Raw genomic sequence first — 72,089 nt, 5'->3', positions numbered from 1 at the left:
CATTCATGAATCATCTCCACCTAACCTCAAGATATTCTCTCAAGTAGATCAAGAATTTTATACATATTTGGAAATTTAGTGTTTTTTGGAAGAGATTTTCTAGAAATTTACCAAAGATCTAATCAATAAATATTTATACATATCCCCAATCCTACATATTTGGCAATTTCTATCTCTTCCACAAAAACACCAAATTCCATTTCACATGGTCTTTCACCCTCAACCATGTCATCCTCACAGACATTAACTATTATTCCTTTGGCAATGCACATGCTTGTTTCTTTGCAATCATGTGTAAGATAAACATTTGTGCATATGAAGGTAACCCTATCTTGGGGAATATTTATGGCATAATCATGATAGTGAGGTTCCCAATCTGATTCTGGCTAAATCTGATAAGATTCCAATACACCCCCTAGTGTATGCTCAAATCCTGTTGGATGTGGTATAGAAGCATCATGTTTTAACACCTTCTCAATTCTAACCATTATGCATCATTTATTTACCATCTTTCCATGCACCTTATACCCCAGCTCTGTATTGAATATGTAGCCCTCACCCACTTTCACTCCATCTTGCTAATGATCTACCTTGCCTCCAAGAGAAAGTGTAGAAGAACCATTTGCACCTGTAAAACAAAGTAAATAAGCTTAGTATTTTCTCAAACAAAACATTTAGTATACTCTCGATAATAATTAACACATGCTTCAATATTTTGATTTACCTATGTTGGGTCTCAAACCCATGATCTCCCATTGATGAATGTACCCTTCATCAACATCCTCCACAATCAAATGTGGTTGAGTGACATCAATTATCAACATTGTATCATAGTCTACATTAACCCTTTCTCATGCATAAAAAGTTCCAAATTATGTAGATTCAACCCTTTCGAGCCCAATAACTTGACCACTAATTAAGAGGTCAACACATTCTCCTTTTGTAAAATTTATTTTTTCCATTGTAATTCTTATTAATTATGTAAAAAATCAATTGTAGTTTGTAATTAAGGTTAAACCATGTAAAGTGTGATTTTATATTTTAGTCAAAACACAACTTTCAAAAAAATAATATGGATGAAATAATTTAAGATATTATGGTAGCTATTTTGTATTCACTGAAACATTGTTCCCTATCATTTAGTGCTTGGTACAAAAATGTACTTTACATATGTGTGTTGTGTGCATGAAGTCCTAACAATTAGATATCTATGTAGCATTATAGAATGATAGATATTAACTCATATCAAACCACCAAGTTCCTATTTGACTTTGGAAATGGCACTTGTATTATCGATGTATGTGTACAAATAATGCTCCTAAGAAAATTGTAGAACTTGTTGGAGAACTACAACATGGTCCTTCATAACATCAAAGAATGTCCAAAATTGATGCTACTTAAGATTTTTAAAAGTCCTAAGTGAAACATAAATTGTATTTATATCTCACTTAGTGAGGATATTTGATGTATAAACTTGATATTTGGAAGTCATTCTAGAAGTTTTCTTCCAAATAAAAGTTCTAGTACCATATATACTAGATAATTCTCATTTTTACTTTGAATGTTTTGAAATTACATTTCAAAACATTAGTTCCAATGTTAGGACTTCCTACCATTACATATATGAGGACGTACTATTTAGGATGAATACATAGGGATGTTAAACACCTCTAGGTCCCCAAAAAGTGTAAATTTGAGTTTTGTCAGATGTGTGTGTCGATGAAGAAAAAGTGACCTTATGCATCTAGAAATTAGTGAAATTGATTTTGAAAGTTCATAGCTATATATTAGAGATGAAAGAAAAACAATACACATTGCTAAAAAAATTGTGCTTGTCACTTTATGGTTGCATATTTGTGCATTGAAAGCAAAAACACAACATACTTCAATAATATATTTATTCATAAACTCCAACATTGGACAAAGATTGTATTTTATACATGGAATAGTCCCTATAATATGTGTGTTAAATTTAATTCTATCAAAAACATATTGCTAGCAACAACATTATAGAGCAAAAGAAGTCCAACACATTGTAGATTTCCTTAGAGCAAAAGAAATCCAAAACATTGTAGATTTCCTTCTAAATCAAACACAAGCACATTGCCAATAACAACACTACAAGGTGAAATAAATCTAACACGTGTAATATTTCCTTATAGCGTAAACAGAAGTAAATAACAATATTGTAGGGTGAAACAAATCTAGTGAATGCCATATTAACTTCTAGCACAGACACAAGCATGTTGTCAATAGCAACATTGCAATGTAAAACTAATCCAGTGCATGCTAGATTTCCTTCTAGTAGAAACAAAAGCAAAATGCAAGGTGAAATAAATCTAACGCATGCATTGTTCTTGTGTTTGTGCGAAAAGAAAATCTAGTGGCATGCTCGATTTGTTTTACTTTGCAATACATGTGTTTATGCTAAAAGGAAATTTAGCGCATGTTGGATTTGTTTTGCTTTGCAATATTGATGTTTGTGCTAGAAACAAATCTAGCACACACTATATTTGTTTTACCCTTCAATGCTTGTATTTGTGCTTTTGTTTTACCCTGCAATTCTTTTGCATTTGCCTTACACTAGATTCGTTTTACCTTACGATCCTTGTGTTTGTGATAGAAGCAAATATAGTGTGCGCTAGATTTGTTTTACCCTACAATGCTTTTGTTTGTGCTAGAAACAAATCTAATGTGTGTTGGATTTGTTTTACCATGCAATGTTTTGTTTGTGCTTTTGTTTTACCTAACAATGCTTTTGTTTCTGTTTTTCCCTACACTAGAGTTGTTTTACCTTACAATGACCAGGTCTATGTTGGAAACAAATCTAGCGCAATGTTTGTGTTTGTGTTTGTGCTAGAAACAAATCTAGTGGACGCTAGATTTATTTTACCCTACAATGTTTTTGTTTGTTCTATAAACAAATCTAACCCACATTAGATTTTTTTACCCTGCAATGCTTGTGATTATTCTAAAAACAAATCTAGCATACGCTAGATTTGTTTTACCTTACAATGCTTGTATTTATGCTAGAAACAAATCTAGTGTGCACTAGATTTGTTTTACCCGTCAATGTTTTTGTTTGTGCTAGAAACAAATCTAGCGGGCATTAGATTTGTTTTACCCTTTAATGCTTTTGTTTGTGCTAAAAACAAATCTATCGTGCACTAGATTTGTTTTACCCTGCAATGTTTTCGTTGGAAAAATAGAATTTTGAATTAGGCATTGGTGCAACAAGTAGCTCTCCAGAGCAGGTCGGTTGATACTCTGCAAAGCGATAATAGAAGCAATTCTTGTTTATTGGTCACTAATTGCTTGTGAGGCTTAAAAAATATCATTTGGTTCTCTAAGGCTCTTGCTAAAAAAGGTGTCTGGAAATTGCTTCAAGTTACGGGGTTGTGGCCGCAAGTCATAGCAAACAAATATATTTTCCCCTATTCAACAATGGATTGGATTCATACTCCCAGGTGATTTCCACCCTCTGGATCATTGGTTTGGAAAGCTCTTAAAAATTATGCTTCAGTCATACTACAAGGTCTCAGATGGCGAATTGGAGATGGTACAAAACTTCTTGTAGGGAAAGATCCCTGAATAGGTTGTGGGGATTCTCATATACTCTCTGATCAACTCATCCAAGCTCCTTCACACTCAAAGAATCTTCTTCTTAAATCAGGCCTCTGATCATATGGGTCTGATGGGTTGCCTAGCTTGGAGGCAATTTGTTGACCTACTATTGGAAGGGGCTCTAACTGAAGAATGGAACAAATATATTGAAACTCTTAGTCATAATATGGTATCTCTCTCAAATTCTAAAGACACTCTAGTCTGGTCAAACACCCCCTCGAGTAGCTGCAATCACAAGTTTGGTTATTTGTCTTTAGCCCGTCAACCTCAGGCTTACCCTCCTCCCTGGTGGGTTAAAAAGATCTAGAATCAAAACTATTCGCCTAAAACTAAATTATTCATGTGGTTTCTCCTTAAAAACGAAGTGCCAACATGGGATATCTTACAAAAAAGGTTTTTCTTTATGCCCAGTAGATGCCCACTTTGCTTGAGGACATCCCACATCTCTTCATAAATTTCCCCTTCACTATCAGAGTATGGCTTGAAATTCAGAAGTATATTGGTGACTCACATCAATGGCATGGGGACTCTATGGATATGTGTAAAAAAATGGCTATAAAGAAAACATCCAAAAAACATATGAGCTCTCCCTTTGATGGTCACTTGGGGCATATGGCTGGAAAGGAACAGCTCCATTTTTGAAAATCAAGGACAATCCTTTCTCAAAGTCCTTCCTAATATTTCCTCCAAATGTCTTAAAATGCAAAACAAAATTCAAACATCATCCTTAAACATCTCCCTTAAATATAACGTTGGACCATAAATTCTTCACTTTTATTGTTATCGGCTCTGGAATGATTTTTCTATATGCAATTATATAATGAAATATGTGTGCACTAATGAAAAAACATTGAGTTTCATTTTTCATAATCACAAACAATGAAAAAAGAATCACACGTAACTAGCATCATTTTGGAAATTTTATATTTATTAAAATTCGTTAACATGTTTTCCTCCCATATCTCATAAAAAGGTGTGAAATTTTTTATATACTGTCCAATAAGCCCAAGGATCGCATACCTTTTAAATCTTTGCATTACCATTATACGTTTCTCCTTGAAGATATATAATATGTTTCTTGTTTAACATATATATTATGTTTCGCATTTCTTAATATTTGACAAAATACTAAAGTTGAAAAGAATATAAAATCTCACTTTTTAGAATATTTTAAGATATAAGAGATTGATTTAAGTGATGTTTTGGGTTAGGAGAGGTAAGCTTTATATAATAAAAAATATTAACAATTTTAAAGTCTAAATTTTGACAATTCAACATAATTTGGCTTTACATAATAATAAAAAAGAAATTAAGAATTTTTATTTCATATATCTTATTCATAACATTTTAATGGTTTATTCATATAGTAATAAAAAAAATCATATTTATAGGCAATTTGAAAATGATAATTTTAAGAGTGTTTACATCTAAAAAGTGCGGGAATAGTTTGAGATATGGTAGCACACACTATCCCATCATTGTGAGCTTTTAATACCATGAAAATGATCATTTAAGAGTGTTTACAGCGAGGGAATAGTTTGAGATATGATAGAACACATTATCCCATCATTGTGAGTTTTTAATACCATGTTTGTTAACTAGTGAGAAAAAATCACATGGAGAGAACATAGAAAAATAATCCAATGTAGAGAATAAAAAAACAAGAAAAAACAAAAACAAAATTTGTAAAAAAATTCATAAAACAAATATTATATACTTTTAAATTTTGTATTTGTAATTTAACTTTAAAAAACAAAAAAAAATTAGTAAGAAAAATTCATAAAACAAATATTATATACTTTTAAATTTTATATTTGTAATCTAACTTAAAAAATTAACATACTCGTAGAGGAGCTAATTTATTTGCAGATATTTCCTGGTACCTAAAGCCATCACTTATATTTTATTAATTTATAAATAATTTATATTTTATTAATTTATAAGTAAATAAACAATTAACACTGTAAATTGTTACACAATTAATGCTATATAAAAAAGGTTAAAATTTTATCTATGATTTAGTATTAATGTTTTAACATGGTCTACGATGAAGCCATTATCACCTAAATCAATTTAAACTATTTATGATTTAATATTCAATAATCCAACAAAACTACAATGAACATCTTCCATGAGCTTATCATCTTTATAACGTATATCGCTTCAGCTGAGATTCAAGTGTGTTGATTTTGTTCCATAACTATGGGTTATCGCTCTGTATAATTTTATTGGTATTAACGTGATGTCGGAGAATTTTTATGATGAGATAAGAAAAATGCTCTGATTGAAGGATGGTAATGTATTTATAGAAATCATTGGAAAAAATCATTTGGGTAAGAGGATTTTCAGGATTTCAATGGAAATCTGGATGTGGGATGCGATGTTACGATGTGGGTCGAAGAGATTGAGCTCTTTCTTTTTCTGGATTATGGGATTTGAATGCAGAAATTGTTTCTATGGATGATAAGTTATGAGATTGAGGATTGTGGTCTTTGAATGCAGAAATTGTTTCTCTGGATGATAAACTTGTGCTTTTTTTATAAACAGTTGTGGGGATTCTCCTAAGTTTTTATTGATTTCTCTTTTCATTCTTGTCATTCTCAACCCCATTATCATATCAATGTTGGGGATGAGAAAGACAAGGATGGCATCAGTGAGGGCTCAATGTCTTTGTTGTCGTCAGAGTCCAGGTGGGTTGATGGCAGTGAAATGGAAGGGGAATCCCCAAGGTGGTTTGTTAACGATGATCAGACAAGACACGAAATGAGGCGTGGGCTCATTCTGAAGACCAAGTGAGTGGACTCCTTTGATGTGGAGGCCATCGAGGTGCCTAGTGTTCATATGGGCCATGATAAGGACCTTTCATTAAGATGGACGCTTGATTTGGCATTCCAAACACTTGGAGTGGTCTATGGTGATATGGATACCAACCCCTTGTATGTTTTGACTAGTGTATTCATCCAAGCTCATACCAAAGGAGAGGAAGATGTTTTGGGTGCATTAGCTTTAGTGATGTACACAATAGCCCTCATCCCTTTGGCTAAATATGTGTTCATTATACTCAAAGCCAATGACAATGGTGAAGGGGGGACATTTTCCTTGTACTCTTTGATTTGCATATATGCAAAGGTCAATCTACTCCCCAACCAACAACCATCAAATGAAAAAAATTCCAGTTTCAAGCTCAAGTTGCCCACCCCGGAACTGGAAAGATGATTAAGAATCAAAGAAAGCCTTCAAAGAGTACAAAATTGAAGACCCTATTGCTACTCTTGTTTCTCATGGGTACTTCCATGGTAATTGGGGATGGCATACTTACACCTGCAATATCAGTCATGTCTGTTGTGAGTGGCCTGCAAGATGAAATATCTAGCTTTACGGAAGACACAGTGGTCATTGTCTCAATCATATTCCTGGTGATCTTGTTCAGCATAAAACAGTTTGGTACAAGCAAAGTAGGCATGACATTTTCTCCAACACTCATGATATGGTTTTTCTCTATTGGTTCTATTGGACTTTACAATATTATTTAACATGACATGACAATTTTAAGGCCATTCAATCCTGTTTATATCTATTACTTGTTCAAGAGGAACACTATCAAAGCATGGATGTCCCTAGGAGGTTGCGTGTTATGCATAATAGGAGCTGAAGCTATGTTTTCTGATTTGGGTCACTTCTCAATAAGATCCATCCAGATAGCCTTCATATGTGTAGTATTCCCATGCCTACTATTGGCTTACATGGATCAAGTTGCATAACTTATGAAGCATCCCTCTGTGGTGGAGAAGGTATTCTATGCTTCAATTCCAAATGGTTTTATCTGGCCAGTCTTCGTGATAGCTACTGTTGTTCCCATGATTGCAAGCCAGGCAATGATCTTGGCAACAATTTCATATATTAAAATGTCCATGGCCCTAGGATGCTTTCCCAGATTGAAAATAATTCACACATCCCGACGATTCAGGGGTCATATCTACATTCTTTTCATCAACTGGGTTCTAATGATAATGTGTGTCTTGTTATGTGACTATTTTAGGAGCACGGCCGAGATATCAAATGCATATGGCATTGCAAAGGTAGGGATGATGATGGTGACTACAAGCCTAGTGACTCTTGTCATGGTTCTTATATGGGCAAAAAATATATTCCTTGCGATTGGATTTCTTGTTCTATTTGGATCAATTGAGCTGATTTATTTTTCTGCAGTTTTGATGAAAGTGGGGGAAAATGGTTGGATAAATGGTTTTTTCCACCTACTTCCTTCTTGTGATGTACATTTGGAACTATGGAAGTGTTCTGAATTATCAGGAGTTGTATATCTTGTTGGTCACGAAGATGTCAAGGCTAGAAAGGATTCATGGTTTCTTAAGAAACTGGTTATAATCTACTTCTATGCTTTCATGAGGGCAAACTATAGGGCAGGCCCTGTAAGCCTCAGTGTACTTCACACCAATCTCTTGCAAGTTAGCATGACATATACTATCTAACTTGAAGGTTTCCATGAATCAGACATGTTGAATGTTTTTCAAGGACCAAGTCACAACATCAATATGGTGATGGATAACAAAGATTTCTTTGAAGGTGGCGGAGATGAAGTGAATTTTAATGTGAAGTTAATAATCATAAGTTTTACTGTCAACCAAGATCTTCATTACTTATTCCTTGATTTGTTTGATAGAGAACAATAGCCATTCCTACTATTAACCACTGATATTTATGAACAAAAACACCATTCTTTTTTCAATGAAGTTGATAGGTGGTATTTTATATGCATGGTTAAGCCTAAGATAAATCGTGTTTTCTACATAGGAAAGTTATATTATGTTATATCCATGAAGATGAGAGGAAGATGACATTGCATGTTTCCTCATATAGCTAACCATTGCTCAATAAATTTGGATGCTTCTCCACCTCATTCATTACATCATTGCTTAAGAACCTTGGATGCTTCTCCATTTTTTTTGACATCATGTATTGATTATGTTGTTGATGGAGGTTTTACACTAGGTTTTTCAACATTGAGCTTACTAGTACGAATCTTACTAGGGCTTGCACCACCGGGGTTATTAGTAAGAATCTCATGAGGTTTGCATAGCCATGATTATTAGAATCAAAATAGTAGGATTTGCACTAAAAGACAATTCATAGAGCTTTCCTGCTGGCGAGAAAATCACAAGTTCAACTTCTGCAGTGCAGAGCACCGAGAGCTCGTAAGCTTTCTTCAGAAATCCACCTACGTTTGGAAAATGTAGCCTGCCTGCTGGCGATGTTCTCAATCCTCTTCCTCTGCATCTTTCCCCTCACTATTCTTGTATGTCCTCTTTCGTTTTTCCCTCCAAACAAACCCTCTCAAATCGAGAAAGCAGAACAACTCACTCGATGAGAATCCAATTATCGCTTCTAACGATAACCCAATACGATACCAGAAGTGATCACACAAAACCTCATTGACTCTTCATTTGTTTGGAAAAGAGCCAAGCATATACTTCTGACAAGGGTTTCCGTCTCAAGTCTGGCTCGCAGGACATCGCTTAGTCAATTGCGAGAAAAGTTTTCTACCTGGCTATCACATATGGTCTGTCACACTATATATTAAAATCACAGACAATCCTTTCTCGGAGTGGACAATCCATTTGAATGCATTGATCAATGCTTTGTGCAATGCTGGTAGAGTGGACCATGCAAGGAACTATCTAATGGAGATGAAAAATTTTAAATCCTGATATAGTTTGCTATGGGACATTCATTGGAGGCCTATGCAAGTTAGGTATGGTGGATGAGACAGTGAATCAACTGGAGATAATGATCAGAAAGGGTCTGTCACCCACATATGCTCTGTACTCTTCACTCATCAAAGCTTGCTGCAAATCAAAGAAAGTTCAAGCTGCTGCCCAGATACTGAACCAAATGCTTAGGGAACGTGTTGTTCCAAGTTATGCAAGTTTTATCTATGGCATGCATCATCTTGGGAAGGTAGGAAAAAAAATTGAGGCATAAAAAGTTCTTGAGGAAGTGATAGATTGTAAATTCTCTGTACATGTTAAAGTATACACAGAAGTAATGTCTGCTCTATTTCAGGCCAGTGAAGTGGAAAAATCATTACAATTAGAAGACAAAATAATTAGAAGAGGTTGTGAAACTGACTTTTTGACTCTGTAAAACAATGTTTCTCTAAGGGAAAAATTGATGAGGTATCCAAGCTTTTAGAAGGCATAAACCAAAGATATCTGGTACCAGGTATTACATTATGAAAAAATTAAAATGGTCAAATTTATTGTTTTTCCAAGGAGACCACTCTTGCTTGAAGGAATGGAGAGGGCTCTGCTCGTAAGAAAATACTGAACCAAGACCATTGTCAAAAAATGTTGGACCAAGAGTATTGTTAAATGCAATGTTTCTTAGTTGCATGAAAATTTAATTGTCCAGAATTTAATTTTGGACTTTTTGCTGGCAAAATTTCATATAAAGGTATGCCCTTTTGCCTTATAACGTGATGATTTTAGTGAAAATGGAGGAAGGGAATCAATTTCAGGGAATCAACTGAAGTTAAAAAATATTAGATTATCAATTATAATCCATAGGAAGGGAGGAAAATAAAGGTTATGGTTGTGCTTAGCCTAAAACATTTGCCTCTCATTTGAGAACTTTGCAAAAACTCAACTTTATTTCTCAATCTATAAACACAACTCTAAGTTTACATCTCAGTTTATATGTAAAGATTTGGTTTAAAGAAAATCTAGAAATAAGAATAATCAAATCCAGAACTAAGAATTTGAAGCATTATTATTGTGGCAGAGCAAGGGAACTAAAATTTGAGTGCGTGGGAACAAAGTGGGATCTAGAACATGGAAAACTCACCAGAAAAAAATAGCAAATATTGTGGAAAGCGGAAAAGAGGAAAAAGAGCATCATTCCTTTGTTAATTCTCATACAGAATACAAATTAGATGCATGGTGTGAAGGAAAATGAAATTTACAGGTTTGTGGTTGAAATTTATTGGTGTATCTGTACGTATGGCTCCAAATCATTTGTAGGTATCATAGATGTAATTATGGGTAAGGCCATATTTAATTTGATTTATTTGAAACTAGGTTTGTGGTTAATTCCAACCTAGGAAAACTTGATATGTAGGTTCAATAACCTTCTTGTGTTGTATGCCCTCATTGTGTAGGCTCAATAACCCTCTTGCTGTGTGTGCCCTTGTTATGTGGGCCAATAACCCCTTTTGAGAGGATGCCTCATTCGAGTTCAACTCGAGCTCTCATTTGTCTCGTCTCATCTTGTGGTTGGAATTTTCCCACACTCTTGCATCTATGTTTTAACTTTTCAGCACAATTGTACTTGGGTTTTGCTCTCTCTGGTGCACTTTTGAGGAGGCTATTTCAATATTTTGGGTGAGATTTGATTCCATCACTTCTCTCATTGACCCTTGTAAATATCAATGGTCGTAGGTTATGTAACAAATTCACATGCTTTCATAACTTCCAGTGTTGTAAGTTGCAGCTGCAATAGCAGTTCATTGCGGCACCATAGGTTTTGGTATCAAGTTCTTCTGGATTATCTGCGATTAAATCCATTTCTGGTCATTATTTCAAACCTTCTATCAACAATTCATTTTCAGGACAAGACAATGTCAAGGAAATTAACACGCCTCTCTACTGTTATTTATATTAATATTTATTCAACTATCGTTGGTTGAATGACTATCAACTTTTCCATAGAATTCATCACCTCATAACTCCTTCAGAAACCATTATATTCATCTTGTTCTTAACAGAAACAACCCCCCAATTTTAAGAGTTGTTATCAAGCGCTGGGAGCTATTTCCACAAATGCAACATTTTGGCAAACATTTCTTTATCCACCCAGGACACACACATTCATTTATCCATTTAAGGCATGTTCACATTCAACAACATTCCAAGAAAAATACAGTGAAACATGGCATGTAAACTAATGCAGCCTTGCAGGTACACACATATCTATTACTCTTTCATATTCACAAACTTAACCTATGAATTGCTCGTCTTTATATTCATCAACTTTCAAACTTAATAAATAAAATCAGCCCAAGACAGACTAAGAGTAAGACCTAAGAACTATAATTATCATGGACACCATAAATAACATGCACAAACCAAAGAGGGCCTACAAGGCATAGCACTAAAACCATTGATGATGTTAATAATAGAGTGCGTGAGGATGCCATCACATCATACCAAGAACTTCCAGATCAGAAAAACTTAATAAATAAAATCAGCCTAAGACAATGACTAAGACTAAGACCTAAGAACTGTAATTATCATGGACACCATAAATAACAAACACAAACCAAAGAGGGCTTACAAGGCATAACACTAAAACCATTGATGATGTTAATAACAGAGTGCAGGAGGATGCTATCGCATCATACCGAGAACCTCCAGATTGGCAAAACTTTGGGCACATGTAATGCCTTATAAACCACTTCGTCCATACACACATAATTAGGAGGGGAGTCTTAATGTGGAATCAGATCCCAACATAAGGATAAGCCACTATATGGATGTGGAATCAGATGTCCAACCATGGATACTTAAGATAAATCCATATGAGGTTTTAGTAGTAAACTTTTCATTCCAACTGCATCACACGCTCGATCAAAGTGTGTCTACGAAGAACCCATGTGACCAGCTTCTGAGGATGGTTAAGTCTCTCAACCCTAAAGTAGTCACAGTAGCAAAACAAGAGGTTAACACTAATAATACACCTTTCATCCCCTGGTCCATGGAAGCATTAAACTATTACTCATCAGTGTTTGAGTCGCTAGATACTACAATTAAAAGGGATAGAAGAAATCATATGAATGTTGAAAAACAATGCCTTGCCTGAGACACAGTGAACATAATTGCTTGTGAGGGAGAAGAAAGGATTGAGAGATATGAAGTTACAAGAAAATGGAGAGCTAGAGTGACTATGGCAGGATTTAGTGTATATCATCTCAGTGCTAATGTTAAGGACACCGTTAAATCTTTGCTCTGTTAATCATATTGCAATAGCTATAAGACTAAGGAAGAAGGAGGAGCTATGTATTTACTATTTTGGATGGTTGGACAAAATTCTCATTGCAACATCTGCTTGGCATTGAGAGGCAAGGACTATAAGAATGTTCTTGTACAAGAATTTCTTACAATTTATCAATACCATTGTTGAAACTGCATGTGAATTTCATGTGTGTCAGGGAAGAGTTCAGAAACCTAACACAATAACTTATTATAGGGGTAAAAGACAAAACTAATTTAAGGAAACAATGGTTTTTACCTGTCCTGTTCAACCAGGGATAATAGTGATAGTTATTCGTTTGTATTTTGCTTCCTTATCCAGGTAGACAGGAAAATGCTAAGGCTTGCTAAAATCAGTGATATGCCTGCGGGTAATTGGATAGAGATAGTTACTATTTAACTTTCAAGAACTTATGCTTCACTAGCTAAAAAGTTTTGGATTTTTTTTTCTTATGACCTTGAGTACAGAGTCTCATAATCAACTAGATGAAAAATCAAGTCTATCTTTCAAATGCTTGAACCAGGACTATATCACAGATATTACAACAATAAAAGAAATAATTCCAGTCTATAGAAAGGTAGCATAGTAATAACATACTTGAGTTTTCGGGGTGCTTCAAACAATCTCGTCCTAAAGATAGGATTCCAGGTTGTTTGCATATTTTAATTGGTGAGGTTGGCTCTAATTTTGGAACTTGGTTGGCTCTGCTACAGGTATCATTTTGCACCAAATCTTCCCCAAGCCTTTTTCATGGACTCAATAAAGGACTCTCATTTTCTGCATCCTTCATATGAGTAAACCTTCGACCCAGCACTGACTTTCAATACAAACTTTCAAAGAGAGAAACTGGCAGTTTGGAGCAGGTTACAAGACCTCCTTCTATAATGAACAGAGATGACCCCGGAATGTGGCAAAAGTTCTCCCCTTCAGCCGGTGCTAAAGAAAACAAAGAGCTTCCCTTTGAAATCTCTAACGGCGTGCTTGGATGGCCTAATCTGACCAAAACTACAAAAATGTACCATGAGTTTTCCTCTACGTTGTTATATTGTGAAGGATAGTGTTTCCCGCAATTACTAACCGTTCCAATAGCCCCTGCTTCCTGATCCATTAGTTTTAACTTCTTCAGACACTAAAGAGCATTAACGATTCTATTCCATTGCACAAAGATGAGCTAGAAGGGAAAACCCTTCGGAGCATAGTATTTCATGTTGAGGTATCAAATTCTTGGTTCCATGCAAATAGAAACCGCATGAAGATATCTACGAACCACTTGAACATCAAATATGTTTAGTCTCAAAACTCTGAAGTAAATTTGTAAAGAATGTAGCATTAGATTTCTTGGCTTAGTGAATTCCTTAATGTTCTATCCTATTTGTTAGTCTTAAAATCCTCACGAAAACCTGTAAAGATTGTGGCATTGTGTACGCTTAGCCTCTAAAAGCCCTAGCTTTCTATCTTCTTTTGTGTAATTTGAATAGAACACCATCAAATACCAGAATTATCAATTCCCATTCTCCAAAAACTTTGAAATGTGTGGAACTGAGACAGAAATCATTCAATCAAACCACTCGAAATGCATCTGAATGCTGATCCATTAACTCAAAGAACTTCTTCCCAAACTCTGTCGTTTTTTAAACAAAATTTTGAGCACAACCTTGTCTAGTCCATTTATAGAGAGCGTTAGTTTATGAAATCTTGCCTGTAAGCCAAAATAGAGTCAAAATTTTCCATTGAAAGCTCAGAATAACTGAACCAGAAAGAACCCTTGTGAAATTTGCTGCTTAAAACATTGTTTTGAGCACGGCCTCTTTCGTCAGATTTAGTTTGGATAATACGGTAGCTTATTTAATGAAATATTTCCAGAAAGTCGAAATATGGCAAATTTTTCCAATCAAGAACTCTAAATAATTTCATTAGGACAAAGCGTAGAGGATTCATGACGGCGACAAGAAAATAATGGTGCTTTGCAATTTTAACACTCTCTTGCAGAAAAATACCTTTTCTGAACTCATTTTGACCACGAAGAAACGCAGATGAACTGTTGGAAGTCGTGCAGAGAGAGACTGGTGGCTCGTGGATCAATTCTGGGGCAATGTTTATGCAATTGCAAACCATGATTGTTCAAATGCGAGCTCTGAGTTCGTTGAGAGGGATACGCACAATGGTGCCAAACTACCAAGAGGATTTGAATTTAAAGGCGGGATAGAATATCTACTGTCCGATCATGTCATCAACGGCCATATATTTGTGTTTCAGTAAAATGGATTTTCAAAGAATTTGAAATATTATACATTTTATTATTTAAGCTGAATAATAGTTTTACTTGGAAAAATAATTGGGCACATCAAATAAAATATTGATGCGACGGACATAGAACTCCGAAACAATAATGCACCCTTCTCTAGCTGATGTGTCAGTGCTTTCTTTGAAGTAAAACTTAAAGAATTTGAAATATTATATATTTTATTATTTAAGCTGAATAATTTTTTTACTTGGAAAAATAATTGGGCACATCAAATAAAATAATGATGCCACATCCGGACATAGAACGAAACAATAATGCACTTTTTTCTAGCTGATGTGTCAGTGCTTTCTTTGAAGTATTATGAGAGTCCTAGGCTTTGTAGATGGATAGAATTTAAGAAGACAAAGGAATGAGCCTAAACCTAAGTGTGTGGGATAATAATGGTTTATCTCAATTTTTTGAGCCACAAAATTGATATAAATTAAGATTCTACATAAATCAATTAAGTAATTATTCATTATTAAATTGGGATTTTATATAAATTAATTGATTATTTATTAATGTTAATTTCATTTTATAATTTTATAGTAATTTTTAATAGATTTTTGTTAAAGATAATTATTTGAGCTATTATTGTATCAAGATTTTTGTTGTGTCTTTTATTATTATATTTTAATCCACTTTAAACATGCTCAGAATATGTTTTCATCTTCATTTGTGGAGATTATCTACTTGCATATTCAAAAAGTTTTGATGTAGTTTTTGCTTTACAAAATGACTATTGTGATTGTGATGGTGAGAAATTATTCTATAAATAGTGTTAAGGGTTATTTAGAATAAATGAGAAATTCTTTTTGAATATATAAGACTAATCTTTGAGAGAATAGATATATATTCCCTAATTATCACATAAACAAGGGGTTAATCTTGCCTTTAGTGCTTTATCTCTGTGGAATTTCGCTAAACAAAGGAAATAGCTCCTCTTGTGTGACTTCGATTGTCCCTCCCTCTTACAGGATTGCAAAGCATTAAGAATTGAATCTTCTTTATTTTAAAGATGTAGTCTTGTCGAATATACCAAAAACATAGTAGGATTCTTTCATTATTGACAAAATCAAGTACATGTGCAAAGGAAGTATTCATCTATGGATGGTTAACAAGTTCATTAATAACTACAAACAAACGCTTCAAACTATGTATTTAATGATCTCTAGTCATCATCTAAAGAGTTCAAGAATCAAATCAATTCCAACCTAAGTTCTAAGTATATGGTAAACCTCTACTCTAGAGGTTCTATTATTGTAAAATTTCACAACTATGGAAGTTGTGGCAAGGTCTCGAAGGAGGGACTTTCTTTTTGGGGAAAAACTAACCTTTTTTCAAAAGATAGTTTCTATAATTGAATCCACCTTCAATGTCCATTTCTTCAGCCCCACTCTGGATTTGAATATTGAATCTCCCCCTACTTATTTTGGGATGAGATGATATTTCAAAAGCCAACATAAATATATTAGGGACATACAACAATATACAAACCAAGCAAGGAAGGGTATACATACATGTGTTAGAATTTGAATTGAAGTTGACTTGAGCAAAGGTATAACAATGCATATTTAATTAAATATTGGTGATTTTAACAACCACGTCCATTAGAATAAAATAATGATACTTTATGTGTATCTATGTGCAAAGACAAAATACTTGAAAGGCACCTTACCAACAACAAAGGTCATTATAAGAAAAATGGAATAATAACAAGTTGATGGGTGGTATGATTGAATGAAGAATCAAAGGGCAAGAAAGAAGAGACATCCAAGTTTAGTCCTAATAAAAGATTTTATGGCCCCTTCCAAGGAGTGTGTTATTAAGAGGGACACAAACATGATCATGGAGTTTGTGCTAAAGTCTTATGGGAGAAATAGGAAGCATGTGAATGAGATCTTACGGATTTCAAAAGAGAAATCATGTTATTCAATCCAATAGAAGCAAGGGGATTGGTGCTACTTGAGACTCCATAAGCTCTAAATCAATTGGTTGAAAGCAAGAAGCCTAAAAGATAAATGCAAGGAAAGGAATACCCATCTATGTACAAATCTGCAATAGTTAAATTCAAAATTATAGTGTTTCCATATAGACAATGTTAGGTCCCTATAATACTAGTGATTCCCCTATTACTATTGTCATTGTAGCCCTTATTGTTATTGTTGTGCCCTTATTATTATTTTTGTGCCCTTATATTATTATTGTTATGTCGACTTTGATTATATTGTGACCCCTTAGACTCCTATATATAGAAAGGAGGTTTTGTCATTTGTATCATCCAATAATTGTTCATTTGTGTAATGTAAAGGAGGTTTCCCCCTCGAAGAGGCTGATTTCTAAGTTGTTGATCTATCTTTTCTATCTTTTTGTGAGTTGGTTTCATAACAGACAACCTAGGTTCGAACCCTAAAAAGTGTAGGGCCTTTGTGAGTGTTTGTGAGGGAATGTGTTTGACATCACATAATTGGTCTCCCTTCATCATCAAAGAGACATGTGTCCCAAAAGTCAATTTGGTTTAAGTGGATGTTAATATGATACATTGTATATTGTCTGAGGGTAGTAGCACAATTGGAAAAAAGCATGTCGGCAAGCCCTTGTGTATCCAAGTGATCGAAAGTTCAATCCCCCAGACATGTCTCACCAATTGAACTTAAAAAAAATATGATACATTGTATATTGCAAAGCCATTAAGTTAAGTAATGACCTTGGCTAACCCAAATATTTAATTATAATTTAAGCTCAAACACAACATTAGAAATGAAACCTTCACTCTAGATCTAAGGATATAGGGGTCAACATTGGATATTGGATACGAGACAAGGTGATCAAATGTATCTCTTGGACTAGCATTTTTTACAAAGGAATACAAATTTTAATGCTTATATTAACATGTATGTATAATATAATAATGAAATGGTCACTCTTTAGTTCATGGAGAAAAGTGTTGGTGTGGAAGGAAATCTCGAGGGATGTGTCACTATAGTCATAAAAATTGCATTTATTGTGGCACATGGAGAACTTATTAATTGGGTGTAGCTTTAACAATGGATAGGAGTGTTATCCTCCCCACCTAACTGCAATTCCTACAAATGACATATTCAGTGGTTAATGAGTATATTGTTGTAATAATTTTGAACCCCGTGTTAAGAAATCCCTATGCAATCCAATTTAACTTGGGTACCATCCTCAAAATGAGAAGTCATTTATGGGTTTCCTTAGAATGTGTATTTCAAGGAAGAATCTGTACTCTGTCAATATGTTGAAAGGTTTTATGGTCTTTGTGTTTTAGTGTACCATGTCATGTTTGGCATTGAGCGTTGGGTGTGTTGGAAGCCAACTCTTGGTAAACTCAGATACACTTGTCCTAAGGAGGGAGTTGGGGTTTTAAGGTTCTCTGGTTGTAAAAGCTTTCAAAGTCAATGTTTTTCATCCTCTTCTTGCATATTGCAGCCTCAAGGCCATTCGATGAGTTGGTGGTCATGCTTAAGGTTTTCATCCTATTCTTGCATTGTGCTTAAGGTTGATTGGTACCTTGTTCCATGAATTATGATCAACTTTGGGTCCTCTTTCAATAGACACTCGATCAACTTTAGAGGGACATATCTACTTCTATAGTGAAACGTCTAGAGGAATCTTTAATCCAAAACAATATGCTCTGAATGCATTAGGATTTATTGTTCAATTCATTAGGATGTTGTGGGTTGTCTCTTCCATGTCTAGTTGAATTTTTGTGTAACATACCTCTTTGAAACCCCATTAAATTTCACCAACTACTAGCAGATACCTCCTAGCCACAGTATTAAAGGCAACATATTAGGTTCCTTTACTAATTTTAGCTTGTAATAAATTTAGATGTAATGGTTGTCACATGTGTTCATATACAACTACCTCATAGCAAAGCTAACACAAGCACTTCTACCCATGCCTACATCACATCACAAAGGAGGAACCAATCAAGATTATTCAATATTCCGCATTTGAGTATCCCTCCTTTGAGGATTCAATCCAACATTTCTGGAGATTAGGTCATTCATTTACAATAACTAGCTTTGCCATACAACATGTTCATATTCCTATTGTCATGGCCGAAAGTACCACCGACATATATCTTATGCAATATGAACAAATAACTAGAACACCTCAATGGGTGCAATTCATCCTATAATACATAATGCATATATTAGATAACCCGAACCATAGGCTCTACCATTTTAAAACAAAATCATTTATCATACATAATCAATAATCCGTCTGCCATAGTTGCATGACATGTTAACGTGTGTATCTTAGGAATTATGCACAATTAATTAGAAGAGCGGCATTGGATGCATAGCATAAATAACTTGTACCATAGTTTATACAGTTGAGCCTTAACCACAGTTAACAAATTTGCATAGCGGCAAAAGCACGACTATTCACTATCTTAACAAAAGACAAGTTAACACCAATTCTACATAAGATCCACATATTGTGACTGTAATTAGAATTTCATTTATGTGCATCCATAAAATCATCTCATTAACGCCACATGCAGTTCATTTAAAACTCAAGAAAATTCTCTCATATGCTAAGGAATTTATAACATAGAGGGTAAGAAACCAACATACAGAACATCCCACGCAAGTGAGGCAAACTAGATCAAAAGAGAGAACAACACTTGGAAAACAGAGAACTGCCACCCAACCTAGAAATGGCTCTTCAGTTCACCACCGAGTCGAGGTTCTTGCCATGGATCAACCGCCTCCAATTGATCTATGCAATGGGTATTTAATACCTTTTTTCATGATATGGTTTCCATTAGCGGTGTCTCGCTTTTATGGATCTTTTTATCCATTTGCCTAGGCTTATCTCAGAAAAGCTCGCCTTTCTCTCCTGTGAGGATTTTCCTCATAGAAGATTGCCTTTCTCTCCCGCACAACTTTTATGTTTTTCTCGATGGATATTTATCTCCAATCCATCCAACTTATCTAGAATTAAGTCTAGAAGCTTTATCATGAAAGAATTATCCTTTCCCATTCACCAATGTGATTTGGCAAGAATCTCATCTCTTGGTGTCTCGCTTTTCCAAGTGATTAATTTATTAATAATGTATTTACTTTTTATATTACACATCATACCTAGCTTTTCTCAGCGTAGGTTTGCAAAGTTTGACACACAAGGGAGGGGTGTTACATTTTGGATCCCTTTCTTTCCTTAAGATCCCTCCAACTGCGGCTAGAGTTCTTAGATGACTCTAAGGAGGAAACCCCTTTCGGAAAGGGACAGATAGTTTGAAGGTGTCTATCTTGTTGGTAATTCCTATATCGAAAAGTAGTATTTTCATAGTCGAGGGGTTGGGAATACACAATGCCCATCCACTTGAGCTCCATTTTATCTCGCAAAAATTCATTGAGATCTACCTAAACACATATGCAAATATAGGTGAAAATGCCTTTCAAAAGTCTTTCCCCGTCTACTTTGACGAATCTTCAATAAAATTGCCCACTTTTTCTGAGAGATCTAGATGGGTAAAGTGAATGGAAAAACTGGGAATCTTACCCATACTGGAGTAGTCATCAGCAACATAGTGAGAGGATTGAAGTTGGGAAACCATGGCTTCACTAGAAGACCAACTCGTCCCCAAAACCATGGACCTTGGTCAAGGATTTTTTTCTTATCCTCAAGACATTTGAAGATCACCACAAAAAAACATGGGTCTACATCCACCCAAACCGACATTCATCCAATCCTATCATAATCAAACAGAAAAATGCTACTTTTTTAACAGTAAATGGGGAATAAAAGTATCACCCAAGGATAATGACCATCGCATCAAGCACTCAATCATAAGGGAGGAGCAATAATTCGACAATCACACGTCTTCGATTTCTATTGTTTTAACTCTTAACTCTCACGTAATATTCTATTTCTTGGCGAATTAAACACCACTGCATGGAATGGACGACGATTGAGCCGAACCCTGGATGAAGCCCACTTCATTCTCATCTAAACATAAAACTGTATATACGTCAAAGCTATTACAATAGATTCTGATTGTAAACACCTCGAGGTTCTGTTTATATGTGGCTACCTTTTATGGTTACTATTGAATGTGTGATTGGCAATAGTAATGGTAGCTTAGGACTGCCAAATTTCCTTCAATTCCCTCACTACATCCTAATGCAAATAGTTGTTCAATGCATTGGTTGTCTTTCAAAACTGGCAGGCAGCGTCTTCTCTAATATTTCTTGGTGGTTTTAATTCCACTACAATCACAACTTTCATTTACATAATCTTTGTGTTTTCGCACGAGTGACGATTGTTCCAAGGTGAAATGTCACTTGGATGGTTTCAATGTTGTTGACCTGTCATAACTAACTAACAGATATGCCCATTACAATTTTTATACCACCCCATTATCAATATCAATTCTGCATGGGAACCAATTAAAGCAACTTTTCACATTAATTTTATATGAGCATGAGAACATGTATTAACAAGCAGCCCATAAAGCCTCATTTTGAATGCCATAGTTGCTTAGATGGAATTCCTCTTGTAGCATCCCGCCTTTGTAGATAAGCCTTGAAAGCGCAACTAGAATTATTATACGTTCCTAGAGTTTGGTAGCAAGCATGGCTACCAAGTTAGTTGTTGACATCGTGATACAGATAGTCCCTTGTGAGAGAGGTTTTACAAATATTATGAAAAGGGGTGGTTATGAATTTGAAAATCCATGCTTTACTAGTTTTTTCCACGGGAAGTGAGGGACAAATTCATGCCTACCCTCTTCATCATGGTGAAAATTTTTGACAAACATATCCCAAATGGCCCAAGTGCTGCCCCACTTAGCTCATTCAGGTGTTTCTTCAAACACTGTGCGAGTAACCAAAGAACTTGTAGATTTGGGAAGCAACTTGGTAGATTGGACAACTACATTGTAGTAGCTCCCATACCCCGAGCGACCAACTCAATCCAATGCCTTGGGCCATGGTCGAGACCAATGATCTTTCAAAAAATAGTTTGATGAACTGTCGTTTCAAGCCTTAAAAGACAATGGCCACCAATGCCCATATTCCACTGCACGATATTGATCATCCTTGGTGCCACTACCAACAATCTAACGAGAGGTGGTGATACCAAACCCAGTGCTTTGAAAACTGGAAACCTCTGAGCTCCTCTCAGTTGCCTCGGGGTGGCCCACATGAGATTGTGGTGCCGCAAGTTCCAATGTCTTCTCCTTCTTGGCATCCTACTTATGGTCGTCTGGGGAGCCCTTGTGATTCAAGCCACCATTGATTGTGGTGCCACGAGTTCCAATGTCTTCTCCTTCTTGGCATCCTACTTATGGTCGTCTAGAAAGCCCTTGTGATTCAAGGCACCACCATGCACTTACCCCTTTACCTTGACATGATTCAAACTCAGAACAACTACAAAGATGTGATTCTCATAAAACATCGAAATCTCTTCTCATGTGAACCTAAGTCATCAACCACACTCTTTAAAAAAAAACCTTAAAGTGAATTGAACCTAGATAGAAATATCACCATAGTCATCTAATAAGTGATGGGGAGATTTTCAATAATATTAAAATACACATAAAAAATTAAATTAATTGTTCACATGAAATTTGAACAAAGAGATTATTAATTCCTCCCTGCCTGTTAAAATATTTTCAATCAGCTAAAATTGCAAAAAAATAAACAATGTAACTAAACAAACTCATGGGCCTCTCGAATCATTATTCGACTTTCATTCAGGGACTTCGGAGCTTCATTACTGTGGGAATTCGTTCAAGCGATTCAGATCCATTCACATCTTTGAGCTTGCCTCCTCCTCAGCTATCCGTGGATTTTCATTTTGCAGGATTTGGCCATTTTTTCACCGTTAGACCCTTGGCATCAGGTTTTCTACAAGGTATATTTTCCTCTAATACTGAGATTTTACCAGGCTTTTAAAGCTGGAGAGGTTACACAGAGACCAACAAATTAATAGGTTTAATAATAAGCCACAGTTCCCAACAGCTAAGCTCGAGGCCTCGTATAGTTTGAGGTATCCAGTGAAACGTGGTCCTATGGGAGGAGGGCAGTAGCAGCGGGGGCTGGTAGTAATAATACTCATCACAGTAATAATAATCATAATGCCCAGATATATTCATCAATGGAATTTCATGGACCTGGAAATCGGTGCATGGGGCAGAAGTCCTCGAGTATGGGAAGCACATCGTCGACCATAGGGCAGAAACTGGTTAACATAATTTTCATCACCTAAGCCCCCAGCCAGCGGCAGTTTCTCCAGGTGAGAAAACTTTCGAGCCCATCCACATCTGTTAGGGTTCAATATGGAGTTACATACCTTTTTGAATTCGATATCCGTTAATTTTAAGTTGTCGCTGCATTGAATGAATTCTGTTGCCGCATTATTCAGATTGCATTTTTTGCAGATTTTGTTGAGATATTGTTGTATTTTTTGTTGTCGTTTTAAAGTATTCCCTCTCTATTTGTTTAATTAAAATGAAAATCACCATGAAGGTGATGCACATAGTGCATAAATATAATAGTCTTCCATAACCAGGTCCCCTATTTCATTAAACACTGGAGACCAAAACAGATGACTTAGCGTACGCATCTGGCCTTCCTACAATCACTCAGATTTACAAAAAATTCTTTAACAAGTTCTGTGATTTGGATTCAAACTTTCAACTCCAACAAACAGAAAGGTCGCATTATCATTGTAGATATCCTATGGATCGTTTGAATTTCTGCATCTAGATTACATGCCTTGCTTTCAATGAAAGTTGGCATTGGTATTGTATGTACCATTTGGCTACCTATTCTCTGGAATGACATTCTCTATAATGAGTGTTTTCCCTGTAGAGAGGGTTTTAAGACGAATGGAGAACGGAGCACTTAAAGGGCCACTATTCAAAGCCCAATTTGAAGGAGAGATCTTGGAAGAGAGATTTGATCCCGGGATCAAGATATTTCATTTACCTTTTTCCCATTTCTTTCATCGAAGTTTGCCTCTGCATCCCGAGGATCTACTATAGGATATTGGATTGGATCTGCTGCTAGTACAACATTGCGCCTGGTCGAGTTCTCGGGGAAGGAGTGATGCGGAACTGTAATGTTTCTAACTAGGAAATTAAGTGATACCAAAGCAAACAGACAATCCAGCAATCAGAAATGCGAAATAAACATCATACACCCATGAAAACGTTGGAAATAGAGAATTGTTGAGCCATTTTATTAAATCATCAAGGGAAAATACAACATTGAATGGAATGGTGCCCCTGGGCCTGGGCTTGTCTCCAAGGACAAGCGTGAAAAAACCCAGGTGAGCAAACGTCGATCTGAGAGCTGCCCAACTGCTGCTTTAGAACTTATTTGCGCTATCTGCTGGAACAAAAAGGCTGGAATCACTGCTTCCCGTGCTTAGAAAATTATAAAACTTCAGCTCCCGGATCCTCAGCAAAAACCCACCAAAACCCAGGAAGGGTTTGGCCTAGTTCAGACTTCTGAAATTCAATCCCCAAGGAGTCCATCCTCTGCTGAAGCTGGCAAACTCGGCCTGTCTGAATGAAGCTAGGAAAGCTCTCCAAAACTGCCCCAAATCATCGGAATGAGACTCCGTGTGAATTTCCTTCCTTCCCAACTGTAATTCCGGTGCTATGGCTCTCTCCCTCAAGACCCATGTGTTGCTCAGTCTGGCCCTCTGTGCTGTCCTCCAAGGATGAGTTTTGAACTGCCCAATTGTTGCACTCACCTGCTCCAAAACTCCTCCCAAGTGCTGACCTCCTAAAGTCCCTCAACTCTTCAGATTCCTCCGGCAAGTGCTGACCCAATAAAGCTTTGTCCCCAACCGCGTGTTCCCTTCTCTGCTGGCCCAAAAATACGCACTGCTGGTTTGTGGCTGAATGTGTTGGCTATGAATCCTCCCTGGTGCTCCTCAAAGTGCTCTGAAAATGCCTTCCTAGGGTGGCACTCGTAGTCCCCCGAAGGTAAGGTTGAATCTCCCGCTTGAGAGATTTGTGGCTATTAGCTAAGCAACTTGAGCAAACAGTCAAGTGATTTTTGATATGCAAGAATGAATGAATCCCCAAGTGAGGAACTCTTCCTTCTAATGACTTCGTGGACCTCCCTTTTCCCCATGTGGGCCCCTCCAAAATCCATACGATTTCCCTCCAAGGCAATTCGAATTGCCCAATGTGTTTTCCCACGTGGGTGGCCCCCACCTTCCACTAGCAAATTAATCTGGCCTTCATTTCTCCTAAGTTCCTAAGTCAAAATTGCTTAGGTCCTTTTCCTTAACAGAATTTGTACAAAATTGTGGAGAGACAAAACCTATTACAAATTCTTTAGGGAAGGGACATGATAGGAACAAAACTCCCAGACTTGGATTTCAGGCAAACAACTCACACTATCTACCTTCTTTTTCATTACTTTATTTTGTTGTTCGTGACAATCTCTTGTTACCTTGAGCTTTTGAATTGAATCTGGGTGCTACTAGACAACTTCATTCACCAATTGTTGCAACTCAGATAATTTAAATTCTTTGACCGATTAGGATATTTTTTCATTTTTATCTTCATCCCAGGAAGAGAAACTAGTTGCAACTTCACTATTTTCTAATGGGGAAAATCCTTTCCACCTGCTGCTGCGGAATCTTCCTCCGACCATCTTGGTAAACAAATAAAAGAGTTTGCAGGTTCAACAATCCACTAGTAAAGTTTGGTAGAACCACTGAATTGATGATTACTTCTCCACCAAACGACCCACAAAAAATGATATTCCCTTCAGTTTATAGATAATGTTTTGACAATGATTGCACGACACATAGTGTCAAGCGGTGATGCGATGGAAAATATAGTGAGATAAAAAACCAATGATAATGTTGATGTTATATGTTGTCTGTCAATATATAATTTTGAGGCCTGTGACCGAGATATGATATCATTTTCATTAATTATTGGGTCCATGCGATGGATCTTTTTTTTTGGTTGGGGATGGTCATGGAGTTATTTTTAAATTTATTTGATTACGGTTCATTGTTTTAATGAATGAATGAATGAAATTTTAACGTCCATGAGACTAAAAATAGTCTATGGGATCACCAACCTCCATGCTTTTCGATTTTTGTAATTCAGCCATTTTCTTATTCAAATTGATGATGAACTGACCCAACCTTCTAACAGTCACCTCGCTGAAAAGACAATGCCAAGGGACCGATGCGAACATATTGCCATAATTGTCCCTGATGTTTCTGAAAGCATCACATTCCAAAATGAAATGGGTCATGGAGTGAATTTTTGGCATGGAAAGATAAAATAAATTAATTAACTGGATTTGATTGCATTAAAAACTAAAAAGCATGGTAATTATTTGTGTAGTAGTGGGGATTGACTGAGGCTACTGCTTTCCCAGTGCAACTTCTGCAAAAATTGACAAAATGTATTTTCTAGTACTCACATTTTGGTGTGAAAATGTCTTGTTTTGAGTGCCTCTTGGGTCAATTGGAACTTATTGCTTCTGTAGCATTTTTTATTTGCAACCAAATCTTTGTTGAGTTCCAAAAATTTTGGGAGTTAACACCACTCTTTGACTTTTACCTGAGTTCGATCGAGTTTTTGGTGATATTTTTTTTATTTGATTTGTTTTCTCCCCAAGTGAAGGAACCCTTTTGGACCTGTTAATTATTTTGTGTGTTATTGAAGACTTGTGTTTATTTGGTAAAAAGTTGAGTTCAAGTTTAGGAATGGAAGCTTGAGACCTCTTTTTGTTTTTGTTTTATTTGATTTGTTTTCTCCCCAAGCGAAGGAACCCTTTTGGACCTATTAATTATTCTATGTGTTATTGAAGACTTGTGTTTATTTGGTAAAAAGGTGAGTTCAAGTTTAGGAATGGAAGCTTGAGACCTCTTTTTCTTTTTGTTTTATTTGATTTGTTTTCTCCCCAAGCGAAGGAACCCTTTTGGACCTGTTAATTATTCTATGTGTTACTGAAGACTTGTGTTTATTTGGTAAAAGGTTGAGTTCAAGTTTAGGAATGGAAGCTTGAGACCCCTTTTTGTTTTTGTGACCTTCTTGTTTTTGTTTTTGTTTTTGGTGGGTAATGCTTCTTTTTATTATTAATGATGACAATACATACATGGTGTGTTTCAATCGAAAAATGGTGCTACTAAGGGCTACAAAACTGGTTTGGAAGAAAACCATATAAAGTCTCAAACTTTGACCTTAATATGCCTAGCTAGTAAAGTGCCATATGGCATGCCAAAACCAAAATCAAGGAAAGTCCAAAATTAAAGGCCCTGATCATTAGTACATCATAACAGTTTGTATCAGATCCTGATGTGGGCATTTCATCCTTTTGTCATTATGTTGGTGGCTTCTTGATGGATTGTTTTTTGGCTCAGTCTTTGGGGCACTAACTTCTCAGTGATTATTTTCTTGTTGCTTCTCACCCTTCGAAATTATCGATGGACTTTGTTTAGCTTATCATTTGGAGGCTGGTCTAGAGGATGAGGCCACCTATGGTGATTCTAGGTATAGACAATGATATGCAACCCAACAAAAGTCACTAATGACCAGAGTTTGATTAAACAATATATTATTTCCTATTTTTCTAAATGAATAAAAAGTTTTCAGTTCACATAAGCTGCCAAGTTGAGTGGAAGTCCACAGTTTATTGTAATTAATCTCCAAGGAAGGGATTCCTTTTACGGGATGGAAATGTGAAGTAAGTGACTACAGTAGGTCAATACCTATTGCCAAGCAGAGTTGGGGAATTGGTACAACTAGAATATATGTTTTCACAGCTCAAGCCATTTATCAAAAATTATTTGTTGTGGGGATGCCAAGGTGGATTATATGGAGGTTTTGGCTTTATAACCTTCCAATTTTTCCATATGCTATGGACCAGAAAGGTACATTTAATCTTAAAATTGTCCAGGGTAATGCTCATTGATAAATGATTGAAGGTTCAGTCCCCAATATAAATTTTTACTATGTGAATGCAATTTCCTTCCTTTCCTTCCAGAGCAAAAACAATCCACTTAGCATAGAGGGATGAGTTGGAGTGTGAGTTCTGCGGATACCCAAGCCACTTCATTCCTTCCATGTGTATTAAAGGTTCCTGAATCTATGAAAAGTTGAAGACCATCCCCCCATCAAAGTTGGCACAAAGAAGCAACCAAGGGCACATACAATAAATAATAACATGCATGGGAGCCAACTTTTAGTGCAGATTTGAAATCATGCTGCTAAAGTCTTGGGCTTATAAATCCATTTACCAAAATTCTTTTCCCGTATTTGTATAAGCATGTCCCATTGTTCCTCAAATTTTGCTTGAAAAGAGAAATAAATGCCTAGGAATTTGAAATTTTGGCTTGACTTGACACAAAACCACCCTTGTAATTTAAGTCAATCTGGCATCTTCTGTGAGCTCTACCTTTAAGTCAATCTGGCATGTCCTGTGAGCTCTACCTGTAGCAATAGGTTTTAGCTCACTAAATGTTTAGAGCTTAGGGCCTTGTAGAAAATGCCTAAGTAATCCATAGCACATTATTAATTGACTCCTGTTCTAGAACATTGAGTTTTACCACATTCACAAGCATCATTGGGTATGGTTTGTGCAGACGAATCCACTTAAATGAGACCTTGCTTGACCCTATGAGTTATCAGATAGACACTGGCCTCTGTTTGGCAAATTGATCAAAAAAGGATTAACTCTGGTTTAACTTTACACCCATTAAGAGAGAGACAAAGTTAGGTCTTGGTGAATAATATTTTAGTAGCCTTTAGAGAAGTTGGCTCAAATGCAAGAGGTAGAATAAAGGGATACCCCACTATCTTGTAATTTTTTTTTTTCGAAGCTGGTTTTTTTGATGAATAAGATGTTATGGCCATAATGACTGGGCCACTCCATGTCCTCACAGATTGCAATAATATTATCGATGATAAATTGCCCTTTGGTGAAACAAGTCTTCTCAGGTTTGATAATAATCATGAGAATATGCTTGATTATGAGTGTTGATCTTTGGTAAGACTATTACAGGAGACATTCAACAGAGTGATAGGCTTCCAGCTCATAGTCACTTTGGAATCTTTAACATTGGGTATAAACTTGATAATGCCTTTGTTTAAGTTGGTTCTCAATGATTGCTCTGTGATGGATTCTTTGTAAACCTCTGCAAAATGTCTGGATTGACAAAGTACTAGGTGGCATTATAGAATTCACATTGGAATCTGTCTAATCCCAGGACTTACCATCATCATTGTTCATGTTTGAGAGGGTAGCAGCTAGCTTACCCAAAGTCAAAGACTAGTCACACAATATTCTTTGTGCTTCATAAAGTTTGTGACACAACTCCAAAACAGGGTTGCATGGACGTTCCTCATTTAGTATTTGCAATTGAAAAATCTTTTGTAGGGAGAACTGAGAAGTAAATTGTTTCTCAATATCATCTTTTAAGGAAGCCTACCCTTGGTTGATTTTATAGTGGAGATTCTCTTCAAGCCTTCTTTTGAATATAGGGCCCCTAAAAAACTAGTTGCAACTTTTGTTCTGCCGAGTTTGATCCTGTGGGAGTTGATTCTTCGAAGGCTAGTAGAGCCTTTTCAATTCTTTGAAGATCTTCATCTTCTTTTCTTTGTTTTAATCTAGCCCAGGTTATTGTTTTGCCTTTTAGAACTGCTAGATTTTTTGCAAAGAGCTCCCCTGGGGAGGAGGTTTCATTATGGGAGCAATGGATCCAAGTGGCTAAGACCAAGTTCCTGAAACTCAGCTCCAACAACCAGGAGGAGTTAAATTTAAAAGGTGAAGAGGGTTTAGAAAGATTACCCTTGAGCTCCAGAAATATAGGAGAGTGATTAGAGATCCCACCACTCCCCACCCATTGATGAAAGAGAATTAAACTTGCCATAAGAGGGGCTTTGATCAAGAATCGGTCCAATCTTCTAGCAAGGGCATCTACCCCCAATCTGCGATTCCTCCAAGTTGGCTTGAGTTTAACAGGGTCAATATTTAGAAATTCGTGAGCATCCAACAAGTTTTCAAAAAATGCTATGAGATGATCACTTTGACCCCTGAAACCCCAGGATTTCGCTGATCTGAGGGAGAAATTTAAATCTCCACCAATAATGATATTATCTTGATTCATAAAATTAGCCTCCATGATTCTGTTCCAGAAGAATTCTCTGTTCTGGCAAGGGCCATAGATGTTGATGATCCTAAATGGTCTGCCGAGCTCCATAGACCAGATATCTGCACCAAGAAAACCTTCTCCTCCCCAAAAGTTGAGGATTTTTGTAGAATGAGTGTTAAACCCCAAGGCGCAGCCACCAGAGCGACCCTTTGTTAGGATTCAAAATTGATCATTTTTGACCTTACATTTTGGCCATAATATTATCCTTTTTCAGTTCAATAGTTGTAAGCTTTGATTACATGATGACTTATTCACCCCAAGGTATGAAGTAATTCTCCGCATAGCTATATGTTTAATTGTTCAATACATGTTCATGATTATCTTTATAATTATCTTTGGAAAAGCTGACTAAGTGCTAAGTAACCGTGGAACTGTCTAAAGTCTGCAGGAATTACAATTCGCAGTTGCTGTAACACCAGAAACAGCAACTACGCAGTTGCTGCAACACCAGAAGCAGCAACTACGCAGTTGCTACATCCAGCAACGACAACTATCTAAAGCGGGGAATGATATTTTGCAACAAACCGGAAACAACAAACAGCAACTACCTGAAGATTACCAGAATTCCGCGCTGATGCAGTATGATCTGCGACTGTCTAAAAAGGGAAAAACACAGTTGCTAAAATATCAGAAATAGCACGGGTTAACTAATCAGCAACCATGGGGAAACGGCGAAGGATAAGCGAGAATCCCAAGGAGACGGTCAAAGTTCAGTTACCAGCCGTGTAACAGCAAGAAGCTCAAGAAAGAATACATTATTGTAACAGTATCCTGTAACTCTTATTTTTGACAGGAAGATCTAACTGAATGAACTGTGATAATCTATTGTAATAGATGTCTCCTCTATAAAGAGGAGACATCTACATTGAAACGGGGGATAGTTTTGTAAAAGAGAATTTTTGAAGACAACAGCAAAGTCTGAACTCTCATTGTAATTTAATCTTTTGGCAGATGAATAGAAGACTGTTTTGAGCATCTAACCTGGTATTTGCATTCTTGGGAATCTTGGGAGAGGGACTGGGCCCACCTTCCTCACAAGATTCACCCATTTACTTTCCTGTCAAGTGTGTAAGTGTGTTTGGTAATTTCCTTATGATGGTACTCTGTGTTGGATTCTGTAGCATTGTCTCTGATAGTTTCCTTGTTGCTGGCACTCTGTTTTGTTTGAACTTATACTTCACCGGTGAATTAGAATTACAGTGTGTATGAGCAATCTGGTTACAGGGGCAGGTGCTGAACGTCCTTGTTTGGAGGATAGGGTCCTGATCCTCTGATAACAGAGCATCCATCACTTTTCTTTTCAGATTTAATTTAACTGCTTTCATTTTATCTTTACAGTACACTGTTATCACATAACGTGAGAATTACGTATACTACAGCTTTTTAATGCTTTTAGAGTTAAAGTACATACAGTACGCAGTAGCCTTTGAAATAAAAGACTTTCCCAGGTTGACAATTTAATGTGGTACTTGATTGTTAATCAATAAACAATTCAACTAGCCAACATTTTGGCGCCGTTGCCGGGGAAGGCGACTAAAGATTTCTAAAAGCATTGATGATTTCTTTTTGAGAATAATAGGTGCATGAGAGGACGCAAGAAACCTAATTTCGCAGGCGGCAAAGGCGGAGGAGGAAGAAAAACCTTTATTGACGAAATAATCTCTAAAGCCGAGACATCACAGAGGACGAGTTCCCGAAGGCCTCAGATCCAGCATTCCTCACAAACAGATCGACAGACAGAGGAAGTACTAGGACCTGAAAGAAAGCTGGAAGTACCAGAAAATACTGAGGAACCGGTTGAAGAACCTGAAGAAACAGAAGATACAGAAGATAAGGCAAGCGATTCATGAAAACAACCAATGGAGGATAACAGAACAGAAGGAAGAGGGGAAAATTCACTCTCTACCCTGGAATTCCCTATTGGGGAGCTCCCAAGAGGAGCAAACCCCATGAAGAATATTCCACTCTCAGCATTACCCAACTTTCATGGGTTATCCTCTGAAGACCCGGATGAATTCCTCTTTGAATTTGATATACTATGTAGAAGTTATGATTATGTGAGCCCTAATCAGAAACTAAAACTGTTCCCAGCAACACTGAAAGGGAATGCGTTAAGGTGGTTTATGAGCTTAGGAGCTCAGGCAATCACTACATGGGATCAAATGAAAGAAAGCTTTCTGGCCAAATATCAGGATTACTGCCGGACAAGAGAAAGGAAAGAAGAATTGTTTAAAATGGTTCAGAAGGAGGATGAGAATCTGGAAGACTTTGTGGAAAGACTGCAGTATAATTTACAGCGGTCTGACCACCCCAACATGAGTAAGGATATTCTGAAAACAATATTGCTGAAAGGGGTCCGAGATGACTGCTTGGACATGTTGAATATGTTAGGAAAAGGAGACATTTCTAAAGAGCCATTTGATGAAATTGTTAACCTCTGCATGAGATGTTCAAGAGGAGCAGTGAGCAGAACAAAAAGCAGGGACAATGTATATTCAAGGGTTCAGAAGTCGGCAAGTGGAGGAGCAACAAGGGCTGAAATAGGTAATTTATTAGAAGAATTTAAAACTGAAATGTTAAGCTCTTTTGCTTCACAAATTGATGCTCTGCAGGTAAAAAAGAAACAGGCTGAAGCAGAAGCTGCCCTAGCTATTTTTTGTTCCAAATGCAGAGAAAAACATCCACTCAGAGAATGCCCACTAGATAAGGTACCAATCTGCACAATCTGCGAAAAGGACCATGAGACCCAGCAATGCCCTTCCCTACCTGGAATTAAAGCAGCATTGCAGTCAACTGAAGAAGAGGCTGAAGCAGTGTACCTGATGACACAAAGGAGGCAGTGGCCACAAAGACAAGGTATGAATTCTAACACAACATTTAGTCGTTGGAATAATCACTCTCCTTTTCAAACAAATTACCCACCCATGAACCAAATGCAGTACCCACCCTTTAACACAATGAATTTTCCACCTATGCAGCAACCAAATCTCCCTTTTTCTGATCCTACCATTTGGAATCCTTGGGTTCCCCAGCAACCGTATTTTAATCAATGGAACCCAGGTTGGGCAGCCCAACAGATGCCATTTCCTCAACATCAACAGTCTCTTTCCTTACCATCCAATACTCCTCCAAATAACCAGGCAATTAGACCACAACTGCCTGTGCAACCCAATCCTAACCCAAATAATAATAAAGCCTTGCAAGCAATTGATATTCAAAATCAGTCTGTCTCCCCCATGCAATGTAACGATATCCATCTCCGCTCAGGGAGAATTGTTGAACCAATCATTGATGACATTACTGACTCTGATAAAGAGGAAGCTACAAAAGAAAAAGCAGCCAATGCTGAAGCAGCAGAGGCAGCATCTGACAACAATGATCAAACAGTAGATCCGCCATTTCCGGAACGGTTAGCTCTCACTAAAACACTGGAGCAACCTGCTTTTAACCTTTTAGGCGAGCTACAGAATTTATACGTTAAAATCCCATTATTGCAAGCATTAAGAGATGTTCCCATTTATGCTAGGACCGTTAGAGATATTTGCATAAAGAAACCTGGAAGAAAAGCCAAGGACCCCCTCATAGTTCATGTGATGGGAGAATTGACTGCATTAATGACAGAAAAAGATCATCCTGTGAAATATGGTGACCCTGGTCACCCTACAGTAACAGTCCAAGTTGGAAAAACTTTTGTCTCTAAAGTTCTAGTAGATTTAGGTGCTGCAATAAATATTATGACACTTGAAACAACACAACTACTTCAATTAAAAAACTTTATTAGGGAAACTCCAACCATCCTAGAATTGGCTGATCACTCTAGAATTAAACCGGAAGGGGTCATTGAAGATTTAATAATTTCTGTAGAATCCTGGAATTACCCATCTGACTTTGTGGTGTTACAAACTAAAACAAAGTTGGGGGGTCATCTGCTGATTCTAGGAAGACCTTGGCTAGCTACAGCAGATGCTTTTATCAGCTGTAGATCAGGATCAATGACCATCTCTAATGGGCAGGAAACCAAACAGCTTACCCTCTATCCTCATGCTACACCCATGATTAATAATGACAATTCTGTTTGGGTAGATTATGAGGATGAAGAAACCCAACCTATATTGACTATCGGACAAGCCTTAACCTTCAAAGATTCTACCGAAGATGAGCTAATCAGCAGCTTCATTTCTGAACCTTCTTCGGTCAGCCCAGAAATGTATAATCACTTCACTGCAATCTTAGAATCTGAATCCCAGTAGGACTTGAAAGATAAAAGTTTATTTCAGACAACAGTAGGCACCCCCTCCAAAAGTACAGAAATAGAAATTGAGCCTGGAAAAACACTAAATATAAATCCTAACTTAACTGATAATGAAAAACAGCAGTTACTAAAGTTACTCCAGGAAAATAAAGAAGCATTTGCATGGGACTATACCGATATGAGAGGAATCTCCCCTGAGCTATGCACTCACCATATTTATATTAAAGAAGGATCCCGGCCAGTCTGTCAACCCCAGCGGCGAATGAATCCCAATCTAAGGGAAATTGTAAAGGAGGAACTTCAAAAACTCTTGAATGCAGGATTTATATATCCTATATCTGATAGTGAGTGGGTTTCCCCACTTGTGATTGTACCCAAGAAAAATGGCAAATGGAGAGTATGTGTGGATTACAGATCAATGAATAAAGCCACCCAGAAAGACCATTTTCCGTTACCATTCATTGATCAGGTATTGGATAATTTGGCAGGTAAGAAATTCTTTTCATTCTTGGACGGGTTTAGTGGATATAATCAGATTAAGATTGCACCCCAAGACCAGGACAAGACCACATTTACAAGCCCGTGGGGGGCCTTTGCTTACAGGGTACTTCCATTTGGACTATGTAATGCTCCAGCAACATTTCAAAGAGCAGTGATAAGGATTTTTTCTGATATGCCAAATGATTCATTAGAAATATTTATGGATGACTTTACTCCTTATGGAGTAACTTTTGAGGATGCACTGCAGAATCTTGAAAAAGTACTTAAGCGGTGTATAGAAGCACACCTTGCCTTAAGCACCGAAAAGTGTCATATGATGATGAATCAAGGCATTGTATTGGGTCACTTTGTCTCATTCCTAGGAATTCAAGTCGATCCAGCTAAAATACAGGTAATTCAGACCCTCCCTATCCCTAAAACACAAACTGATGTAAGAAGCTTTTTAGGACATGCTGGATACTATAGAAGATTTATTAAGAATTTTTCCAAAATAGCTTCTCCTCTATTTGTGTTATTAACAAAGAATGTTGAATTTAAGTGGACTGATGATTGTGAAAAAGCATTTAATGAACTCAAACATCAGTTGTCTACAGCTCCCATTTTGAGAGGACCTGATTGGGCACTACCCTTTCATATATCCTCTGATGCCTCAGACACTGCAATTGGAGCTGTCTTGGGTCAGGAAGAAAATAATCTTCCCTATGCCATCTATTTTATTAGTAAGAATATGACACCAGCTGAGTTAAATTATACAGTTACTGAGAAGGAATTTTTAGCAGTTATTTATGCTATCAATAAATTTCGACATTATATTACTGGCTACACTACTTTTGTGCATACTGATCACTCGGCCATTAAATATTTGATGAATAAATCAGTTACAAATGCCCGAGTCACCAGATGGTTGTTATTATTACAAGAATTTGACATCACAATTGTAGATAGGCCAGGGAAAGAAAATGTAGTTGCTGATTTCCTTTCTCGATTAAAAACTGATGAAAATGCTCCAGTAGATGATTCTTTTCCTGATGAATATTTATTTGCAGTATCTGCTCACTCACCTTGGTATGCAGACATTGCCAATTATCTAGTTGCAGGAAAATTACCATCACACCTATCACACAGGGAAAGAAGAAAGATCATTCAGCAAAGTGCTAGGTACAGCTGGATAAGCGGGTGTCTTTTCCATACAGGAATCGATCAAGAAATTCGAAGGTGCATTGGTGAAGATGAAATTTATGATGTGCTAAAAGCTTGTCATGATGGCCCTTGTGGAGGACATTTTGCAGATAAAAGAACAGCGCACAAGGTACTCAGAATTGGTTATTATTGGCCATCACTCTTCAAAGACGCTAGAAAATATGTCAAGGCCTGTGATAGCTGTCAAAGAATGGGCCAGCCGAATCACAGGGATGAAATGCCACTTAATCCCCAGGTAATTCTTGAACCTTTCCATAAATGGGAATTAGACTTTATAGGTCCCATTAATCCTCCATCCAATCAAAGAGTGTACATATTAGTATGCACAGATTACATGACTAAATGGGTAGAAGCTAAGGCACTCATTAAGGCTAATGAAGAAGCAGTACTAACATTCTTATTTGAAGAAATCTTTGTTAGATTTGGACTACCTAGAGAATTAGTCACAGATGGAGGACCTCCTTTTAACTCTCATGGCTTCAAAAACACACTTCAGAAATATCATATCAAGCACAAAATGACTACACCCTATCACCCCCAAGCAAATGGGCAGGTAGAAAGCACCAACAAAGTCATAGAAGCCATCCTAACAAAAACAATAAAGGAGAATAGAAGGGACTGGTTTCAGAGGTTGCCAGAGGCATTATGGGCCTATAGAACTACTTGGAGAAATACTACAGGCTTTTCACCCTATGAATTAGTTTTTGGAAAGAACGCTATTTTCCCTGTAGAGTTTGAGATCAAAACTTTAAGAACTGCTTTAGCTGTTAACCTTGATTTGACTGATGCACAGACAGCCAGGTTACAACAACTTCAAGAGTTGGACGAGAAAAGACTGGATGCCATCCACCAAACAACCATAATACAGCAACAAAGAAGCAAGTGGCATGACAGAACCATCAAGCAAAAGCAGTTCCAGAAAGGTAACTGGGCTCTACTTTATGATTCTCGTTTCGAGAATTTTCAAGGTAAGTTAAGAACAAGGTGGTTAGGGCCTTATGAAGTGGATGTTGTTTTTCCAAATGGGACAGTTAGACTTTTAACAATTGATGGAAGCAGAACACCATTACTAGTGAATGGCTATCGACTCCGTTTATATCAGAGGCCTGTTTCTAAAGAAGATTTTAAAGCCACTTGCATGGCAATTAAACAGTATTCTTTTCCAGGGGAACTTGTTGTTCCTCAAAGCACTTAAATTTCTGTTTATTTATGCATTTTTTTTAGATAGATATTCTTTTTAATTACTAATAATCCCTGCCAAAGGTTACCATATTATATTTCAGTATTTTGCAGATTGGAGCTGTGGAAAATAGCTGAGAAGGAAAGCTTTAAAGGAGTCACTTGGCGGACTTGGAATTCCCGTTGCTGCAACACCAATTCCTGTTGCTGCAACACCAATTCCCGTTGCTGCAACACCAATTCCTGTTGCTGCAACACCAATTCCCGTTGCTGCAACACCAATTCCCGTTGCTGCAACACCAACTCCCGTCATTGCAATACCTTTTCACGTACTACAACATCTTTTCCCGATGACGTAACATCATTCCCAGTGGCTGCAACACCAAGCCCCGTTGCTGCAACACCAATTTCCGATCCCGTAATACCTTTTTGGCAATTCTCTCATTAAAAAAAAAAAAAAAAAACACCAGTCTCTCCACTTCAGCCCCAAGAAACGAATTTTTTTATAAATACACCACTTCTTGTGATGATTACGATACTCCACTATCACTCCCCGTCATTACTATCAAAAATCGCCGGTATTCTCATGCTCTTAGATCCGCGGTAATCATTATGATCCAGCAAAAGATAAGACAAGACTTTTTGACGCAGCAACCAAAAAGGTAAAACATAAAGGTACGCATGATTATGTATGGACATTAAATAATAGTTAATGCGGAGAAGCTGATAGGACTACCAAATAATTGTACTTCCAATCATATCACTTACGCATAGAAGGGGGGGGATTACCAAAGCGCTTTCATAATTACATACTACGCCAACTGCCGTCGCCCCTAACTCTCCCGGTGATATGTAAAAGTCACCTTATCACGGCATGTTGCCATTTGCAACGGTTTACTCTGAATTGAATTCGGAAACTTGGCTTTGAACTGTGAAATTCACTGAACAACAGCTATGGGAGGAAATCTCATTACACATGAACCTGGCACAACAGCACTTCTTGAGCTCTATCCCGAAGTTTATCAGATCTTTTTGCAAGCAGGATGGATAGATTATTTCAGGAGACTTCCAGACTTTGACGAGCAGCAAGTCCTCGAATTTGCATGCAACTTAACAGAAGGATTCTCTGTTGTTCAAGGAGTTCAAATCCCAGTTACGGAGGAAGTCATAGCCCAAGTTACTGGGCTACCAGCTAATGGCATACGGTGGTTCAGTAGAAAGCATTTGATCCTTAATGTGCAGCAGGATTTTCTTCAACCTGGCGAGCAGGTGGAAAAAAAAGGCAGAGGTGTAGCACTTCAGTCATTGCCTCAACCGTGGCCGAAAGTTGCTGAATTTGTAAAGCAATACCTGACGTGCGAAGGCCGGTACCAGGTAATTTACCAGCACGATTTCGTCTTGTTGAATCATTTGAGAAATCGTCAGTTGATAAACATGCCATATTATTTATTGGGATGTCTTAAAAATATGTCACGATATACTGTTAATGCAAAGCGTCCGCTTCTTTCCTTGAAACACCACCGTTTAGCTCAATTGCTGATAAATAGAGGCCTCGCTTTAAATAACCCTCCACCCCCCATTAATCCCCATCAAGAGGCAGAGATTCCCCAGCCAGAACATGAAGTCCCTCATCAAGAAGAGGAAATTCTTCACCAAGCTGAGGATATACCTCAGCAAGATGAAGAAATACCTCAGCAAGATGAAGAAATCCCCCAGCAAACAGAAAATATTCCTGAGCAAATCCCTCAGCAAACAGAAAATGTCCCTGAGCAAATACCTCAAGAAATTCCTCAGCAAGCAGACGACATGCCAGAACAAATTCCCAAAGAAGTCCTCCAGCAAACACCCCCGCAAGCTGCTGAAAATGAACAATCAACAGTAGAAATACCCGCGGAAACAACCCCATCCCCTGATAGAACCAATCCATCCATTCCCATACTTGGTATTTCTACCGATGACTCTGAGGATAACATCCCTATTACCTTGCTCAAACGAAAAATGCAGAGGAAAATAGAAACCCCACCAAAAAGAAGAAGAACTAGGGCTTCGGCTAAAGTGGCTGCTACTTCCACCACTGTCCCTATCTTCTTCTCTACCCAAGCAAAGGACCCGGTCATCTGCAATAGCCGAATCTCCTAGCCACACCCCTCCCAGTTCACCACCCATCACCTTAAAAACCCGCACTTCCACCAGCCCTCGAAATTCTTCTCCCTCACCCTCGGAGGCTGAGATGCAGAGTGTTCACAGTTTCGTGACATCATATTTTAAGGCAGCTGACACACAAGAACCAGCTGCCGACACCCAAGATAATATTGGCCAAGAAGCTGCAACACAAGAAACAGCCACTACCCCAGGTGACACACAAGAACCACCTGCAGAGGGTATAAGGGATCAAATGGATGTTGAAACACAACCTCTGTCTCCACGGGAACCTGCTGCTCCACAAGCTCAGCCCACCATATCGGCTCTGCAGGAAGAAATTGAATTTTTAAAAGCACAAATTCAGGACTACCAGGAGGAAATTATAAGGGTCAAGGAAGCCTATCAGAATGAATTTAGCTTGCATATTTTAGCACGAGTAGCATCTGCAGCAGAGAGGAGTAAGGATAATGAATATGTGTGTACCAGTTGTGGTGACATATATACTCAAGCAGGATACAAGATAGTGGCAGAACCAATGAATGAAGACCCTACTGCTACACAGATGGAAACACCACAACCTTCTGCTCAGAAAGAAGAACCTGTTGTCACACAAGAACCAACAGGCTCTCCAGAAACGGTGCAGGAACAAAAAGAAGAACCTGTTGTCACACAAGAACCAACAGGCCCTCCAGAAACTGCACCAGAGAAAACAGAGGAACTTACTGACACACAAGAACCAGTAAGCTCTCCACAAACTGCACCAGAGCAAATAGAAGAACTTACTGACACACAAGAACCAGTAAGTTCTCCAGAAACTATGCAGGAGGTAACAGAGAATAAAGAAGAGGAAAAGTCACCACGGCCTACCCAAATCGCCACGGAACAAGAGAAACAAATGGTTACAGGAGAAAACGAAGAAGAGAACACGGACTCAACCAGCCCTATTCAAACTGCCATGGAACGAGAGGAAGAAATGGAAAAAGAAGAAGGAAAGATGGACTCACCACGGCCTACCCAAGAAGAAGAAATAGTTACAGAAGGAAATGAAGAAGAAAATATGAACTCACCCCGGCCTACCCAAATTGCCACAGAACAAGAAGAGGAAGCAGATACACAGGAATCAGTACAGAATGTTGAAGAGGAAACAGTAGCTGGAAATGGAAAGAAAGACATTGAATCATCCCGGCCTACTCTGATTATCACAGAGCAGATTACCCTTGTTGATGCCTTTACACAAACAGAACTTCCCTCTGTGAATGATGCATGCACAGAAACAGACAGTTTTCAAGAACTAAAAGGAAAATGGTGGAGAGAATATGAGCTGTCACAAGGCAAAGCATTCCAACAGCAGAAGGGGACCTGGTTCAACTATGCATATAAGAACTGGGAAGCACTTGAGCAGTGCAGAGCTCAGTACAAGGAAATTAAAGAATTAAAAGCCAGATTGTCCCAAATGTTTGAATTATTCCAAAGAATGCTTGCCACAAGGAAACCCTCTTTCAATTATGCGACATTTTTGAGGGAAAGACTCACATTCCTACAGATAAAGGCTGTCAAAGAAGGTAGACCTCATCAGGTAGTTACATCAGAGCAGTTTATGCAAACCTTTGCAGAGGCACCTAAAAATGATCAAAATTTGTTATGTGAACTGTATCTCCATAATGAAGCCATGACCGAAGAAAGAAACATGAATATGCTACCTGTGGTTGGCGACATACAGCTGAGAGCTTTCATCTCCTTTTTAGCTAACCAGCTTACATGGCAGAACGCTTTTACCTCAGCTCAACATAATGAACAGAATTGCCTTCTGTGGATTAGGGCTGAACCCCAGAACGCAGCCACCTTCATTGTACAACATCAGAGAATGATAAGTGATCCTGAAATGAAGGACCATGTCAGGCAACTACAAGCAGTAGTCCTGAGAGATTGTCAGCACTATGTGAGAACTAAGGCACCATTGGCTGTCAAGGCAAATAATTTGTTTTGGGAAAACTGCCCCAAGGAGAGGCAGGAATACCACCCTTATAATCCACCTAATTTACAAGCAGCACTCTCAAGGGTTCCTTACTATGTCAGATGCATGCAACACTGTGCTGAGAATTGGATTGGATACAGGTTTAAATTTCCACTTTTATGGCTATCCGGTGAACAATATAGGGGCCAATTTGGATCATCCAAGAAGGAAGAAGCAGCAGCATGGAGGCAAATACAGACTGTCTGTGGATTCAGGGATAAGTTTGATGTCACTTCCTATAACTATTGTCTCAGTAATCTTCACTGTTCATCCCAGTACTCTGATTCAGACTCAGAGTAAGCATTGCATGAGGACATGCAATCTCTTCAGTTGGGGGGGATGTTAGGATTCAAAATTGATCATTTTTGACCTTACATTTTGGCCATAATATTATCCTTTTTCAGTTCAATAGTTGTAAGCTTTGATTACATGATGACTTATTCACCCCAAGGTATGAAGTAATTCTCCGCATAGCTATATGTTTAATTGTTCAATACATGTTCATGATTATCTTTATAATTATCTTTGGAAAAGCTGACTAAGTGCTAAGTAACCGTGGAACTGTCTAAAGTCTGCAGGAATTACAATTCGCAGTTGCTGTAACACCAGAAACAGCAACTACGCAGTTGCTGCAACACCAGAAGCAGCAACTACGTAGTTGCTACATCCAGCAACGGCAACTATCTAAAGCGGGGAATGACATTTTGCAACAAACCAGAAACAACAAACAGCAACTACCTGAAGATTACCAGAATTCCGCGCTGATGCAGCATGATCTGCGACTGTCTAAAAAGGGCAAAAAACAGTTACTAAAATATCAGAAATAGCACGGGTTAACTAATCAGCAACCATGGGGAAATGGTGAAGGATAAGCGAGAATCCCAAGGAGACGGTCAAAGTTCAGTTACCAGCCGTGTAACAGCAAGAAGCTCAAGAAAGAATACATTATTGTAACAGTATCCTGTAACTCTTATTTTTGACAGGAAGATCTAACTGAATGAACTGTGATAATCTATTGTAATAGATGTCTCCTCTATAAAGAGGAGACATCTACATTGAAACGGGGGATAGTTTTGTAAAAGAGAATTTTTGAAGACAACAGCAAAGTCTGAACTCTCATTGTAATTTAATCTTTTGGCAGATGAATAGAAGACTGTTTTGAGCATCTAACCTGGTATTTGCATTCTGGGGAATCTTGTGAGAGGGACTGGGCCCACCTTCCTCACAAGATTCACCCATTTACTTTCCTGTCAAGTGTGTAAGTGTGTTTGGTAATTTCTTTATGCTGGTACTCTGTGTTGGATTCTGTAGCATTGTCTCTGATAGTTTCCTTGTTGCTGGCACTCTATTTTGTTTGAACTTATACTTCACCGGTGAATTAGAATTACAGTGTGTATGAGCAATCTAGTTACAGGGGCAGGTGTTGAACGTCCTTGTTTGGAGGATAGGGTCTTGATCCTCTGATAACAGAGCATCCATCACTTTTCTTTTCAGATTTAATTTAACTGCTTTCATTTTCTCTTTACAGTACACTGTTGTCACATAACGTGAGAATTACGTATACTACAGCTTTTTGATGCTTTTAGAGTTAAAGTACATACAGTACACAGTAGCCTTTGAAATAAAATACTTTCCCAAGTTGACAATTTAATGTGGTACTTGATTGTTAATCAATAAACAATTCAACTAGCCAAACCCTTCACATCCAAAAAATGAAAATCCCAGGTTGGGAGAAAACTTAAGAGAAGCTTGTTTATCTGGTGACCTTCCCCCAGAGTTTCTTGAAGGAAAATAGCATCCAGCTTTTCAGACATTCAGGGCCTCTTGAGAGCCAACTTTTTGTCAGGGCTGGCTAGACCCCTACAATTAAAGGAAAGACAGATCATGGGGGAGAGGAGTGAGGGTTGCTCTTTGCTTTAAAAACCCAGTCGATTGGGGATTGAACCCCGAAGGCTACTTCAGCACTAGCCCTTTTAATAGCCTTAGAAATTTTTGATTGACGACCTCTCGGAGGCTTGAGAGTAATTGAAGGAGGGGGGTCAAGGTCCAGGCCTAAGATCGAAGAGGGAGCAACAAGAAGGGATCTAAGGAAATATTGGTGAGGCCCACTTGATAGTGGGCGATCATCAAGCGGGCAGGTGGTCCTATCCACAGAGGGTTGGGGAATGGGGGAGGATAGTGAGGGAGGCACAGCGGGAATAGGACAAACCGATGAACATAACTTATTAACTTCAGCTTGAGAGACGACACAGTTCAAAGAAGATGATAAATTTACTGAACCTTCAATAGAATGAGAAAAAAGAGGAAGAGTGGAGAAGGGAGTACCCGCAAAAGCCATTTCCCAGGATTTGGATTTTCCAGGGGGTCGATCCGATGCCTTTTAGAAATGGTGAGCTACAGCCCACTATGGAGTCATACTAGAGGGCAAAGTACTTTCTTGGATGTCCAATTGAGAATCAAAATCTAAATCCAGAGTTTGAGTGGAGGCTGAGACCAACAATTTGGCCGGGATCTGATTCTTCCTTGAAATTCTTGGACAATCTTTGTATAAATGCCCCACTTCGTGACATTTGCGGCAACAGAAGGGAATGCCTTCGTAATCTAGAATTTTCCTCCAAGTGATGTCGCCCATCTGAAGCAGGTAGCTCTCTACCAGACCTTCTCTGGTATCTAGATGCGCTAGAATACGTGCCCATGCTAGGCATCCTGTGTCTTGGTAGGTTATATCATGATCTAGATACAAATGTTGTGAAAAGCGCGAGCGGGATTAAATCGACGCCGAGAATGAAGCGGAAAAAATCGGAAAAATCAGGAAAAAGCGGAAAAATGCAGGAAAAAAGCATTTGGTAAAAAATATTCATTTTTTTTTTTCGTTTTTTTTCAATTTTTTTAATATCTAAACCATCTGATAAAAAAAACTAATATATAAGATGTTTAATATCATTTCTAGCGCTAAAATCACACATAACATTGAATCATGTCCTGAATAGTAAGTCCTGACTCCTGAGGACCTGAGTCCCAACTTAGCCTCAAAATATCAACAAAAAATATGATAATGTATCTCATCATGTCATAATGTTATATACAATAAAATGAAAGTCTAATCCTATTGATTTCCTCTGCCCCTCTTGCGAGAAAATGTCACAGCTTTCCCTTTCCCTCTAGATGTAGATGCTGGTGCCTGTGCTGGTGGAAATGGCAGTGGAGTTTGATGTGCTCTAGAAGCTGAAGAACTAGAAGTAGGAGCTACAGGAGGTAGACGGAGACCACGTCCTCTACTGGTGGTTGTGGTAGCCCGGGTAGGCGGTGTCACCTCCTGCTGCTGCTCCTCCTCCTCCTCCTCCTCCTCCACCTGCTCTTCCTCCTGCTCCTCCTCCTCCTCCTCCTCCTCCACCTGCTCTTCCTCCTGCTCCTCCTCCTCCTCCTCCTCCCCCTCATCCTACACTAACCAATCATCAGTAGAATCCATGAGAGGCCTCTCGGCCTCAACCCTCCATGCAGCAGTGGTGTCAATCCCATCCAATGAGATGGCATCCACATCAGGTGTCCTCTCAAGTTCCCTCACCCACAATCGAAGATTGTAGTAGATGTAGACCATGCCATTAAGTCGTTGGGACTCCAACCTGTACAAATATCATGAAATGATAATTAATAATTAATATTATAAAAAAATATTGTTTAATGAATTCAAAAATTTATTTGGAAATTTGCAATATTTTAAATGTTTAAGTGTTAACCTGTTGCGCTTCTTGTTGTGTATTTTTTCAAATACACTCTAGTTGCGCTCACATCCCGAGGAGACGTATGTTTGGCTGTGGATGCGTACGACAAGCTTTTGCAAAAGGGGTACTCTGCCACCATACATCTTCCACCATGCATCTACAACAAAATTACAAATAAAATTTTAAATAAACATAAGACAAAAATAGAATTTGAAGAGACAATGAAATTTGAAACAAAGTTACAAACTAAAAATACCTGGCATTTTAATCGTCCTATCAATGACAGCCATCTCAAAGCCAAATGTGCCACCTGTCATCTTATATGTCTCAATTTGTTTAGAGATCTCTATACGTTGTTCTAGAGATCGCACCATCTTATGGACACAGGATAAGAATCCATCCATGATCTCAGCATCAAAATCAAACCCACATGCATAAGAAAATGTAGGGTTCAAGAAAAGCCCAGCAACATGAATGGGATGATGGAGTGTGTTGTTCCATTGCTCATCAATCACTCCCCATAAAAGGAGTTGTTTCTGAAACCCATCATCTCCCTTATCATCATAGTAGGTCGAATGGCTTCTTTGGCCCTGTCCATGGCTTCATACAAATAGCCCATTGCGGGCTTCTCACCATCAACCAACCGAAGAACCTTTACCAAAGGTTCAGTAATGGCGCACACCTCCTGCACTCTCGCCCAGAAGTCTTCCTGGTATGAAACTAGTCTACATACGGCCTCTCCTTCTAGTTTGCGGCTCATTGACAAAGCACGCCACTCCTCTGAAAGAGACATTCTCTTCACATCCCACATAGAATTCAAGAGGGATTGAAGAGATATGAAACTCGTGGCAAACCGTGTAATGGCGGGGCGCACCAACTCTTTGTTGTTGGTGAATCTTCTCATCAAGCTAAGCATAGATGTATGATTATATATAAATTTTGTGATGCTTTTTGATGAGTCAACAATATCTTTGACAAAGGGAATTTTCCCTATGTCTTCTAACATCAAATCAATACAATGGGCAGCACAAGGTGTCCAAAATAAAGTAGGATGCCTATCCATAAACATTCTACCAGCAACAACATAATTTGCAGCATTGTCCGTTATGACTTGGACAACATGTTGTTCACCCACCTCCAAAATAAACACATCCAGCAAATCACATAAAGTTCTTGCATCTTTGATTTGATGAGATGCATCAACAGATTTGATAAACATAGTCCCCTTGAGACAACTAACCAAGAAGTTTATAAGGGTTCTCTCCTTTTTGGTCAGTCCAACCATCTGACATAACAGTGCATCCTGTTTGTGCCCATGATGCCCTAAAATCCTCCAATCTTTGGGTGCAGGCACGCTTTTCATCTTGAAGAATCTGGCCTCTGAAATCAGGATAAGAAGGGATTTTGTACCCCGGGCCAACAGTGGCAATAGCATCAACAGTAGGTTGGAAAAATGGATTATTCCTTACAATGCTGAAAGGAATATCACTCCAGAGGAGAAATTTTGCCATCAACCTATCAACTTGTTCTTTTTCAGTTCTTTTTAGCATTGAACCGATAGATGGTTGTGAACCAGGTGTGGTTCGAGGAACAAAAAATAATGATGCAACTATCGAATTAACTGATGCTGCAGTAGAACCAGTGCCACTTGTCCCACTTCCTTCAGCTGAACCTTTTAGTTGCCTTTTGAGTTCTTCTTTGGCCTCTCTAGTGTGCTCTAATTCTCCCAATGCTCTCACGGCTCTTTGGATAAGTTCAGGATTTGTATTTATACAGGGCCCCACATCATGTCCAAGGATTTGTGCAAGGTGAAACTTCAACCTGTACACCCCCCCACGTATCTCCTTTCCACACAGCTTGCAATTCAAGTTTTGTCTATCATTCGGAGCTTTAGGTTCACCATATTCCTAGAAAGGATCCAATTTCCTTGGCATGTTTGTTTTTGAATTTTGAATTTGCAAACCTATGGGAAAATAACTTATAAGGATTAGGAAATAGGAATTTAGGATTACAATTCAGCATTTACAAAATTGCAAGTCACAAATTTCCAGAATCCAAAGTTCCAAACCCAAGTTACCCAACCAAATGGCAAATGCCAAAAACAATGAAAAAACATAAACAATGTTTAAAAAAAAATGAAAAATAAAAATAAAAAATTGGTTCCCATAGTCATACCAATTTACCCATCCCAAATCAATGAAAAAATACAAAAAATTCTTTAAAACCAATGAAAACAAAAGGAAAATGGTGCCCATATGAAGTTTCCCAACCAAAAGCAATGAAAAAAAACAACGAAAACAAAAAAAAATTAATCCACATACCATTTTTATGGAGAAATTGGTGGTCTCCTCTTAAATTTGTCCTACAAGCACTTAGATTTGCTCACAAACCCTCCAGTTGCTCTCTCCAAGACGTCCTCCTCCTTCTATGCGCGCCCACAGTCCAAATGAGCAAAAAAAAATCAAAAAATGCATTATAAAACCCGTTGTCCCGACACCCGAAGTTTTTTTTTGAAAAAATCGGTAAAAAAAAATATAGCTGCTCTTTTCGCATAAAACGCGCGATTAAATCGTCATAGGGAAAAAAGCACGATTTTTTGAGAAAGGCGCGATTTAATCGCGCTTTTCACAACATTGCTAGATAGACACCCAAATCATCGCCTATTACCTTGAAGATTTCTTCCCCCCAAAATTGCAACGGGAGAGTAGGCAATCGGACCCAGATTGGCCCCGCTCCATGATTTTCCATTTCTGGTCAAACATTAGTGACCATCGCTTCAATAGAACTGGTGTCATCTCAATGTGCCAGTACCACGTGAGGACCCAGTTTACCTGGTCCGGATGAGCGAAAATCAGAGCAAACCAACCCCTGGAAAGCGAGAGGATACCTGGGAGCTGTATGAGGAGATTCCCCCAAATTTCTGCTGTCCACTTTTGAAGGCATATCGGGGAGTAATTTCGGCCTCTCACCCTTCCAACTAACACCGTGCTCTCCGTGAGGGCTGCTTGAGCCATAGAGATTCCTTCTCTGAAGATTAACCACCTGTCCCTTTCTCTGATTTTTGAATTCCTTGATTTTTTTGGATGTTTTGGTCGCGCTTTAGCTGCTTTCTCTCCTTCCTCAAGGCCAATGTCTTCTGAATCAAAACGATTTCCTTCTGAAGCGTGGTCCAGTCTGGGAATGCCAATGAAGTAGCCTGAAGGAGGGGCTGAGCCGACTGGTTGGAATGTTGTATAGAAGGGGGCAGTCCCGAGGATTCCTACTTGTTCAGGCAGCAATCCTTGTGTTGTTTGACCCAAGTTACTCGGTCCTTCTCCTGAAACACTCGCACCACCTTGGGTAATTGTTGCTACCAGGAAGGCTGGCGACCATATGTTCAGGTCCGACGGGGAAGGAATGGGTAGGAAGGGTAACTCCGGGCCTTCTTCCGGGATGAATATTCCTTCTGTAATTGTCGGGGGTGGAGTCAATTCTAGGGTCTGCGGAGAGACCGCCATATCTTCCATTTGAGTTATAACTGCCTCAACCCCTGTGACCGGTAAACTAGCTATCACCGGCGTAGTCAAAGTTGGAGCTGGTTGGGAGAAATTGACCCAAATATCCTCAGCAGCAAGGGAGTCAGAAGTGTAGTCAAGTAGTTGTTCATCCATCCGAGAGCCAGCTGCCCAAGAAAACAGTGTGTCATTCCGCCGCGTCTTCCTGTTGGGGTTACACTTGCCCAAGACCACCATTCTTGGCAAAACGCCCTTGTGCTCTGCTTCAAACCCTCTTGCAAAAAATGGATTTTGCTTTGACACAAAAAAGACAAGGGTTTATTTTAATGCTCCTGCCAGACTGACCCACAGTCCTGTAAGCTTTCAGCAGAAAACTCGTGACCTCAGAAGTCCACCCTTGGTTGCAATGTGGAAACTGTAGTTAGAGTATGAAGACAGGAGGTAAACCAAAAAATAGTGGTTTGTAAACTACCCCCTTCAAGTGTAACCAATGTCACTCAAGCCGCAAACCGTGGAAAGAAAAAACCCCTGCAGAGCGAGTACTCTAACCGTGAGCACCCCCAAATGCCGCAAAACTATCATAAAACAGTTTGTGATTGTTTCAGGTGCTCTAAACCAAAGCTATGATTATGTAACATAACTTTTATCTTTTTTGAAATCTTTAAACCTATAACAACACCCTTGCGACATGAATTGCTAGTTGAAATGTCCTACAAACTTAAAACTGTAGTTTCAATTTCTCCATGCACATGTGCATGGATTTAGATGCATGGACTATTTCAATCTTACAAACAGTAAAAAAGTCTTTTTCTAAATTCTTAGACCTAGTATTGAAAGTTTGGAAATGAAAAGTTCTAAGTTATGCTGACAGAAGCCAGACACAAAATCATTAGCCAGAGAAATCAATGTTATCAGAACTAGATTATTTTTGGTTAAACCAGCCTGAACCAATCGGTTAGGGGTCTGTACTGGTTCTATTGAATGTTCCACACTGGAAATGGCTGGTTCCATACTGGAATTGGTGATAAATGTCAAAACTGACTGGTTCTGTACAGAACCGTCCAACTCCATTCTGTCAAAGCCATATAGCTGGTGATGGGGATGACTTGAATATTTAAAAAAAAATCGATAAAATATAAAAAGGTTGAACAGGAAAACATGCCCCGTGGCCCACCCTAAAACTATTTAAAGAGCTCCCCACCCTCCATTTGACTCACAATTCATTGCAGCAATTTGGAAATTTTGAGCTGAGTATCTTGGGTTGATTTGGAGAGTTTGAGAACATCTTTGTTGATGTATTTTGGTTCAGATATGGATTGTACTTGGCGCTATTTTGGTTATATGCACCCTTGCTTGCTACATACATGAAAACTTTTCATATTTGTGTATGATGGCTTGGATTCATATGGATGCACATGAATTTGTAATTTTTCCAAAAGTTGAATATTTTATCTATTTTTTGGTTGACTGGTTTTGTGGCCCAATTCTGTTTTCGGTTTTTGTTTAGTTTTGATTTCTGTTGTCGGTCAGTTCAATGATTGTTTCGATTTTGATATCATTGAGAGGAATTAACTGGATATTTTAGAACTGTTTGAAATGGATGAAGAAAGTCTCCAAAATTTTGAAATAAACTAGAAAAACAAGCCATTGAAAAAATACACCTCAAGTTGGGCAAAGTAAATTCCAGCAAGGATAAGAAGATGATATTATAATGTTTACAGCAAGGCTGGGAAGATGATGTCATCATATTTATCAGGAAGGATGAGAAGATGTCAAGGTAATGACAGTAAATGACAAATATGATGGTATGAAACTTTCTTGCTATCTTTCTAGCCCACGTAGCCTTACAAGTAGAGAATTGCTTACATAAGAATAAATTCTTATCACCTAAAGAGTGGGACCCAACGCTCCATGAGAAGCATTCATCTCAATTTGGTGAATCAGGTGACACGGAATATTGAAAAACATCAGCTTATGACTGAATTTTAGAAAATAACACCAATCATTGTGCCCTAGCCAACCAATAAACTATCACTACTGCAGTAAAATGAACCAATGCAGTTTTAGGAATAATATACAAAGATTCCCAAATACTAAGTGTCTCAATCAATCATTGTGGGGCACAAGAAGTAATTCAATTGAATTAGTTAATTAGTAAAATATAAATTTTTGTACCTTTTTTGTGTCCCCTGTATTTCCTCTGCAATTAGTAGTTGTGCTTTTGCTTTCTCACATGTATTTGTTTATGCTCAATCTAAGTCACACATGACACTGACACTGGGACAGACGGACATGAGTTTTGGGCATGTAGACCATTGAAATGGGACATATATATATATATATATATATATATATATATATATATATATATATATATATATATATATATATATATATATATATATATATATATATATATATATATATATATATATATATATATATATATATATATATATATATATATATATATAGATATATATATATATATATATATATATATATATATATATTTGTTGGTTAGACCTATGAAGTTTTTTGTTTTTATTTATTTATTTATTTTTCATTTGGTTTATGTCTATGTGGTTCACAGACCCCAAAGATCGGTGACCGCTATGTCCACAGAATATTTGTATTGGGAAGATACACCTGAAGAGATCACTTCTTGCTGGCTCAACCACAAAGGTCGTTATGCAATCTGCAGGTACCAAGCAATAATCTCACACAACAGTGTCCAGGTTTTGCTGACATCTTATTAAAATCTTTTATTTCTCCCCATGTAGGTTGACCATACCAATGTAAGGTTCCATTGTTCAAAAGTTTAGGGCCTCCTTGGTGCAGCCATGCATGTCATATTCAGTGACTATGGCATACTCTGAGGTCGATTCAGTAATAAATTTTGTGCATCAATAGAGTTTTGGCATTTTCTGGCTAAGCTAAGGCACCAACACCACAACTATTATGAATGACCTAGTCAAGTCTCAAGGGGGAGCCTCTTTTGTCTCATCACTATATCAATCCATGAAATGGTGGAGAGCCTAACAACCTTCTCTTTTAATCACTCAAGCTAGACCAAATTGACAAGCTGTATTCCTACCTAACCAAACATTTGTCATGTTTTTGCTTCCTCATAAAAAGAGATCAGTCTAGGGTTTCTCCTGATGCAAAATGTGCCTCTCAGAAGACTATGTTAACACCTTGTTTCAGGAGATTAACCCACTGGCCTTTGTTCTGTGGTGACTTTCCAAACCCAACAGCTCCTCCATAAGATTACTCATGTATTGAATCTAAAACCTTTTAACTATGATTAATTGGTTAGCACGTGCAATTTGCAAGGAAGGGTCACAGTTTCAGGTTTGAACCATTTAGTCAAGTTTAAAGCTTAGATGGCAGTTTCATACTTCAAGTTAGACTATCTTTTGACATATGTGATATAACTGACCTAGTCCATTTTTATGTCACTACTACAGCAATCCATGAAATGTGCATGCAAGGCCTAATATCAATGCTTAACTTGGCTTCCATAGTAAATGCTTTTGCTTTCTCACATATATTTGTTTATGCTCAATCTAAGTCACACATGACACTAACACTGGACAGACGGACATGAGTTTTGGGCATGTACACCATTGAAATGGGACGTATGTATATATATATATTCTGGTTAGACCTATGATTTTTTGTTGTTGTTGTAAATTTATTTATTTTTCATTTAGTTTATGTCTATGTGGTTCATAGACCCCGGAAATCGGAGACCGCTACATATATTTTATTGGTAAGATCCACCTGAAGGGATCACTTCTTGCTGGCTCAACCACAGACATCGTTGTGCAATCTGCAGTTACCAAGCAATAATCTCACACAATAGTGTCTAGGTTTTGCTGGCATCTTATTAAAATCTTTTGTTTCTCCCCATGTAGGTTGATGATACCAATGTAAGGTTCCATTGTTCAAAAGTTTAGGGCCTCCTTGGTACAGACATGCATGTCATATTCAGTGACTATGGCATATTCTGAGGTCGATTCAGTAATAAATTTTGTGCATCAATAGAGTTTTGGCATTTTCTGGCTAAGTTAAGGCACCAACACCACAACTGTTATGAATGACCTAGTTAAGTCTCAAGGGGGAGCCTCTTTTGTCTCATCACTATATCAATCCATGAAATGGTAGAGAGCCTAACAACCTTCTCTTTTAATCACTCAAGCTAGACCAAATTGACAAGCTGTATTCCTACCTAACCAAACATTTGTCATGTTTTTGCTTCCTCATAAAAAGAGATTAGTCTAGGGTTTCTCCTGATGCAAAATGTGCCTCTTAGAAGACTATGTTAACACCTTGTTTCAGGAGATTAACCCACTGGCCTTTGTTCTGTGGTGACTTTCCAAACCTCCTGATGCAGAATGTGCCTCTCGGAAGACTATGTTAACACCTTGTTTCAGGAGATTAACCCACTGGCCTTTGTTCTGTGGTGACTTTCCAAACCTTCTGATGCAAAATGTGCCTCTCAAAAGACTATGTTAACACCTTATTTCAGGAGATTAACCGATTGGCCTTTGTTCTGTGGTGACTTTCCAAACACAACAGATACTCCATAAGATTACTCTCGTATTGAATTTAAAACCTTTTAAGTATGGTTAATTGGTAGCACATGCAATTTGCAAAGAAGGATCACAGTTTCAGGTTTGGACCTGTTGTGGCCACCAACAACCCCCCTCTTTGTTTGGTATTAGCAATAACACCAAGCAAATGGGGACCCTTAACAAAAAATCCAAAAAAAACATTTTATCAAAAATTTTGTATTTTAACTCCCTAAAGCTGTATCGCATCGCGAGAAGAGAGTGAGACATTTTCCTATGCGCATAATAAGCTGCGAAGAAGCGACGTGAAATACATCGCATCGCTTATATTGTGAAGCGCTCTTAGATGAAAAACTTAAGGAATCGCCGACGGCCGATATGCGACGCCGCATATCGCAACATCGCATAAGCAGCACACAATGATTGGATGATTAAGTACGATCTACGATATTGCGATCTGCGATTTGCGATCTGCGATATTGCAATATGCGATGAATGCGATCATCAATTCCTGCAATGACACATCTTGATGACGCAATCCTCGATACTGCGATGCGAGTCGCAGAAATCACTCATCGCAAAATTTCCTCGACATAGTGTTCAAGGAAAGCTGTCTGTAGACCAAAATTGGGTGCGCGCCTTAAAAGAAATTAATGATTGTACACCAAAGTATCCAAGAAGGATTGTTTTGTGTTTTTCAAAGAGTCAGTTCATTATGAGTGTTATGATTATGCATTCATTAGAGCTTAAAGATTTCATTTCAATCTTTTCGTCATTACTCTTTTCCTTTGCGTAAACTGTAAGACAGCAACTAACATAAAGCAATGGGCAGGAAACATCTAAGGAAAAGGGGAAAGCGTCAATATTCAGAGAATAGAGAAGATATGCCTTCGCAAACGGATGCCGCATGCAGTAGGACCGCGGATTCCAGAGTATCACTCAACAGATACTGATGGCAATAGACTATCCAAGACTCAGAGTCAAAGGCGCACAAAAGCAGCATGTTTACAAAATATCCTGAAGCTTAGACTGGGTAAAGCAAAAAGAAAAATGCTAAAGGGGGAAAACGCACCAGAAAAGCCTGGAACAAAGAACGGAAGTAGTTTTCAATACAGAAAATTGTTCAGAGAGAAAAGTCCCTAACTTGTTCAGTCATTCGCAAGGCCAGAAACCGAAATAGCAACAACATAATTAGTTTGAGAGAAATTTGGGTTATTACCAAGTATACACACAGTGAATACACCAAGCCAGAGGAAGATTTTCAAAAATATCTTCTAGTTTGTCCGAAAGCGGTGCCAGCTCTTGTTATTTCTATTTTCATAGCTCAAATGAAAGGAGAAGACAACCAGCCGACTCTTCCCAGGCGAATGTTGCATTGCTTACAACACTGAGGAGCAAATACAGAAACGGTTAGAAATTAGAGTCAATTTTTAGAAATAAATTTGCTTTAGTAGAAGGGCGGTCATTTGAAACCGTGTCCCAAATTTATGTAATTAAGATTAATTAGTTAGCAGTATTTAAACCCTTCTCAGGCATTTGGAGAAGGGTCCAGAAATTTGTCAAAAAACTTGTGCTCAGAACATGCACTTTTGCACCCTCGGAGGGGGTTTTTGATGAATGGATGGATCGAGATTTATCAATAATTGCATTTAATGTCTGCTACTGATGTTGCACTTTTGTACTCTTAGTAGATGTTAGAACAAGTAGAGATAAATCGTTATTGCTTGAAGCTTATGAGTGGAACCAGTCATAAATGGTACTTTTATCTCTTGACCAATTTCTGCTTATATTCTTAAAGTGATATGCAGTTTTTAGTTGTTTATATGTTAATGCATGAATGTGTGGGTTACCATTTGGCACTTCTGTACCGTGGAGTCATTTATTTGTGCTTGATATATGAATAACTTATTATGCGATATGTTGTCCACAACTGTTTTGCTTAACTTTTTATGCAGAATGGTTTATCTTAATTGATTTCTATTCTTATGATAGATGAATGATCTTTATTACCAGTTATTGTTCGAAATCTCTTTAGATCGCATAATAGAAGAAATACACCCCGGGTTAGCGTAGATTAGATGTGTTGTTTCTCATTAGATTACAATAGCATAGAGTTAGTTTAGAAGTTTGAATTAAATTAGCTTTAAATACTCCTAGATCAGCATTATCCAACTCTACACACACACACACCCCTTAGATTGGGAAACTGGTCCCATTATCCCCAGTCGGACCCGCTATACCAAACGGATAAGGAGCTGCCAACCAGGGTCCGGACCGGGTGGGTATCCCCCTTGTTGTCGACCTGATTTTCGGGGCTTCACCATATTTGGCGCTAGAAGGAGGGCCCGAACTATGAATGGAACCTAAATCAAAATATAAATAACATTCTGAGAGTAAATCGCCCTCATCAACTCCCCTGACTTCCCCAGTACGTTTAAATCTAGAGTCAGAAGTCGCTCGAGTATCAACCGCTGCTACATACCCTAATATTTCAGACCAATTTATCATTGAACCCCCTGAAGTTCAAACTCTGATTCCAAACTCCAGGGATTTTCTATTTTTACTCAGAGGTCTGATAAATCTCAAAGTAGCGTGACTTCGCAGTACAATCCTGCTCATCCCTTGACCAGATTAAAGAGTGAAAAATTTGGCATCCAGCCAACTGAATTCCCTCTCCCCACCAGGAAAAGAGCAAGGAAAACACCACCAGAGTCTGACAGTGAGACTCTTTCATCTACGTCATCCATTTCAACTCCCTCACCGCGAAGTCAGCCACCCACATCTTCATTCCAAACCACTCATCCATCTTCCACAACCCCTCCTCTTCAATCATCAAAGATCATAATATCTTCATCTTCCCAGCATCAGGGATCATCCTCTGCACTTTCATTTACTAGCAGCTCAATGATGGCCCAGTCTCCATGGAACAATCCTGGGGCAGTTTTAATGCCTCCACCCCTGAGCCAAATACCGGCCCATCCTGAGAAATGGCTACCAAAGTTCAATCCAGAAGCAGGCATGCTAGCTGAAGAGCATATTAATAATTTCATGCTTTCTGTTAATCTCAACAGAGTTACCAACGAGGATGCTATCATCCGGCTTTTTCCCTACACAATGCAAGGAACAGCCGGGTCATGGTACTTTTCATTACCTTCCGGGTCTATCACAAGTTGGGACATTTTTCAAAGTCAATTCCTTACCAAGTTTGGTGATGACAGATCAACGGCGACGTTAATCAATGACCTATCCAATCTTAAAGTCGAGGCTAGAGAACCCATCAAAGATTTCAATTTACGGTTCAATAAAATTCTCAACAAAATTCCCGCTGCTTCCCAGCCCAGTGAAGAAGTGAGATGTGAATGGTATATTACGGCCTTACCATCAAACTTGGCAATCTTCATGGATAGGGCAAATAAGACAACCTTAGTTCAAAACTTGACAGAGGCGATAGCAGTAGAGAAACGCGTAGTAGCCCTAGAAAAAAGATCTGCGATAGAGGAACGCAAATCTAAGAAAGTCTCCTTCAAGGAAGACCCCAAGAAGAAACAAACGAAAGACCCTTTCGATTTGGAAGGATTACAAAAAGTGCTAAAAACCATGTCCAATGAGATGATTGACATAAAAAAACAAGTAGCAGAGACTTCTTCAAAAAAGCCCTATAGAGCTTTTAAAAGAAATCCTTCAATGGATGTGAAACCACCCAACGCTATCTCAAACGTCGAATCGGAAGAAGAGGAAGAAGAAGAGAATACCACTGAAGGGCAGACTGATGACGAAGAAGTTGTGGAACTGCAAGGAATGTGGGATTTCATCCTCTCGCAAGAAGAAGATCAAGAAGTATTTCCGGTTAGCACACGAAGAAAAAATCAACTTGATCCTCCCCAAACTACCCCTAAGCAGAAGGGCGCAAGCCCTGCAGCAAAAGATAAAGTCGCAACAAAGAAAACGACCGCTAAAGCGACTCAAACTAGCCCAGTCCAATCAGATCAAACACTTCCATCAAGAACACTGATTGTGTCGGATGAAATGGAGTACAACATTATTGATGACATGAAAAAGACTAGGGCTAATATCACTCTTTATGAGTTGAGAAAATTGAAACATCAACAGAAGATAATGATGAAATAATTACATGCCGTGCCTACTACATCTTTGCCTACAGCTGTAGCTTCCCACAACATGGGAAGACCTCCAACCAACATGATCAATAAGGTTGACCCAAATGACATCGCCTTGATTGGAGGAAGATCAAGGTCTCACACTCCCCCTTTTCTTCTCACTTATGAAATTTTCAACAAAAACATGCACAATTGTTTGGTAGATTCTGGTGCTTCAACGAATATTTTACCCAGATCAATATGTGCCAAGTTGAATGTTCAACCACAAAAATCCGCAATGTGCATAGTTCAGCTTGATCGATCTCTGCTGTGGGGAAAAATTCCTATGCAGGACGATCCTATCCACCTAAGGCGTGATAGTGCCTTAGCAACAAACGAATGCAGCTACTTCGGTTTCTTTCCTTTATGAAAATGAAAAAGAGGAGATCGGTAGACTTACCGTTATCTTTCGGTTGTCCCTCGATCTAGATCCTCTCCGCTTTGTGTGTCCACAGCTACTTGCCTCCTCGCTTTTGCTCCCACGAGATCACAAGAGAACAACTACCTGTGACAAGAGAACAGCTACATGCAACAAGAGAAGGACACAATACAAAGACAAATATTCATATTCATAAATGATTCAGGATTAGAAGTAAATCAAATACACTAATGTAAATCATACAATAAACACCAGCATATAGGAAAGAACCAAGAAGCTTTATTGATTGATAAACAGGGTTCAGGAAGAGATACAACCCATAGGGTTCCAACCCAGCATCTCCTTCCCAGCAGCAAGGAATTCCTTCTTCAGCCCCTTTCAAAAGCATAAACACCCAATGATCCAACCACAATCCAACAACAATTCTTTACAATACAATCCAACCTCCTTAGACCTCATGAGAGAGCTCTATATATAGGAGTTTTGGAGAAAGGATGAGTCAGCTTGAGGCTGGCATGAAGCTGACTAGTGTCCTCTCCCACTTCAGTTCTTGAGTCCACTTGGAGATTCTTACTTCCACTTGGAGATTTGGAACCTCTTACTCATCACCAGTCGAATTCCCTGATCCAAGTGTCATTTTGGAAGCTTCCTGGGCATTGACACCTTGAGGAATGAGTCTGCCACTTGTCCAAGTACGCTCAGCGCAGGTGGCCTTCTTTGCAATTGACATTCAGCGCAGGTACAGAGTGGAGCACTTGACATTCAGCGCAGATGCTCAGTGGAGCAGTTGACATGATCTAGAAATTGCTTGTTTTTGAGTGTTTTCAGGTGGAGAACTTTTATAAACTGTTGTGGTTTGCTGGCCTTGTTCCTCTAGGGGTAGGAACAACATGTTTAGGGACTTTGGATCCCTTAATTATTGACATTTCATGCTCAGTGATGCAAGGCACAAAAATGTCTATAACAGTTGCCCCCTAAAGTATGAGGCCGTTTATCGGGTGAAATGCTTTATCCAGGGGAGTCCGAAGTTCATCCATTTGCTGGGAGGAGACCTGTAATAAGATACAATACAATACATTATGATTCATTCTGCTTTCATGATCTAGCTGAGGTGGGCATTCCCATGCTCAGCTTTATAAATACATTTTGGTACATAGAACAGACGATTGTCTGATGGTAGACTGATAGTTCTGGCAAAACTATCATCCTTTGAGGAGGATGATCATCTGCTGCAATGATGTACATAACAAATGTCTTTATTTTCCTGAATATATTATCGCAGCCCGGATGGATGAAACTAGATCCGGGGTCTTCAAACTCGTTCGATCTTCACTCTAAGTACAAGTCGATCCATGTGAGAATTGCGCTGAAGTCGAACATGGAAAGACATCGCTTGATTACCGGTCAATGATGTAAACTGTTAACAAGCGCGAGAGGAATCACCGATAATGATAATGACCCTCAAGGTACTGCAATACAATTCACGTGGTGTGAATAAAGGACTTGGCGTTGAACACCACGCGAAATCTTCTGGTCGAAGGTCATTGATGTATACCTGTCGCCGGAAGTGAGAAACTTGCCATTGAGGCATGCAAGCTTCAAATTACTGAAGGGGTTGTTCCTAGATCAACTTCTTGGATAATGAGCTGATGTCGACAAGAAGCGATCCGTCACAGGAGGGCCTTAATGGATCCCACATCAGTGACACGGAACGGAGCTAATGATTTTAATGGAGGTGAAAACAATCTGTGACATATGATTCAGGGTGGCGGTCATGAAATGGATGAAGGATAATGTATGGCAGTGGATGGGACCTGGTTGACTCTTTCTGAACGACTTCTCTTGAACATATGGTGACACTGATGCGATGGATCGGTAGCATTACCCCAAATATGGATGGTGTGGCAAAGACCATGGTGATGTGACCGGTGAATGAAACAACCCAACCCGATGTGATACGGAGGAAAAGTGTCATGTTCAAGAGCGACCTGCTACCATCAAAGACTTCTCGATTTTTCCCAATTTTTCCCCAGTCATTTCTGACCAGTACCTCTTTATTTTTGTCAAGCTTGAGGAGGATAACATATGCTTGTTCTATAACCTGCCCTTCGGGCAAGCCTATCGCTATGTTTTAACGAGCTTAGCGATAGGGAAACTCGTTCTCGTCTAAAGACAAGTTTGTCGCTATTTAATGATTTTAACGAGTCTAACGACAAGGAAAACTCGGCCCTTTTCATTTTTAGAGAGTCTGAAAAGGTACATAAAGTTAACTCCAAAATTCCTTTTTCGTCATCTAATCCCTTAAGTCCGAAAAAGTATAAAACAATACAGAAGGGATGAGTTTTCGGTACTTTTAACGAGCCGAACAAAACAAGCGCTCGATCTTTTTGTGCAATAATCCCTCAGGTCCAAAAAGATTAAAATCTAGAGGAGGGATAGCTCTTCCTGTCCTTTAACGAGCTGGAAGGCCAAAACTCGGCAATCTTTTCATATTTTACGAGTCAATTGAAAAGAGCTTAAAGAAGACTCGTCTTTTGAGGAACGAGTGATGAACAGGGATAGCAGCAGATTCCAGGTACAGGTTGGAATTTTCCAATCACGGCAGTGTCACAAGGATGGCTAGGTGAAATCACTCTTCGCAGCTATTCCTCAAAATGGGTAAACAATCATATGGAGGTAAACGATTGGCCAAATGAATGGTGGAGGTGAAGGTGCACAAAACACGACCAAGGTCTTTTTATGGTTGATCAGGTTACATTCTTAATGGTTATTTACCGGGAAGTTCATTTTTTAACGAGCTTAAACTTGCTCAAAGCTTATGTTTATTTTTTAACGAGCATGAACTATGCTGCTAAAACTGCTCGAAAGCTTATGTTTATTTTTTAACGAGCATGAACTATGCTGCTAAAACTGCTCGAAAGCTTATGTTTATTTTTTAACGAGCATGAACTATGCTGCTAAAACTGCTCGAATATATGGTCAAATTTTGATTTTTTACCATTACTAGCTTTTCTCTTTTCAAAGATAGTACTGCATTTTCAATTGCTGCATCAAACTTAGTTAGAAATACATAATCATGAGATAAAAACCCTAATATTTTGCTTTGAACTACGTAAAAAGCCATTAAAAAGTGTTTTTACCTCTCATTTTACCATTTCATTTGCATTTGGTTTGTTGGAGCTTTGGAGGTGCCTCTTCCCCCTTGATTTTCACCAGCTGATTTCGGGAGATTCTGTGGACGATTCTCGGCGCTGTCTGGACCAGGTAGGAGCTAAACCTTAGCTCTTTCTTTTCATGGTTTCCTTTTCCTATTCTGTGCCAGTTTTTCAGCTTTTCTGAGCCTCAGGGGTTTTGCCGGGGTGCCGTAACTTCAGCGCAGGTTGCCCATTCGAAACCTGCGTTGAATGTCAAGCTGCCTTAAGGCAGCCTAACCTTCAACGCAGGTAGGACACTGCCTGCCTGCGTTGATCTCAAAAAACTGAGTTTCCAGCACATTTTTTGATGAAATTTCGCCAGTTTCTCATCAAATTCAGGATCTTACTCATTCTCTTGTTTGTTTTGCAGGAACCTTTGAGAAAATGTCCCTTACATGGCGAGAACGAGAACATGAAGAAGAAGATATGATTGCTCTCCATGACCCAGTCACGGTGAACGCGCTGCGGAACTGTGGCCTGCTGAAGTTTTTCCGTATCTCTAGCATGAGAGCACAGATTACTTTGCTGCAGTACATGCTTGATGCTTGGGATCCTATTAACCAAGTATTCCAGATTAGGGGAAAAACCATCCCCTTGACCATTGTAGACATTTACTTCTTGACTGGGTTGTCAAGGCGGGGTGCCCCCATTTCTTTGTCAGGTTCGGCCCGGGGGAATGACTCCGTGAGAGACTATGTTCGCCAGTACTGCAGGGAAGGTTCCCAGCCGAGCAGAGACGGCAAGGTTGTTATCCGTGAGATCACTGATAGGTCTCTCAGGTCCATTCTGTATACTATTGGCAGGATGGCCGGTAGCGCATCTCTACATGTTGCCAACAGGTCTCATGTGCAGCACGCCTTGGAGTGTCTCCAACCGAAAGTATTCAACTGGTGTGATGCAGTACTTGTTCAGATGAAAAGTCAATTGACCAAGGTAAAGGACGGGAAGCTGAAGAACTTTGGATTTGGTTCTATTCTGACTGCCTTTGCCTTGGAGAAAATCCCACTGATGCAGCCTCAGTATATCGTACTTGACTTGCCTTCTCCGACCGAGCCGCGCATGCAGAGGTGGGTCGATCACATGTCTAGGCATGCTGGTCAACCCCAGATTACTTTTACTGATGCCTTCTTCAGGTGGTTCGAGCGCCAGGAGATGGTCTTTTCCGAGTATCCATATGTGGGTATGGATTTCCGAGGTGATCCGACTATTTTACCAAATGGGCCAAGGTGATCCGGATTTGGTGCTACCGGATGGCGAACAGTGGGGCGCTATTGGTAAAATCTTTGACCATATCACTGTTTACTGTTTTTATTCATAATGTTGCTGTGCTTTATTCTATCAAGACTCTTAATCAAACTCTTGGGTGCATGCAGATGTTGGTCCTGTTCGTCCAGCAGTTCGTCCGAGACCGCCCGTTGCTGCCCCGGCAGTGGAGCCTGCTAGGAGAGTTATTCTTCGCGACCTTGACGACACTGAGACCCTTACAGCTGTGCAGGAGCAGGTTGAGAGCCTTACTCTCGGTATTCCGGATGTACGGATCGATGAGTTACCTTTACAGCTGCAGCGGCATACTACTGGTGTGCCTAGACGATGGACTCGTCTCTTGCGTATGATTGCACAGGCCGTGACGTGCTATCATGAGCACCACTAGGCTAGGGTGCCCCCTAGCACTTTTGAGTTTTTGGGTCATATGACCAATTTTGTCTTGGTTACAGAACATTATGTATGAACGATAAACAACTTATATATATTTTGATTTTCGAGGTTTATTCTGGTTGATTTACGTGATCCACTTGCATAACACTGATGCATTTCTTTTATAAATGTCGCAAATGTCTATCTAATACATAGTTTGCTAATGAATCGGTTAATGTGTTTAAGTTCCTGGAAATATGCTGGTATTGAATTGAATCAAACTGTCTTTCCAAAATCTTAACCCTTAGAAACATTCGATAAATAGCTGGATTGCGGACATAATATATACCATTGAGTTGTAGTATCACAAGTTGTGAGTCTAGCCTGATGATTAGTCGGCGTATACCATGGGCGATGGTATCAGAGAGGAGTTCTATCAACACGCTATACTCAGCGATGTTATTTGTTGATTGCCCAATACACACACCTCTGAAACTCACTAACTCGCCGCTTGGATCAAAAATGGCCCAGGCTACAGAGGATAAATTCCGCGAACTACGACTCGCTCCATCGGCATATCCCACATATGTCTCCGAAAAGTTCGACATCTACAACAAATGAAAAAGGTGGATTACTCGACCGAAACAAACACTTTAGCGAAAACAAAATACAACAAAAGCACTCAGGTTACCACTTAGGCATAGTAACGCTTGAGGTACAACCCGTTGCGGGGTTGCGCCAGTGGTATTCCGTCATAATCCATTAACTCGTAGGCTCCTTTTGCTAACACTCGTTTAACAATATAGGGACCCATCCATAAAGAATTAAATTTTCCTGCTCCCAATTTGTCGGATTCTTGGTCGTAAAGCAAGACCAAGTCACCTTCAGAGAAGACGCGGGGTTTAACATTTTTGTCGAACTGCGCCTTGACTCGTTTCTTATGGGCTTCGTTAGCCAGAGCGGCATCATGACGGGTTTCATCCAACTGGATTAATTCCAAGAAACGGGCCTCTTCTTCTGAAGTTCCGGGGAGGAGGTCAATTGTGAGTTTAAGAGACGAAATTTCACACTGGATTGGTAAGACTGCCTCCAGGCCATACACCAGTTGAAACGGTGTGAACCCAGTGGCATTTTTTACCGATGTTCAGTAAGCCCACAAAACTGAGTACAGGATTAGGTGCCATCTTCTTTTGTGAACCCCGATCATCCTTTGCAACATACGCTTCAGGACCTTGTTGATTGCTTCAACTTGTCCGTTAGCTTGCGGGTAATACGGGGTAGAGCTATCGTGAGATAGCCCTAGCTTGGCCGCTAATTCAACCATCATGTGATTGCGAAAATGCGATCCATGATCTGTAACTATAGCCTGTGGTACGCCGAACCTGGCGACTACATGATTGAAAAAGAAAAGGGCAGCTGTTTCACCAGTGTTATCCAATGTAGGCATCGCCTCGGCCCATTTGGTAAAATAGTCAACGGCGACTATAATATACCCATGCCCCCCGGTCGAGGTGGGGTTACATTGCATGAAATCGATGCCCCATTTGGCGAAAGGCCCAACAGCAACTATTGGCTGTAAAGGTGCGGGTGGTCTTCTGGTTTTGCTATCAAAAATCTGACATGCATGGCAACTTCTGACTGCGATTATGCAATCTTTGAACATGGTTGGCCAGAAGTATCCTGCTCGTAAGATTTTTTGTGTTGTTGCATATCCAGATTGGTGCCCCCCACACGCGCCTGAATGACACTCATTCAGGGCTTTCTCGGCCTCCTCATGGGTAAGGCACCTCCTCAGAACTGTATCGATACCACGACGGTAAAGCGTATCACCGACGATCATGTAGTCTTTAGCTTGGTATCGTATACGTTTCTGTTCAGAGTGAGAGGTGTTAGGCCTGAACTTTTGGGTTTGGAGATAAACTATGATATCTCCATACCACTCATCGCTTGTAGATATCAGAAACAAATTTTCATCCACGATTGACTCTTCCGATGTTTCATCGTTGGACGACGATGGGAGATCGCACAATAATTCTGCGAAAACTAGAGCTTTCTTTGATTTGGATTTTACAAATTCCAGATCAAACTCTTGAAGGATCGCTATCCATTTTGAATACTTGCCCCCCAGCAACTGTCGCGACAGTATGTAAGTCATGGGGTTGCAATATGATAAAATGGTAGTTTTCCGAAAGAGGACATAATGTCGAAACCTTTGAATCGCTTGAACAGCTGCAAGCGCTAGTTTTTCAACATAAGAATATTTACTTTCTGTATCATTTAAGTTTTTACTTAAATAATATATAGGATGTTCAATTCCATCGACTTCTTGTACTAAAACCATCGCAATGGTCGTATCTGCTGCAGCCAGATACAGGTTAAAATCTCTTTGATAGTCTGGGGCATACATTAATGATGCTCTTACTAGAGAATCTTTCAGAGTATCAAAGGAAGCTTGCGCCACCTGATCCTAGACAAAAGGTACATCCTTTTTCAAAAGACGAGTGTAACCTTTAGCAAGTTCTGCGTAATTTGGAATGAACCTCCTCAGAAAGTTTTCTTTCCCTTGGAGTTTCTGAATCTGAAGCAAATTTGAAGGTGCAGGCAAATTGATGATTGCCTGAACCTTGCAAGGGTCGAGATGAATCCCATCCTTAGAGACTACAAAGCCAAGTAAACGACCAGACCCGATGCAAAACACACATTTGTGTGGGTTGAGTCTTATCTTGTAGTGTCGGCAACGTAGAAATATCGCTCTTAAATGCTGCGGATGATCAGTCCGCTTTCGCGAATGAGCCGGAAGGTCGTCGAGATATGGTTGAACGATGTTCTTGATGTCGTGGAAGGCATAATTCATTTCCCTCTGAAACGTCACCCCTACGTTCTTTAAAACAAAGGGTAATTTTCGATAAGCGAATGTGCCCCACGGACAAATAAATGCAGTCTTTGACTGGTCCTGTGGGCGGATATTTATTTGATTATACCCTGAAAATCCATCCATAAAGGAAAAGATTTCACATCCGGCGCATTCATCAATTATCTGGTCGATGAAGGGTGTAGGGTAGTTGTCCCTTGGACAAGCTTGGTTTACATCCCTATAGTCGACACACACTCTAATCGTCCCTTGTTTCTTCATAACAGGGACAATATTCGATACCCAATCAGTTAGAGGAACCGGGTAGATGAAACCAGCATGGAGAAGTTTCTCAACTTCTGCCTTAATGGCAGCGGCTTTCTTGGGGTGTACCTGTCGAAGCCGTTGTCTTACTGGTTTGACATCAGGATACATTTTAATTTCATGTTCAACAATACTCGAGTCAATGCCTGGCATTTCTTCATATGACCAAGCAAAGACATCTCTGAACTCGCGAAAAAGAGCGTTATATACTTCCAGTTCTGAAGGGGAACAACCTTTGCCGACATAAATATTCTCTACAACATTTGGTTTAGTCGAGATATTTATGGCTATAGTCTCTTCAATATTGGATAAGTTTCGCTCGGAATCCACCGTATTTACAGTATTTGTTAGGAATTCAAAAACTGAAGGGTGGTAAAGGTCGTGTTGAGTATCTTCTTCACACTCTGGAAGAAGGGAACGATGGTGGTGATCACTCCATGGTGCCCCCTCAATCAACATTGATTGTAAGATCCCTTCGTCAGTCCCATGCACTTTTGACCAAGGATCTAATGGGGTACCATATTCTCCAGACCTATCTACCCAAACGCTCGACGAGCGTTGATTTGGGTTCACCTCCCATGCCCGAAACATTGATTGCTACAATATTTCTATAGGGCTTGGGGGCAAAACCATTGAATGATCCATGTCGACTTTGTCTTCTGCGACCTTCGTGGAAGATATCATGTTGCATGTTGCTACAAATGGTATATTTCCTATGTTGATAGGAGGTGGCAGCGCGAAAGTTCCCATCATTGTGGGGTCTTTCAACAGGCCTACTCCGATATCTTGAATTGAATGGTCGCTCCCATGGATCATGGGAATGCTTCCTGTAACTTGTGAACCATTAGGGAGGAAGTTCTGTTGGTCGACGACCGTAATCCCTCCTTCAAACGGGAATGCGATCTTCCTAAAATAAGTCGACACTACAGCTGCCATGGCATATATCCATGGTCTTCCCAGTAGGATGTTATAGTCAAGATTGCCATCAATGACTTCAACATCAATTTCTACTATTTTTCCTCCTAGTTCAACCTTCAAGTTATTTAGGATGCCGTACGGGGTGTACGTCTTTCCGTCGAATGCTTTTAATGTCGTCGAAGATCGCGACAAGGTTGGAGATCCGAGAGTTCTCCAGCAACTCATCGACATGATACATGTCGATGCCCCCTCATCAATAATTGTTCTGTGAACAGTTTTGTTGAGTGCTTTCACTTGAATAAGGAAAGATAGTTGAGCTGGTAACTGAGGATCATATCCTTTGTGATCAAAGGATACAAGATTGGAATCCTTAGGATCCACTCCACCAATAGCTGATAACAAGGCCTGCCTTTGGGATGGGCAATTTTGTAGTACCTCAAGAGTCGACATACCAGATGGCGATTGGGCCAAATCTTCCACTATGTTATAATGTTGCGCCGCCTTGGCGCGAGGATTAAATGTCGACTTGTGTACTACTCCCTTTGGCGGTTTTATAGTTAACTCATGCGTGATGGGGGGTACAACTTCTGTCGAAGTTGTTGTCGAACCACTAGGTTGATCTTTACCTTTGTCGTTCGGCACCTGTGGATTCCCGTAATCTTTACTCCTTGTCGAAATCAAAGCATCATTTTGTTGCTTAGAGATCGATAACATTAGCACTTGCGACGGGGAAGCATTTCCACTATCAACCATATTTTGACCTGGATTAGGAAATGGATCAGTCAACACAGCTGAGGTGTGTGAACTTTTGAAAAACTTCTTAAGTTCAGCTTTGTATGGACAATTCTTTGTCCCATGATCCTCCTCATCGCATATCAGACAAGGAAATTTCCTATTTCCAGGAGGGTTTGAAGAAGTTTTTTGAGGGGATGACTCACCCTGTTTCTTCTTCTTCCCTTTGTTTTGCTTATTCTTGCTTCCTGGTTGATTGGAATTTTTGCCTTTATCCGCAGATATGGCATTTATTTCCGAAGCAAGAATTTCTTGATTTGCCTTTTGATTCGAAGTCTTACGGGCTTTCTTATTCGAATCCCTTGTTGACTTTGCGTTTGCAGTGCCAATCACACCGTCGCCGGCGTGAGAGTCACTATTTGATCCAGGAGGAGGAGGAATTGAAAATTCCGGTCTGGGGGCGTCAGGTATCTTGTCATAGAGCATGCCAGACTGAGTATATACTAAGTCTAAATACTGGGCACGAGCAATAACCTGCTCCTCGGTTACGATCCCTCCCTTGGCCACATCTTCTGTTATAGCAGGAAGAAGCGACTTTATAAACCACTCAGCTAATAGCTGATCTGGAACATAAGTCTTTACCATTCTGCGACAACGACGCCACTCATGTATATGATCAGATATATGTGTGGCCATTGTCTGCTTGAAATTGGTTAAGATCTCTGTTCCAGTTTCGTACCTTATTGGTAACTGAAAGTGGGTTAAGAAAGTCGTGGCTAGGGAACTGAAATTGTCGAAAGAGGCTCTAGGTAATTCAATATACCATTTAGCCACCGGACCTGTCAATGTCCTCTGAAAAAGGTGAAGCCTTATCGAATCATCGTTCAAGGTGTTCGACGAACACCACAGATGAAAAGTCATCACATGATTCGATGGGTCTTCGCCAGGATTTCCATTGAATTTAGGAATGTCTGATGGAAGCTTGTGAGGAATCGCTGGCCACCAATGGGCATAAGCTATTGGATCGTTCGTCAATCGGTGTAAATCTGGTAATTCTAAAGTTGCCACGAATGGTAACTGTTGATTTAGGTTTGGCGAGGCGTACCCAGGATACGATGGAATCGCCTGAGCAGTAGGCCTTTGCATACCAGCATAATGCAATTGATGTTGGTATGACTGATACGGCTGGTGGACTTGACCACTGTAAAGCGGTTGATTTAACCCGTTTTGAATATAGGGTTGTCCACTATTCGCAAAGATCTGTTGCTCAGATCCTTGGTACACCTGCTGGAATTGTGGTTGTTGGTATTGCACCATCCACGGCTGTGAAGCCATGTTCTGCTGTGCTATACTAACCGACGGACCAAGATGTGGGGTAATTGTACCCGTTTGGACCTGTGTCGTCCCGACAGTTGGCGATTGTGGTTGTGTTGCAGGGTCAAGGGGTTTTTGCATTACAACCTGAGGTTGACACACAACAGGCATCGTTTGAACTTGCGACATGGTTACAATAGCTGGCGTCGTCAGGATGTTGGACATAGGTACACATTGTTGCATAGAATACAAAACTCTTGGCTGTTGGGGTAACATAGGTACCCAGCCACTTGTCGTAACTCCTGAATATGGTTGAGAACTGCCGTATGGGTATCCTCCCGGAAATGAAAGGGCATACTGCCCCCCATACGGTAGCAATCCGGAACTCAAGGGTATTGCTTGCCTTTGAGGACTGGATGGCCCAAATTGACCTCCATAGGGATCAATTTGTCTAGTTTCAACATAAGAATTACCGGGTATTATACCGGAAGAACAAACTGGAACAGACCACACTGTCGAAATAGTCCCTAGGTGGACCCCTTCTAGCTGTTGAGAGCTAGTTGGGACAGCTGGTACACCGACAAACATCGTCGGAGTGGCGGCAGGGAGTTCTACCGTCGCTGTGTCGTTCGACACAGTCCTAGATGTCGACGGTTGCTCAGACATTTTAAGTCTATCCAATAGACTGCCTAGCGATTCTACCGGAACTTCCACTGGTGATGGACAAACTTCTGATGTTGAAGGAAAAAGAGTGACACCTACTACAAAATAAGTTGGAGTACTTGCTTGCGGGTCCTCTACGATTTCCTCTATCGCAATCAAACCAGGTGGAAGAGGAAGACCGTCAGGTCCGTAAAAGATTTCTGGTGCCGAAGAAGGGGTTGTTTCGACAGCGACAGTTGTTTGAGCAACAAGCCTCTCTGGACCGGTTACAGATGGAACTGGTTCAGTAACACAAGTACTTGTTCTCAGACCAGGATCAGTGCTACTGTCCCTCTGTGGCTGTTGAACTTCTTCAATAGAGGCAGGGTTTCCAGAAATGCTTGGAGTAACCGGAATCTCAGATGTTGTTGGAACAGTTGTTCTAACTTTGATGGGAGATTTTGAACCGGTTAAGCGAGTTCGCTTTGTCCTTACAGTTTTAGATTCAGGAGACAAAGACGGTTGACTCGCAAGCCTCCGCGAACGACGGGGTTTCAATTGACTTTCTTCCACGGTTGCGGATTACTCGATCAACTAAAATACAAAAGGGGGAATTATGTTTCCGAATTGAATGAATTTTATTAGACGCTTTTAGACACAACTTGCTTTTTCAGTTTTAAAGAGTCGAGAAAAAGCTAAAGATGACTCTAGTCTCCTTCGATATTTTAACGAGCCCGAAGTGACAAATGCTCGGTTGGACTTTTTCTGTTATAGAGTCTGAAAAAGGCCAAAAGAAACTGCTCTGGAGATCTAGGCAGAGGGTGTGCCAAACCTTTCGCAAAACCACAGAATACGTTTTACGGTACGGGTGGTCGATCTTCGTGAATGCTGTGTTCACTGCATTGCGATCAGTAGGGCGGCCGACACGGCTTCCTAAGGATAAAGGATATATGCCTATAGGGGTCTCCCAATATATACGCGACGGTACGTGGGAGCACAAGTCCGTATTAGTGCAATCGTCCCTCAGGAGGAATCACCCACCTTCTTAGAGATCGACAGTCACTACGTTTAACGATGTCGGAACACGTCTCTACCTAGACCTCTACTGTGAGCGTTATGTTGCAAAGCGTTGTTAGGTTCATTCAATATATTTTAAGTTGATCTTTTTTAAAGTTTGTCTTTCAGGATCACCACGAGATGTATTGGTACAAATTCCTAAATGCAGTCTAAGATGATAAGCAAGCTTTATAATCTTTCAACTTTGAAAATCCTAGCTACTAAGGGAAAAGAGAGCGACTATCTTTTCTCAAAGAGCAATCAGCACACTCTAATGCACTCTTCCTAAATCAAACATGCAATCTTATCAAAATGCAAAATGCATAATGCAGGTGTTTGTTTTCACTTTCTTAGTATAAATGCCTACAAAGAAAGCTTTTTGCACAACTCCGAATTTGCTTTTAAATGACTGAAAATAAACAAGTTTACTTTTTCCAAAATCAACAAGGGTAGAAGAGATTACAAGCACTTTGCGATTTTTTGAAAGAAATACTCGTTTCGACACTTAAAAGTGACAAATTCAAACCAATAGACAAAAGCAAATGATAATCAAACTGCAAACAGCCAATGAACTCTCTCCTAACACCACAATCAATCAATCAATCAGATCTGAATCAAGGCTACAGGATGACTATTTCGCTCATGCAAAGGAAAACTGTAAATGACGCCACAAACACATAAAAACACTTACAGTGTTTTTGTACAAAAATGAGGCTGAATACAAGCAAAGAAAAGGTATTACAGATGTGGTACCTATGCTGGTTAAAGGCTGCAAAAACAGAGATCAAAACAGGGCAAAAGACAGCAAGGAACCCCAGCTGCACAAAGCCACACTGGTTCAGCGCAGGTACAACACTGTCAGTTTGACATTCAGCGCAGGTAGCCTTCACGGGACCTGCGTTGAAATGCAGACTGCCTTCACAGTGTCTGCGCTGAAAGGAGAAACTCTCGTCTCTCTTGGTTTCCGGGTCATAAAATGCTCAAAAATCAACTGTTTCAAGCCAAATCAGAAACACAAGCAAGGTATAAACAGAGGGATACTTTGAAAGGGTACTAAAGACTATCACAAAGGATCATCAAGTCATTCATGAGTCCATTGTTAAGATCATAGACAAAAACCCAGTAAAGGATCAAAGCAGCAACATTCTACTTTGCAAAGCAGTTTGATTGTTGCCGTTGAGTCTATGAAGTAAACAATGATGCAAGCTCATACAAAATGACTAAAACAAAGTTCTTCCCCAGCGGAGTCGCCAATTTGTTGTGGGGAAAAATGCCTATGCAGGACGATCCTATCCACCTAAGGCGTGATAGTGCCTTAGCAACAAACGAATGCAGCTACTTCGGTTTCTTTCCTTTATGAAAATGAAAAAGAGGAGATCGGTAGACTTACCGTTATCTTTCGGTTATCCCTCGATCTAGATCCTCTCCGCTTTGTGTGTCTGTTGTGGGGAAAAGTATCCGACTCGGAATGACCCTATCCCGACTCTAAGGGTGACAGTTCCTTAGCAACAACTGAAAGTAAAGCTTTGATATTTTCCTTTATGAAAGTACAGAGAAGGAAGAAAAGATTAACCAACCGGTGTCTTTCGCTTTTGTCGATCCTGTCCTCTCTCTTTGTCTCTTGTTCCCAGCTCCTTGCTCTCTTTGCCGGCCCAGCTACACACAGATCCTGC

General features: G+C 39.2%; 1 long non-coding RNA gene and 1 pseudogene across 2 annotated transcripts; both read left to right on the top strand.

Moving 5' to 3' along the window:
- Positions 1-6,288: 6,288 nt before the first annotated feature.
- On the top strand, positions 6,289-8,010 carry LOC149202431 (putative potassium transporter 12 pseudogene; annotated as a pseudogene).
- A 14,612-nt stretch (positions 8,011-22,622) lies between these two features.
- LOC149202430 (uncharacterized) lies at positions 22,623-51,998 on the top strand. 2 transcript variants are annotated; one of them, XR_016253522.1, is made up of 3 exons: positions 22,623-23,230; positions 51,231-51,341; positions 51,421-51,998. It is a non-coding gene; the product is annotated as an uncharacterized LOC149202430 (long non-coding RNA). The 2 variants fall into 2 exon arrangements; XR_016253521.1 differs by having other exon boundaries at positions 51,231-51,998.
- Positions 51,999-72,089: the final 20,091 nt, after the last annotated feature.

Source organism: Pinus tabuliformis, chromosome 2_1 (assembly GCF_031772625.1).
Source record: "Pinus tabuliformis cultivar Carrire ecotype Pingquan chromosome 2_1, CPIR1, whole genome shotgun sequence".
Classification (NCBI taxonomy): domain Eukaryota; kingdom Viridiplantae; phylum Streptophyta; class Pinopsida; order Pinales; family Pinaceae; genus Pinus; species Pinus tabuliformis.
Note: the sequence above shows the minus strand (reverse complement) of the source record. Positions and strands in the feature narration are given on the sequence as shown.